This window comes from Pinus tabuliformis, chromosome Q (genome assembly GCF_031772625.1).
Source record: "Pinus tabuliformis cultivar Carrire ecotype Pingquan chromosome Q, CPIR1, whole genome shotgun sequence".
Lineage (NCBI taxonomy): Eukaryota > Viridiplantae > Streptophyta > Pinopsida > Pinales > Pinaceae > Pinus > Pinus tabuliformis.
This window is the reverse complement of record NC_142296.1, coordinates 881,708,725-881,780,813: the sequence shown is the minus strand read 5'-3', so window position 1 is coordinate 881,780,813 and position 72,089 is coordinate 881,708,725.

The window sequence follows — 72,089 nt, the reverse complement described above, 5'->3', positions numbered from 1 at the left end:
AGGCCAATCTAATTGGCCTTCAAACTCTGCATAGAGCGCTTGTATAGTGGCCTCTCCTTAATGCTTCTTTCATCCTTTTTGGGGAGTGATAATCCTTGATTTGTAAATTGTGTGGGAGAGTGTTCCACCTCCTCATACAAGCATGAATACATTCTTCCCCAAGTAATCTTTCCATTTCTTCCAAATGTGCAATGGCCTCGGCCTGCTCATTGATATACTTAGGGACACTTTGAGGATTATTTGCAAGTAGCTGGTGGACACTGATGAGAGCCAAGGGGTCTACTAGCTTAGCTTGGATCATTAAGGGTTCATTTTTATCTATTGCCATCAACTTTTTGATTTCTCTTGCCCTTTTCTCCTCATGATTCATCCATGATGCCATGGCCATTAATTGCAAGTCCCCTAGCCTAGCATTGGGGTACCATAGGTTCATATCAGTGAGGGCCAAGTTATGCAAATAAAAATCTGCTATCTTTGCCTTTTCTTTTGCTAAAATTTGGTCGCATAGGTCTGTAAACTGTTTATAATCCTGAAAAGGCATGGTACCTCTCTGTGCCAAGGTCATGATCTGAAAATGTAGCCACTAGTCTTTGAGGTATACTCCATATGATTTTGTTGGTTTCCTGCACTGTAGTGCCTCCATAGACGAGTTTTCCATGTATGCCAATTGTGTGTCCTTTTCTTGCAGTTGTTTTCTTAACATTTCATTTTCTGCTTCCAAGTGAGATCTTCTGATTTCTTCTGTATGTCTTACAGTGCTCAACTCCTGACCCATTTCTCTAAGCTTGCTCTCCATGTGGCCAATGTATTCCATCCAATGTTGCCCTTTTCTCCTTTATTTTAGTCTCTCCCTTCCCTGTTTTAGGTTCTTCCTTCCCTATTTTAAGTTCTTCCTTCTCTATTTGGTTTCCTCCTCATCTTTCCATTTTTTTCTTCCGCCTCACTTTCAGAAGGACTGAGGTCATATGTGAGGGCTTTTATATCATCGTCTCCTATCATATTTCTAAAGTTCTCCCAGGCTATGGGAATTGTGAAGGTGTGGAAGGCTTCTTCCACCAACAGTTTAATTAGTCCATGGTGGGGCAATTGATTTGGACCTCCTGCCTTCAATTTAATGTTTGGATTCTATAAGGGACTGTAGGAGAAAATAGGGAATGTTGAGTTTTTGGGGTGTGGGAATATCCATGCCATATCTTAGCTCATGCAGAAGTCTAAAATGGTAACCATAAACTATGTTATACCTCCCTTCACAGGAAATGTACTTGATAATTTGGTAACTGACCTCATCCCAAGTGTAAGGTATGCTTGTTCTTCTGATGCCATTTTTGTCCTCTACAGGATGCTCATTTGGTTGGAAGAAGGTTTTCTTGGCAACTTGACCCAATGGCTTTTCATCTTTTCTCCAGGGTAGTCCAAGTGGAAGACTGGTAACCCTATTGATAAATTCTGGGGTGATTTCCATGGTGATACCTTTGAAAGTAATAGTGGCATGGGTCTTTGAGTGGGGTACCAAGGAAAGGGCAAACTCCTGAGTCACTTCTTCATCATACCCTCTAAATTTTTTGAAAAATGGCATCCAATTGGCTCTAGTAAAAATGGATACTACCTCGGGATGTTCATGGAGCTTGATTGAATTTATGGGTTCCTTCCTCATGAATCCCATTGTCATTATGTTTATAATATTTTGGAACACCCCAGGTGGAGAAGGAGACAAATTTTTTTTCAGAAACAAGGAACAGAGAAAAAACTGTGTTTTTTTTTAAGAAACAGGCAGAATATTTTTAATGCAATTCCTCTTCTTTTCAGGCTTAATTTGTCCTTAAAATTGCATCACTACTTGCACATATGAATATACAAGGTGGGTTTGTATAGAGCCTACCTCTTCAAGTCCGAATTTGAGAGAAAACCCCGTGTTTTCTCCTATAAAACTGCTTACTTCCCCTCATGTAGAAATGGTTGAAGGTTCTCCTGTAGAACATGTTACTGCTCTTGTAGAACCTGATAATGCTCCTGTAGAACCCCGATAGGAGGAGGAGGACTAAAAACAACAGAGAACGATAGTTTCGAGGCTATGGAGGTGGTATGGAGCTTGTTGCAGCCGCGGGAACGATGATAAAATGGAAACAAAGGTGGTGAATAAGTTTGAGGAGGAGTACTTATGTTTACTCAAGATATTTCCAGCTATGATGTGAGGTGGAAAAAAGGGTACGTTGCCATTATTCGAACTGTTGGTCCCCACTGCTATGCCATCATGACTCCTCATGACTTATACCTGCAATCACTTCCCATCATTTGCATCGAAGTTCATACACCCACCACTACCTGTCTTTTTGGATTTTCTGTGAGTTGACTAGGCACACGTGTGTGGGATCTCCGGATGAGCGTAGTCGAACTGGATGGCTAGTTAACTGGCCACCTTTCTGGTTTAACCCTAACAATCTCATTCGTTCATGCAATTTTTGAATTATACAGATGCAATAGAGGAGAGGGTTAGACACTTAGCTACAGGTCGAATATTCGTGCTACAGCGCTGCGTGGTTTTGTTGCTGCTACATGCTTGTATTTCAATGTTGCATGCATGTTTCCCTTCTACTATATGCTATTTGCTTCTTCATATGTGGCTTGTTTGTTTTGTATCGGTGCTCTTTAGCTGAATCTTGCTTCGAACATCCTCTGCATTCCTGTGGCTGCACCTATTTCTCTGCTGGAGCTTGATTTTAAGGGGATCAGCTGCTACAGGAAATCATACAGGAGCTCCTATAGCTTCTTCTCCCTCTAAAATTTTTAGCTAATTCCGGTGTTGGGAGTTTTGAGGATGATACTAAAGATACTGATGGAAATGGAGAGGTATTTGGTAAGTTGCAGTTGAGTTGTGGAGGTGTTGTTCTTTTTATTTCATTTTTTTAATTAGTTTCTTTGTTTTTGCTACAAGAAAAAAATAAATCAATGGAAATGAGGTGGTGTAGGTGTGGGATGGATGGTTATGATGGTGGATAGTTGTAGGATGGCCTACATGCTCTCTATGAAAATCCCTAGCTCCTCAAATTGTTTTTAAAAGCTATTTCGGACTCTCTGTTATTTCTACAGGAGCCTCCTTTAGAATACACAGGGCCTCCTGTAGGATACACATTCTTCAGAAAAAACATAGAGAGGTCGAAAAAAAAGAGGTCAGAAATGATGGAGAAGAGGATAGAGGATGAGTAATAGGCTTTGTGGCATTTCCTCTTGCTTCTTGTGGTCCACCCATAACCTGCAATGCATTTTAAAAGTCAAATTTCTCTTCCTTTTTTCTCTGTTTTTTTTTTTTGAAAAGACAACAAGGTGCCTCCAAGAGGTTTTTACCCTACTTGCCTGCCCTAGGTGCCTCTAAGGGAGGTTTTCATCCAGGGATCTTATTCTCTCTCTCTTTTTCTTGTTTTTTTCATCACTGGGCTACCTCAAAAGAGGTTTTCAACCCAATGATGGGACTCAAGTGCCTCATAGAGGTTTTCGCTTGAGTCTTTATTATTATTTTTCTCAGTGGGCGGGTGGAGTGGAGGCTGAGACATGCTCCATTACCAGCACTATCTTATTCAGATCTTTAATGAACTCTCTCTTGGAGAGGGGCTTCTTGTAAATTTTCAACCTATGTCCATTGACAAGCATGGGGATGGCTTCCTCGACAATGGTTTTGATCATAATTGAACCATTGTCATTGCATTTGTCTACAGTGTAGGGTCCCAGCCATCTTGTCCTTAGCTTGCCTTTGAAATCTTTATAGCTTGAGTCATAGAGCAGTGCCAAATATTGTTCTTGGAATAGGTTCTCCTTTGTGTCATATCTTCCTTTGAAGCTGGACTACCTCTGTGTGGAGAAGGGCTTGCAATCTTTGTTCATCCAATCCATTGAGCTAAAGTAACCTTTCCCTTTGTGCATGGCTGAGGTCTAGGTCTAGTTGAGCTGCCATCCTTAGTGTATTATATTCAAATTCTATTGGCAGCAAATCCTTCTTCCCATAGACTAGTTCATAGGGTGTGAACCCAGTGGTGGTCTTCCATGTGGTGTTGTAGGCCCAGGTGGCCTCAACCAATCGATCTGCCCAATCTTTTCTGCTGCTACTCACTACCTTGGTCAAAATTCCTTCCAAAGCTCTATTAGTGACTTCCACCTGTCCATTGGCTTGTGGATGGTAAGGGGTGGAAGTCCTGTGCTTGATTTTATGATGTGTGAGCAGGTCTTCAATCAAATTGGAAGTGAACTGACTACCTTGATCTATAACCAGTTCTCTTAGATACCCAAAATTAAATAATATGTTCTCTCTTAAAAAATCCGCTACTTTTTCTTCTATTGTTGCCTTGATTGCTTTTGTCTCTGCCCATTTTGTCAGGTAATCAGTGCACACAATGATGTATTGCCTTTATTTTGAAGGAGGGTTGATAGTACCCACAAAGTCCATGCCCCACTTCTCAAATGGCTCAAAAGTCAGTTGAGGTTGCATGGGCATCTCATCCTTTGGAGTAGGTTTCCCCATCCTTTGGAATCGATCACATTGGCTGATATATCTCTTCACATCTTGATGAAGAGTGGGCCAATAGTAACTTGCTTGCAGAATTTTGAAGGCAATCCTCTTTGTTACAAAATGGCCTCCACAAGGCGCGTCATGACAGGTCAGGAGAATGTCAAAAACTTCCTCCTCCCTGACACATCTTCTCAAGATCTTATTTTGGCCAAGTTTGAAGAGATTGCCCCCAATCCAGGTGAAAGGGGCACTTTTCCTCACAATCTTACTCTTCTCTTTCGAGGACATGTGTGGTGGGAATTGTGCTGAAACCAAGTAATTTGCTATATCAACAAACCATGGAGAGAACACTGAGATAGAAAATAGGTTTTCTTCTGGCATTTGATCATCCACCATTCCTTCCTCACCTGTAGGCAGATTTAATCTAGACAAAAAGTTAGCAACAACATTTTCCTTACCAGGCTTATTAACAATGGTTAAATCAAACTGCTGCAATAAAAGCAACCATATAATAATTCGAGCATTTACATCTGGTTTTTTCATTAAATACCTAATTGCAACATGATTAGTGTGTACAAAGGTTTGATAGCCTGTGATGTAATGTCTAAATTTATTTAAGGAATGTACTATAGCTAGGAGTTCCTTCTCGGTTACATGCAGTTTAACTCTGTCTTTGACAAATTTTTACTTATAAAGTATATGGCATAAGGTAAATTTTCATCAACTTGCCCCAAGGCTGCTCCTATTTCTTTGTTTGAGGCATCTGTGTGAATTTGGAAAGGTAGGGCCTAGTTTGGGCCTCTCAAAATTGGGGCAGTCATAAGTATGCTTTTCAAGGTATCTAGGGCTTATTGATAGTTTTCAATCCATATGAACTCGACATCTTTTCCCAAAAGACCAAAAAATGGAGAGGCTAACTCACTGAAATATTTAATGAATCTTCTGTAATATCCTACTAAGCCTAGGAAACTTTGGACATATCTTACATTTTTAGGAGGTGGGACCCTTTAGATGATGGCAATTTTGTTGGGGTCCACCTGCAATCCTTGTTAAGATATTGCATGACCTAGCATGGTCCCTTCAGTCATCAAGAATTCACATTTTTCTAGATTGAGGGACAAGTTCATTTCAATACACTTATCCAAAACTTTTCCTAGGTTAGATAAAGCTTCCTGGAAGTTAGAACCATACAGAGTAAAATCATCCATATATATTTCCACTGCATCATGAACTTGTTTGGAAAATATACTCAATACTGTTCTTTGGAAAGTGGCGGGAGCATTACACAAACCAAAAGGAAGAACCTGATATGTAAAGGTACCCCAAGGACAAGTGAAAGTGGTCTTATCTTGGTCTTCTAGGCTGATTTGGATCTGATTGTATCCGCTGAACCCATCTAGGAAGGAGAAAAATGTTTTCCCCACTAGACCATCCAACACTTAATCTATGAAAGGCAAAGGAAAATGGTCATTTTTAGTGGCTTTTTTCAGTTCCCAATAATCAACATAGATTCTCCACTTACCATTTTTCTTTGGCACTAGCACCAAAGGAGATACCCATTGACTATCAGAGATGGGGTAGATGAATCCTGCATCCAGTAATGTTTGCAATTCTTCCTTGACAATGCATTTGAGGGCTGGATTCATCATCCTTTGAGGCTGTATAACAAGTTTGTAATCTTCCTTAATGTAAATTTGATGAGTAAAAACTGAAAGGTGCACTCCCTTCATCTCCTTATAGCTCCAGGCGAAGGCATCTAAATGTTTTCTCAATAAGCTACATAGTTCCTTCTCCTAGGAGGTGGATAGGGATGAGTTGATTTTGAGGGTTCTTTCTGGGCCAAACTCTATATTCTTAACATGGAGAGAGGTCGGGTCGGCCCCACAGAGATCATATAGGGTGTTGTCTTGGGTTTCTCTCACTAGATCTTCAAATGGCAACATACTGGGGGGTGGATTCTGAATCAAATTTCCAATGATATCATCCTCATTTTGTGGTTTCGCCCCCATGGCAGTTTCTACTGCACATAGTGGTGTAGAATAGACTTCATCCTCATCCTCCTCCTCCAACCAGAGTGGTAGATCATGTTCTAGTAGGGGTTGGGCAAGAGGGTATAGGATTAGTTGTTTGGACATATGCCCGTTCTTGATTGTCATGTTCCCAGCTCGACAACTGATGTAGCCATCTGCAATCGCCAACCAGGGTCTTCCTAGGATGAGAGGATATCTAGTGAGGTTCGCCTTCAGCTGGAGAACTAGGAAATCAGTAAGGTACTCCCAAGAATCGATGGATACCATCACATCCTCCACCATCCCCTCAAGGGTCACGGTGGAGCGGTCTCCTAGCTGCAGTATTGTCGTGATCTTTCTCAAGGAGCCCTGGAGGTTGAGTTTGAGCATGGTTTCCTTTGTCATCACATTAATGGCAGCTCCTAGATCAATCAAGGTATGTGGGATCATGGTTCCATTGATATGGACATCAACTACTGGGCTTCCAGGGTCTAGATATTTCAGACAGATTACCTGCCCCAACATCAGGTCAGACAATTTTCCTATGACATTGATGGTTGGGGCATATCTCTTGCACCTTCCTGGATACCTAAAGCACTTCTCTTTGATCATCTTATTGTATATAGGCACATCCTTTATGGCTTGGAGAAGTGGTATATTTACACATAGATGTTTCAATTCTCCCAGAAGTTCAGTTTCTTCTGGGGTGGGTTGTGTTGTCCTAGATAGTCTCTCAGGAAAGGGTGGAATTTCTTTTGGTTCACTTTCCTCTTTATCTTCCTCAACCTCCTGAGGGGGAGGCTGGCTGTCTGGGATAACCTTCCCAAATTTTAGGTTAATCTCCTGAATCTCCACAGCATAGGTTGGGCATGATGGTTCCCCACTATATACTTGCTGAGCCTGTCTATTGTTCGGGTTCGGGTTTAGTTGAGCAGGCATTTCGGGTTTCCTTGGTGGAGTAGGAGGCAATGGTTGCGGTTGAGTAGGTGGTGGAGGAAAAAGAGTAGGAGGAGAGTTTTACTGGGGTCTCCACCCCTGATGAGATGCATTCCACTGAGGTTGTGGCTGAGCATAGGAGTGGAATGAATGAGCGGATGGGTGGGCATGATATTGAGATGGATAGGACTAAGGAGGAGGTGTGGACCAGGAAGGATGAGTAGGGGTACCCCAAGAAGGTATGGAAGTGGCTTGATTGGGGTTGCAGTATGCCTGAGATGTCCCTTACATTCCCTGCTGGTATGGTTTAGGTCCATGCGGTCTCCTTTGGTTCATGAAATAGAGTGGTTCAGTGGCTCCTTTGGCCCCTTGGTATACAACTTTAAGTCTGGGAAAGGAAGGGCACTTATCTATAGAATGATCTTCTTCACAGACTGAACAAACCTCTATAGAGTTCAATGGACATTCATTCCTAGGATGCCTTCTAGTGCACCTAGGACAAAAAATGGCCAAAGCCCTCTTTGCTTCCTCTTGTTTCCTTTTGATATGCAAGGTATCCATTTGCATGGTAAGAGTCTGCAGCATCTCACTCATGAAGTCTTCTAGCATGTTTCCAAGTTCACCTTTAAGGGATGAACTAGATGAGGAGGTATTGGCTGTGGGTTGACTCCCCCTACCTCTCTTTCTGGTTGCCCTATAATGGTTTCTAAAAATAGCTTTTATGTCTTCTTAAGGTAGTTGGTAGATGTATCCCCTAGCTAGTAAATGGAGGGTGTCTAGAAGGTCTTCGGGAATTTCTCTAAGCAGGACCAACTTCATAGATCCAAGGTCAAGTGTGCACCTGGCCCTTTTATAACTAAGCTAGTACCTTTCTTCATAATCTTCCAAGGATTCATCACTTCCCATGGTCATTCTGAAGATATCTTCCTTGGTATTTTTGTCCTACAGTAGTCTTGATATTTGTTATTAAAGGCTTGATGCATCTGAGCCCAAGTTGTGTTGCTATTTCTAGGTAACCCCATGAACCAGCACAATGCTGTATCCTTGAGGGTAGAAGGAAACAGCTTCAACTTCTGCTTATCTTCTGCATAGTCATAGTTTCGACAGATAACAACAAACTCAAACAAGAAGGTGTCAGGATCTTCTGTAGTCAATCCATGGAAGTGAGGTAGGGTTGAAGGGCTGATTTTCTTCATTTTAGTGTCCCCATTGGTCCCTCAGATGGGAAAGTTACCCTCTACTCTTTCTCCATTTCCCCTAGCATTTCTATTTTCAGCCATTGTCTCAGGAGGGATGTTTTCTTCCTCTTCTTCTCCTATAGGTTCTTCAAATATCTCAGGTTGTTCCCCTAAAGGTTCTTCTGGATCACTGCCACTGAAGAAGAGAGAAGGGTGGCTTTGTGATGTGGTGAGGTTGTTGGGCAAGAATTTTCCTGAATTATCTTTATTCCTACGAGGCATGAAAGGAAATCTTTTTTGGTGATTTTTGTTTTTCTGCTTGTACCTGCAAAACTAAAATTGATTGAACAAACAAATTGCAACTGCTGAAATGAACTTGTTGAAAGGAATTCACAGAATTGAAATGAAAGCAAGGAAATGACTAATCTACCTTTTCTGAAATGGAAATTTCAGAATTGAAAGGACTAATCTACTTTTGCTGAAATGGAAACTGCATAATTGAAAGGACTAATCTACTTTTGATGGAATGGAAATTGCAGAATTGAAAGGACTAATCTACTTTTTCTGAAATGGAAGTTGTAGAATTGAAATGAAATCAAGGAAATGTAGAAATTGAAATAAACAACTACTCTACTTTTGCTGAAATGAATTACTTAGCGGAATGTTGCAGTAGAAAATAGAAGAAAAGAAGTAATCACAAAATACTCTGACGCTTCCCTAGAAACGACACCAAAAAGTGGTGAGCACCAGTATTTTAGCAATAATGCTACAACTCCTGAGCTTCCTACTTTACTTTTTATCAACCAGGTAGTTCGTAACAAACTTTTAAGCGACGGTGTTGTATGCACAAGTACTAGTTCTTATTGCAGGCCGTCACTTGGTCAACTGGCGCAAGATCAGTAGGAGATCAAGCCAAATTCTATGAATTCCAAAAGAATCTTTATATGTGATGAAATAAAGGAAAGCTTAACCTACACAGGCTGCTCAACTTGCAGAAAGTGAATGAAGACTGAAATGTGAAGTAACCCTAGCAAACCCTTGTTAACCAGCTAACCCTACTTTTGTAGAAATAGAGGTGAAAAACCATAAAATGAATGCCATTACCTACTTGGAGAGTAAAAAACATATATTCAAGCTATTTCTAGAAGGAAATAAGAAAAAAAACATCTTTTTGGGTTTTTATGTATTTTATGTGGAATTGTCATGCATGTAATTTATTTGTTTTTGGATGTGGCAGTGATTAGGTGGCGATGGAGTGCGACTTTGGAGTTTGGAGAGGTATAGGAAGGCGTGGATGGGTCCTAGGAGGCCTCTGGTAACCTTCTGGAGGCTTTCCCTAAAATCAGACTATAAAAAGTCACCTACAAGAATTTCTATAGGAGGTTGCAGGGGATCTACAGGAGGTCTAGAGGAGGATCTATAGGAAGATTTCGAGGGTTGTTTTAGAGGTTTTGAAGGTGGGAAAATGGTTGGTAAGGGTAGCTAAGAGCTAGAAGGATGTGTTAAGGTGTCTGAGGTTCATCAGGGAGGATTAGGAAAGAGGGAGGTGGCTGGATTTGTTCAAGGAAAGGGAGGAAAGTTTATGAGAAAAGTGCATAAAATTAGGGCAGATTTATGAGGGGCTGTGAATGACATGTGGAACATGTAGCAAAAGAGATGGTGATCGATGATTTATTAACTTATTATGAGCAAATATGTACTGCAAAAGAACTGCAAATCAAACACTGAAACTGAGCAAGAAAAGAAACTAGCTGCACCAAAAAATAGAACTGTACCTCATATTACCCTAAATTCTAATCTAGGAAAAAAAATGTTGAACAATGCTACACGGAAAGAAGGCATGAATGGAGATTTATTGTAGAAATATAAATGAGTATGGAAAATGGATCTGAACCAAAGCATTAACCTCTAAATCAAACTATAACACTAGAAATTGCATGGAGAAGGCAAAACTGTGTTTTTGGTGGCAGCAAGAGGGTCTTGACCTTAGCTCATGGTCCCAAAGGGAGGAAAGGAGGTCAAGGCTCTGTTGATGGCCATTTTTGTATCTTTCTCTTACCACTATTTAATGTATTTCAACAAACTGAAATGAAAACAACTATGTAAATCACCAAAAAGCAACCTATTCTAAAGGAAGAAATCTATCTAACAACAACTAATTCGTGAACTGCAACAAGACATATAAATACAAAACAAGAGGTGTTGGGCAGCTTGGGTTGGGCCCTAACCCAAGAGCTTTATCCCTCTAGAAGAACTCAGTGCTGGCTCAGAAAATATTTCATCTTCATTATCAAAATAATAGTCACATTACATAAAACTGTCCACAAAAGGAAGCTCTAAATGAGTTGAGAAAAAACTGCAACAAAAGTGCGAAAATTTGACTAACATCAAACAACCTACTGAGGCCCCAGGCCTCTCTATTTATACAACTGGAGCTCCCAATAGCTCTCCTAAAATTAGGGAGGCTTGGCTCGTAGGACTTGAGATAGATAGCAGTTAACCTTCACTTTCTCGGCCGCCTCTTTGATGCATTGATGTGGTTGCTTATGCTTTGAGATTTCTGAAGGAGGATTCGAAGTAGGGAGTCATCAATGAGGGGGACACCCTCCTATAAATCCTCTCCCTTGTCTTCCTTGAATATTGGCTGCCAAATGATCATTAAACCTTTGACTTTGTCTCAAGATTGACCAAAAATCTACATAAAGCACACATTAGACTTCATGGCATAATGACTAACCCAAATTACTCTATTAGCATAAATATAATAAAAAACATGCAATAAACTAATGAGAATGGTGGATTAAGCTAAGTTAGGAGGTCAAATGAGCCCATATAATTACCCATTTATGGGGCTCATCAGTGTGTTAGTGCCACAAAGGAGAAACAGTCAAATCCCCGGGCACATTACAACCATTGCCCATCCCTGCCTCAATATGGATGAATGTTTCTATGGATTTTATTACGAGTCTTCCGAATTTAGGCAACAAGTTAGTCATCATGGTGGTTGTGGATAGGCTTTCTAAGTATGCTCATTTTTGCGCCCTGCCCCACCCTTTTACACCAGCTTTGGTGGCTCAGTCTTTTATGGACCAGATCTTCAAATTGCATGGCATGCCCACTTCCATTGTGTCTTATTGTGACCCAATATTCACCAGTAACTTTTGGCAGGGACTATTCAGGCTACAAGGTACCCAATTACAACTCAGTACTTCCTATCATCCCCAAACTAATGGTCAAACTGAAGCAGTCAACAAATTTCTGGAGACCTACCTCAGGTGTTTCACTTCAGAAAGTAAACATCTATGGGTACAGTGGTTACCTCTATCCGAATGGTGGTATAATACTAACTATCATGCCACCACCAAAATGACTCCATATGAATAATTTTATGGTAAACTCCCTCCTTCACCTACTTCTTATATCCAGAGATGCTCAAAGGTACAAGTAGTGGATCAACTCCTACAGAACCATGCAACCATGCTAGCCCACCTCAAAGATAATCTCCATCAAGCTCAAAATTGCATGAAGCAATAGGTAGACCAACATCGTTTAGAGTGCAAATTTCAAGAAGGGGATCAGGTATTCTTGAGGTTGCAACCATATAGGCAAACATCACTCAAAGACAAGGGTTGTCAAAAATTATCTCGAAAATTCTATAGACTTTATCAAATACTTCAGCGCATCGGGAAGTAGCCTACAAGCTAGCCTTGCCACCCACTACAAAAATCCATCCTGTCTTCCATGTCTCATGCCTCAAGAAAGTGGTTGGGAACCATTGCATAATTCAAACCAGTTTACCGGAATTGGATGAATAAGGTTCAATCTGGCTCCAACCCAAATAGGTTCTTAACACACAAGAACGACACCTGTGTGGCCACACGATCAAGGAAGTCCTCATCAAGTGGAAAGACACCTCTCCAGAATATGCGACCTGGGAACCAAACACTGTTCTTCAGCAGTTTCTGCAGCTTCAGCCTTGAGGACAAGGTTATGTTTATGGGGGAGGGCATGTTAGGGTCCAACCCTAACCCCCTTATTTATGTAATAGGGCCGAGTCATAGTTATAATTAGTTAAAGAGTCAATAAAGCCCATATTAATAATTGTAAGTGGCTGACCCGCATTTAAAGAAGGGACCACAATTAGTTGCAAATGGGCCATGGTATTAGATAGATGGTATTAATAAGAACCATGGTACTGACCCATGGTATTGCATGTATGAATCCTATATAAAGGATAGAGACTCCCCTTGAGGAGTGTCGTGTCTTATTTTATAATCGAGCTTAGCTCTATTGGAGGTTGCCACCTCAAAGAGGCAACTGAACATTGCTTTCCTTTCTGAATAATAAAATACATGCTGTTATTTCTTATTGTTCTATGTTCTGGGTATATTTCTTCGCATATTTGGTATTCTGGTATCTTCTCGTAGGTCAAGAGCATAAAAAATGTGTTCATCAACTTGAAGAAGTGGATGATGTCATTCGAGAGAAAATTTCTCCATGTTGTAGTACCATTGGATCCTGCAGAAGGGCAACACTATACCAAACCGGTCCGTGACTATGAGGAAAGTAACGATGATTTGGATCAAATCTACAAAATTATGGAATGAGACAAATATTGGGTTAATCCAACAACCGATGGATGGATTGCATGGGACCTCAAAAGTTCCTGTACCTCAGACTCAGATGAAGAATTAGAGCATTGGCAGAATTGGCTGCATGAAGTATCTACGCTGCGATGCAATATGATGACTAAATCATTGCATTGTGTGTCATCGGAGGTACGAAATTTACCTTATTATGATGGTTTAACCAATGTAAATAAGTATTTGGATGCTTTTGAAAGAGAAGTCTTGGAGGATCATCATTTTCAGGCACTGGATTTGGCACTACGCGCTACGCCCGCTCAATGGTGGGGGACGCACAAGGACAACTTTGATGAATGGAACAATTATAGGAGGATGATAAGGATGTGATTTGGTCATCCTAAAGTGAGATTATCCAAGAAATATGATGGGAGGAATGATCTGCATGATCATTTGGAAAAATGGACTAAAGTGTATGGAACGGAGCCGTAGCCAGAATGGGTGCATTTATTCTGTCACACTCTGGATATAATCCCTATGAATTGGTACTTGTAAATAGAGCTCTGCCACGGCACCGTGGAGTGGGATATCTTAAGGGAAGGCTTTTTTATGATCTTCAGTTTTGAAGACGGATTCGAAAGCATTGATGAGGTGTTGCAAGAGGTTAAGGTAGTGATCCCATAGAATTCAAACTGAGTATTTAATCATTTATAAGCATAAATCAAGAAAACATAGTTTCCTTGATCAACATAATATAATTAAACTATTATAGAAATCTACTGAAATTTAAGTTCAAAGAGGAATTTACAATAACAGATAGTTCTGCAAATTAATCTCTTATTTAAATGCAACTTCACAGTGGATTCAAAATGAAACTGATATTCAATTAAATTTTAAATTGGATAGCTATAAAAGATTTAATTATATGAAGAAGACATAAGGAAAAACTAGATGAAAACAACTCACTAAGAGACAAACCATATGAGGCAAATTTAGAATCTTTTACTATCTCAAAAATGTTCCATCTTAGTACAAATCTGTGTGATAACTGGTTTAAGGGTTTAACATTGAATACTTCGATATAATGAAGTGTTTAAACAAAATTACAAAAATATTACAATAAATTCCTGAGTGACACAACATTCTATTATTACTTAAAACTAATATAAACATAAATAATTTGATCAAAAGGAATGAATGTAAACATGTTGCCTTATTATGAAGGAAAGCAGTTGCTGAGTGTCCACTATTTGGGTGTTGCACTGGTGAAGCTGATGTGTCCTCTAATATTGAAATTCACACAATTTTTCCCACCTTTATTCATCTAGAACAACTATCTTGGTTACCTTGCGGTAGATTTCATCTACCTCAGAATACCAAGAAAAAGTGGGTTTAACTGTGAAAATATGTTTTATCTCATGTTGAATAAAACCTATGTTGTTGATGGCTTCGTAAAACACCTTGCCTGTCATAGAACCTTTGATATTGGAGGACTTAGTTGTATCCTTGGCAATGTCCTAAAGCTTCTTCATGTAGTCTTCCTTCGTCATTAATTTATCATTGATTACAAACAATGAAGGAAAACCCTTCTGGTTCAATGCATCAATCCTTGAGAAAAACCTGTTGACTACTACCTCTAGAGTGTGACACTTCTGTGTTAGTTGTATAACTAAGTTCTTCTTGGTTAGAACTTTATTCACCTCCAGGATGGTTTCTATTCTGTCATCCGCTCCTAGATCATCCAGCTCATATCTATTTTTAGAATTGAGGAACTTTACGATGATGTTGGCTGTAGCAGGCATTTCTCCCAGTTGAGAATTTATAGTGGAAATGGTTTTCTTTGCTTTCTCCATGAGTTCCTTCTGCTAAAAGATAATCTGGATACATGGCCAGATTTCATATATCTCTTCAATAATATTATTCCAGATGATTTCTTTAACATGACCTAGTGTAGAGCCAATAAAAGACTCAGCTGCTGACTTCTTCCATGCCTCTATTTGATTTTGATCTCTCTGAAGCTCTGCTGCATGAAAAATCTTAGGTTTTTGGCGATGATCCTCTAGGACATTCACTTGGTCCTCCAACTTTTGGACCTCTTTAGTCTAGAGAGACATGTTTTGTATTGCATTGGCCAACTGATCTGTAGCATCTCTTGTACTTTTTGTAGTAGATATGGTTGTAAGAATGGCTGTGATAAGAAGTGCTTCCAAATGGAAAGCAATATTTTTAGCAACTTTCTCCTTTTCTTTAATCAATTTCTCCATCTTTGTCTCCATTTTCTTCAGTTGTGAACTCTTCTCTATGATGAGCTTCATCATATCTTCCTTTTGTGTCTCCGTCTCTTCAATATCCTTGGCAAGAGGATCTTCTGATGTTGGAAGTTTTAACTATTTCCTTAATGTTTCTATGTCTAAATTCTCTTTCTTCACAATTTCCTCTACAACATTGATGTTTGAAGGGTCATAACCCAGTTTTATTACCAAGTCCTCCAGGGTTTTATTCCTAGTATCTTTGGCAGGTGTAGAGACCTTCTCCATCTTCATCTGTGATTGGACATTTCCTAAGTTAACCTGCAGTTTTGATAAATTCATAGTAGTGTTAGTAACAGTTGAAAATATCATTTCCCGAGTTTGCTTATGCATCTCCATTTGGTCAATGCGATGTATATCATTTACATCGAACTCAAAGGATGTATTCTTGTAGTCTAATGTTGCCTTGCATTAGGGAACTTGTGCTTGGAGGAATGCCATTTTCATTATTCCTTTTTTTGAATCAAAGGCTAACAACGGCCTGCTTTGAGTACTAGAAGTCTTCTTCCAGAATTGGTTGTAGGTGTTAATATTCAATGCTTCATTCCTGAATTTTATGTCCTCGAAGATGTCCATTATACTCTTCTCTTTTTCCCCTGAAGTAGATGTGCATGTCTGCATAATTTTTTGTTTCTCTTGTGAAGTTGTGGAGGTGGTGGGAAACTGTGTGGTATGATCACCCACTAATGAGGAAACAAGTGGCTCATTAGTGGTGATAATGGTCCACTAATCTGAATCTTTGTTGAGGCTTAGTCTAGAACTAAGCTCGAACTTCTTTTCGTACATGATCTTAAATCCTTCACTAAAAATATCAGTCCCTAAATGGGACTCTTCCTCTCTGCTTCTCATGGCTATTTTCTCCTGCATGGTAGGAGTATGCACTATAGATGATGATACCTGCTATTATTCTACCTCTTGTAGGGTATTCTCAAACCATTCTAACTGATTCTTGTACTTCTCTATCTCTGGCCTGGATGTGTGAAAGTAAGGAGTAGACTTGGTTTCTACTCTTAATTTAGAAATGATCCCTAATGGATCATAAGACCAGGTAAAGCTAAGGCTGAACTGCATTTCCTTCAAGAGCTTATCTGCTTCTTCCCCTGCTGCCCTGCTGTTGCAAATGAAAGGGCCAATTTGTGTTTTGATTTTAAATTGGGATTTTCTTGGTAGCAACAAAGTGGATTTCATCCATATTGATCATCTGCCTTATGTATTCCAAAGAAAAAAATCCTCATTGGGAGGAATTTGGGCAGCTTGTAAGGTGCAAGCTCACATCCAAATATTCTCAATTCTTTGTAGTTATCATAGAGGTACTAGTCCCCTGTCTAAACTTGATTTGACAGCTACAACACCCTTTTAATTTCCTCACTGATCCTTGGTTCTATTATACTCCTTAGGAGACCTACTGCTGGATGAAAAAACATCTCTGTAAATTGTTTATAAGTGTACTCCTTCTGTTCCTTCATGACTAGAGTAGTCCAAAAGATGACTGACTTCTGGTTTCCTTTTTCATCCATCTTTTGAAAGGAAAGGTTGATGTTGTCCCCCTGAAAGTATAAGAACATGTAAACTAGCACAAAGGCATACTTCAATACCTCCTCACTTAGAAATTTGATAAGCTGCTGATGAATTGACTTTACAAGAAATTGGCTGAAGTTAAACACAATAGAGGGTTTGGAATCAATAGAGAAAATGGATAGAAATCCTATGATGGCCTCATCTACCCATTGATCAGAGTAGTAGGCAAGGAGGTAGGAAAAAACTATGTTAATCTGCTTGGCTCTATCAGGGAAAATAGAGGATGTAGGTTTTAACCCGTACAAAAATTACCTACATGTGAATTCTAAAACACAGAAAATAAAAAATGCGAGAGCATAACACATAAAACACATATATGCAGATATTTTCCCTTGGATCCCAAAACCGAGACAACCAGCTTGATTTTTCATTATGTTCCTTTCAATGTTACAATACATGTTTATACATGTCGAAGCATCCAATACCATGGACCGAAAACCATCGGTCCAAAACCATGGACCAAAAACCATCGCGTCCAAAACCATGTGCAAAAACCATGCACAAAACCATAGGTGGGTTCGCTGAACCTAATATAGGGTCCCAAAAAAATTTCCCTGGGTGGCTGCCCTAGACCCCGTAGAGAGGGGCTGCTTGTCACCCCTCAAATCCCCTGGACAAGAGGGGATTCCGCCCCCCTGCTGCACAATCTGTGCAACAAATGGGGGGCTCCGCCCCCCCTCTAACCCTATGGTTAACTATGTGAGCTAGTCATGGAAAGAATATAACACAACCCAACATTCTCCCACTTGTTTTTTTCTTTCCATAAGGGGTCATAAGAGAACTTAGTCATTTATCCAGCCTTGCAAAACCCATTGTTTCTCTACACCAAGAGAACTTCTCAGAGCTCACAGATTTTCTCAATGCATTTGCAATATTCTTCAAAGTGTCCACCTTTACCAACAACACCTTTTTTTCTTCTATCATATCCCTCACAAAGTGATACTAAACATCAATTTTCTTTGTCTTTGAATGGTAAGCAGGGTTCTTTGCCAAGAAAATTGCACTTTGGCTATCACAGTCTATCCTTATAGCTTTGTGTACTAACCCCATACTTGAACACAATCTCTACAACCAAACTACTTCCTTGCTTGCATGAGTGGTTGCCATGTATTCTTCCTGTGTAGTTGATAGTGCCACTACAGATTGTTTCTTACTCATCTAATTGACTACACCTCCAAATAGGTTAAACACATACCCACTTGTAGATCTTCTCTGATCTAGATCTGCAGCCCAATCTGCATCAACAAAGCCACGAATATCCAACACTCTATCCAATCCTAGTCTTCCTTGGTAGCACAAACCATAATCATTATTTCCACACAAATACCTGAAAACTTGCTTCACTATTGTCCAATGATCCTTCGTTGGTTTTGACATAAACCTGATCAATACTCCCACTACATGTGCAATGTCTAGTCTAGTACAGACCATCACATACATTAGGCTACTAGCTGCACTTGCATATGGAACACATGGCATGTCCTCTTCCTCTTCTTGTGTCTTGGGTGTTGTGGGTAAAAATGCCTATATAGGACGATCCTATCCACCTAAGGTGTGACAGCGCCTTAGCAACAAACGAATACAGCTATTATGATTTCTTCCTTTATGAAATGTGAAAGAGGGGAGATTGGCAGACTTACCGTTGTCTTCCGGTTGTCCCTCGAACTAGATCCTCTTCTCTTTGTGTGTCCACAGCTACTTGCCTCCTCGCTTGCTCAAGAGAACAACTACCTGTGACAAGAGAACAGCTACTTGCGACAAGAGAAGAACACAATACAAAGGTGAATATACATATTCATAAATGATTCAGGATTAGAAGTAAATCAAATATACTAATGCAATCATACAAAATACACCAGCATATAGGAAAGAATCAAGATAGCTTTATTGAAAGTAACAGGGTTCAGGAAGAAATACAACCCATGGGGCTCCAATCCAGCATCTCCTTCCCAGCATAATGGAATTCCTTCTTCAGCTCCCTTCAAAGCATTACACACCCAATGTTCCAGCCACAAACCAACAACAATTCTTTGCAAATACCAAATTCCAGCCCTCCAGATCCCATGGAGGAGAGATCCATATATAGATGTTTGGAGAGAGGATGAGTCAGCTTGAGTAGTGACTAGTGTCCTCTCCCTCTATCAGTTCTTGAGTCCACTTGGAGGTTCTTGCTTCCACTTGGAGATTTGGAACCTCTTACTCATCACCAGTCGAATTCCCTGATGCAAGTGTCATTTTGGAAGCTTCCTGGGCATTGACACCTTGAGGAATGACTCTGCCACATGTCCAAACTTGCTCAGCGCAGGTAGCCTTTGTTGGAGTTGACATTCAACGCAGGTAGACAGTGGAGCAGTTGACATTCAGCGCAGATGCTCAGTGGAGTAGTTGACATGATCCAGAATTGGCTTGTTTTTGAGTGTTTTCAGGTGGAGAACTTCTGTGAATTGCTGTGGTTGGTTTGCCTTGTTCCTCTAGGGGTAGGAACAACATGTTTAGGGACTTTGGATCCCTTAGATTATGGACATTTCATGCTCGAGGCTGTAAGGCACAAAAATGTCTATAACAGTTGCCCCCTAAAGTATGAGGCCGTTTATCGGGTGAAATGCTTTATCCAGGAGGGTCCGAAGTTCATCCATCTGCTGGGAGGAGACCTGTAATAAAATACAATACAATACATTATGATTCATACTGCTTTCATGATCTAGCTGAGGCGGGCATTCCCATGCTCAGCTTTATAAATACATTTTGGTACATAGAACAGACGATCGTCTGATGTTAGACTGATAATTCTGGCGAAACTATCATCCTTTTAAGTAGGATGATCATCTGCTTCAATGATGTCAAATGTCTTTATTTTTCCTGAATATATATCGCAGCCCGGATGGATGAAACTAGATCCAGGGTCTTCAAACTCGTTCGATCTTCACTCTAAGTACAAGTCGATCCATGTGAGAATTGCGCTGAAGTCGAACATGGAAAGACATCACTTGATTACCGGTCAATGATGTAAACCATTAACAAGCGCGAGAGGAATCACCGATAATGATAATGACCCTCAAGGTACTGCAGTACAATTCACGTGGTGTGAATAAAGGACTTGGTGTTGAACACCACGCAAAATCTTCTGGTCGAAGGTCATTGATGTATACCTATCGCCGGAAGTGAGAAACTTGCCATTGAGGCATGCAAGCTTCAAAGTACTGAAGGGGGTGTTCCTAGATCAACTTCTTGGATAATGAGCTGATGTCGACAAGAAGCGATCCGTCAAAGGAGGGCCTTAATGAATCCCACATCAGTGACACGGAATGGAGCTAATGACTTTAATGGAGGTGAAAACGATCTGTGACATATGATTCAGGGTGGTGGTCATGAATGGATGAAGGATAATGTATGGCAGTGGATGGGACCCGGTTGACTCTTTCTGAACGACTTCTCTTGAACATATGGCGACACTGATGCGATGGATTGGTAGCATTACCCCAAATATGGATGGTATGGTGAGACCATGGTGATGTGACCAGTGAATGAAACAACCCAACCCGAATGTGATACGGAGGAAAAGTGTCATGTTCAAGAGCGACCTGCTACCATCAAAGTTTTCTTGATTTTTCCCAATTTTTCCCCAGTCATTGCTGACCAGTACCTCTTTATTTTTGTCAAGCTTGAGGAGGATAACATATGCTTGTTCTATAACCTGCCCTTCGGGCAAGCCCATCGCTATGTTTTAACGAGCCTAGCGATAGTGAAACTCGTTCTCGTCTAAAGACAAGTTTGTCACTATTTAATAATTTTAACGAGTCTAACGACAAGGATAACTCGGTCCTTTTCATTTTTAGAGAGTCTGAAAAGGTACATAAAGTCAACTCCAAAATTTCTTTTTCGTCATCTAATCCCTTAAGTCCGAAAAAGTATAAAACAATACAGAAGGGATGAGTTTTCGATATCTTTAAGGAGCCGAACAAAACAAGCGCTCGATCTTTTTGTGCAATAATCCCTCAGGTCCAAAAAGATTAAAATCTAGAGGAGGGATAGCTCTTCCTATCCTTTAACGAGCTGGAAGGCCAAAACTCGGCAATCTTTTCATATTTTACGAGTCAATTGAAAAGAGCTTAAAGAAGACTCGTCTTTTGAGGAACGAGTGATAGACAGGGATAGCAACTGATTCCAGGTACAGGTTGGAATTTTCCAATCACGGCAATGTCACAAGGATGGCTAGGTGAAATCACTCTTCGCAGCTGTTCCTCAAAATGGGTAAACAATCATATGGAGGTGAACGATCGGCCAAATGAAAAGTGGAGGTAGCAGGTGCAAACATGACCAAGGCTTTAACGGCTAATAAAATTACATTCACAGTGGTTATTTACCAGGACAGGTTCATTTTTTAGATAAAAATGAGCCTAAACACTGGAGGAAACTCTGCTCACTGCTTATATTTATTTTTTAACGAGCATGAAGACCGCGTTAAAACTGCTCGGATCTTGCGTTTATTTTTTAACGAGCATGAACTTTATGCTAAAACTGCTCGAATACCCAGTCATTTGATAAGAGTGTCTCATCAAGATTCTATTTTTTTATGGAGCTTCATCTCACTAAGCTTTGCTCTTGATCCTTTCTTTATGCAAGTTTGGAAACGACTAATCCTACGAGTTTAAAGGGTTAGAGGTCCTAAAAATTTAAAAAATAAATAGCCGCCCCTTGCTTGCACTCCAAAAGGTTTGCATGCCCTCAAGTATAAAACAGAGTTTCAAGGTTACCTCTACTTACCCTCCGCCAAATCATTTGTTTTAATCGAGAGAGGCTTACCTCTTTCAGGTTACCCAAAGATTGTCTTGTTACTCTTTCAAACAAAACACTTCCTCGGCAATGTCTACCGAAATAGACAAGGGTGAATGACTCTGGCGCCAAACACGTAACTTTGACAAAAAAATCTTATTCTAGAACAACCGCTCTTCCACCCACGGACGGGGTACGGACTAGTCATATTCTCCCGCGGAAACCTACCCTATACCCAAAGTTTTCCTGCCGAAGCAGGCCAGGACGCATGCCCCCTGGGTTCCAGTCATATCCTCCCAAATTACTCGCGCTCATCAGGAGGACGGACCGTGGGTTGAGACACTTCTTGCATGAATAGACCATTTAGGGATGGCACATGACTATTTGCGATGTGTGATCCGGGAAACGAAAGTTGGTCCACGAGATTGACCATTCTTCCTTCATGCGGAAAACACATTACTCTAAAGAGTGAGGAGACTACAGCTCCCATGCAATATATATAGTCTCGTCCAAGGAGTAGGTTATAATCCAAGGGTCCTTGAACGACCATCACGTTCATTTGAACGGTCTTCCCTTTCAATGTTATAAGCACATTAGGGAGGATCCCTAAAGGTCGACTGGTTCCTTTATCAAAACCTGATAGACTTCTCATCTCAGGTAAAAGCGCTGGCGAACCAAGAGATTTCCAAGCAATAGAGGAAATGATACTCACAGATGCCCCCTCATCAATGATAGTGCCAGCCATTACCATTCTGTATATTTGACAAATAATTCTGAATGGTACACTGGCTGGCAACCGGGGTTTGCCTAGTTGGTTCCAATCAAAGGACACAACCAGGTTGCTTGGTGGTGGGACCGAATATACGGCCAGATAGCGCTCTGATGAACTTCCTTCCTGCGATAAAAGAATGGTGGCATTGCCCCCTTGATCATCAGAGTCGGTGCTGATGAAGAGAATATGGACGGTGTCGTCTTTATTCTCCTCTGTTATGGTGTCATTCAAAGATGGAGCCTCTGAAGGCAAGACCGGGTCAACTGCCGTATCAACCTTTTGACTTTCGTTAGGCATGGATCCAGACGGTTCTTCTTCAATGACAGATGCTTCGGCTGACCACCTAAGTGGCTCAGCCGGATTCTCAACTAGCGAGGGACTTGGCAGGAGTCTTTGATATCCAGGAGGGAGATGCGCTCGTAAAATCGGGCGATCTTCCAGAACTCTTTTTGCCTCGTCTAAGAAGGGACAACGGTGGATGGCGTGATCGCCTTCACATAGTTTGCAGGGAAATTTAGCTCTCTCGCTCTGTCCTGGAGCTTCACTCCCACTAGTTGACGGTGAACAGTCGACATGGCTATCAGAGGTCGATGCTCCTGAATTGTGCAAATGGGGGGACCAGTCTCTTAGTATCCGTGGGATACAGGGACAATCTCTATGGAAGTGGTATCCCCTGCATATGACGCATGGCGATTTAGGCCTTACGAGTGCGGTGTGTGGATTTTTGTTAGATGACACTTGTTTGCCCCCAGTCACCTTAGGATCCTTCTTCTTCTTTTCTTTCTTATTCTTCTCCTTCTTCTCCTTAGGAAACCGATTTTTAATTCGACCAGTTCCGTCAAGCGAAGAGGAAGGAGGGGATGAAGATGAAGTGGAAGGCTGGGAGGCAACTTTTGTCTGATCTAACTGTTGACTCGATTGTTCAGGAGTGGTGATATTCTGAACGACATTGGTTGAAAAGAGCCAAACTGGTAGGCCAATTGTCAGTCCTGGAAGCGACAATGTGGCCATGTGGGGCGCACCAACATCTCCCCAAGAGGAGAAGGGACTAGGATTCCCACCAAGGGGAACTCCTTGGTTGGTGTGCTCCATCTTTTCAACCTAAAGATCAACGCAGGATTAAAGGGTGATTGTTCCGTTTAAAATAAATTGTTAACGACGCTTTTGGACACAACTTGCTTTTTCAGTTTTAAAGAGTCGAGAAAAAGCTAAAGATGACTCTAGTCTCCGTCGATGTTTTAATGAGCCCGAAGTGACAAATGCTCGGATGGACTTTTTCTATTATAGAGTCTGAAAAAGGCCAAAAGAAACTGCTCTGGAGATCTAGGCAGAGGGTGTGCCAAACTTTTCGCAAAACCACAGAATACTTTTTACGGTACGGGTGGTCGATCTTCGTGAATGTTGTGTTCACTACATTGCGATCAGTAGGGTGGCTGACATGGCTTCCTATGGATAAAATATATATGCCTATAGGGGTCTCCCAATATATACGCGACAGTACATGGGAGCACAGTCCGTACTAGCTCTACCGTCTCTCAGGAGGAATCACCCACCTTCTTCGAAATCGACAGTCACTAGGCTTAACGACGCCGGAACACGTCTCTAGCCTAGACCTCTATGTTGTGCGTTATGTTACAAAGCGTTGTTAGGTTCATTCAGTTTATTTTAGGTTGATCTTTTTAAAGTTTGCCTTTCAAGGTTCACCACGAGATGTATGATACAACTTCCTAAATGCAGTATAAGATGATAAGCAAGCTTTATTATCTTTCAACTTTGAAAATCCTAGCTACTAAGGGAAAAGAATAACACTATCTTTTCTCAAAGAGCAATCAGCACACTCTAATGCACTTTCCCTAAATCCAACATGCAAACTATCAAATGCAAAATGCACAATGCAGGTGTTTGTTTTCCACTTTCTTAGTATAAATGCCTACAAAGAAAGCTTTTTGCACAACTTTGAATTTGCTTTTAAAATGATCAATACAAACAAGTTCACTTTCTTCGAAATCAACAAGGGTAGAAGAGATTACAATCACTTTGCGATTTTCGAAATAAAGACTTGTTTTGACGCTTTGAAAGAGACAAATTCAAACCAATAAGCAAAAGTAAAACTATAATCAATCTGAAAAACAACCAATGAATTCTCTTCTAAGATCACTCTCAATCAGATCTGAATCAAAGGCTACAGAAAGACTACTTTACTCATGCAAAGGAAGACTGTAAATGACGCCACAAACACATAAAAACATTCACAATCTTTTTGTACAAAAATGAGGCGGAATTCAAGCAAAGAAAAGGGTTTATCAGATTGGCACCTATGCTGGTTAAAGGCTGCAAAAACAGAGATCAAAACAGGGCAACAGAGGACAAAGAACCCCAGCTGCACAAGGCCACACTGGTTCAGCGCAGGTCTAACACTGTCAGTTTGACATTCAGTGCAGGTAGCCCCTACAGGACCTGCGTTGAAATGCAGACTGCCTTCACAGTGCCTGCGCTGAAAGGAGAAACTCTCGTTTCCCTTGGTTTCTGGGTAACAAAATTCTCAAAAAACAACTGTTTCAGGCCAAATCAGAAACACAAGCAAGGCATAAATAGAGGGATGCTTTGATAGGGTACTAAAGACTATCACAAGGATCATCAAATCATTTGTGGATCTAGTTTAGATCATAGACAAGTCCAACAAACTGGATCAAAGCAACAACTTTTTACTTTGCATCCGGGAAGGATGCAGTTCAATAGTTGCTGTCAAGTCTATGAAGTAAAAAAATGACGGAAACACAAATGAAATGAATAAACAAGTTCTCCCCAACGGAGTCGCCAATTTGTTGTGGGGAAAAATGCCTATATAGGACGATCCTATCCACCTAAGGTGTGACAGCGCCTTAGCAACAAACGAATACAACTATTATGATTTCTTCCTTTATGAAATGTGAAAGAGGGGAGATCGGCAGACTTACCATTGTATTCCGGTTGTCCCTAGAACTAGATCCTCTTCTCTTTGTGTGTCCACAGCTACTTGCCTCCTCACTTGCTCAAGAGAACAACTACTTGAATCCCACGAGATCACAAGAGAACAGCTACCTGTGACAAGAGAACAACTACTTGCGACAAGAGAAGAACACAATACAAAGGCGAATATACATATTCATAAATGATTCAGGATTAGAAGTAAATCAAATATACTAATGCAATCATACAAAATACACCAGCATATAGGAAAGAATCAAGATAGCTTTATTGAAAGTAACAGGGTTCAGGAAGAGATACAACCCATGGGGCTCCAATCCAGCATCTCCTTCCCAGCATAATGGAATTCCTTCTTCAGCTCCCTTCAAAGCATTACACACCCAATGTTCCAGCCACAAACCAACAACAATTCTTTGCAAATACCAAATTCCAGCCCTCCAGATCCCATGGAGGAGAGATCCATATATAGATGTTTGGAGAGAGGATGAGTCAGCTTGAGTAGTGACTAGTGTCCTCTCCCTCTATCAGTTCTTGAGTCCACTTGGAGGTTCTTGCTTCCACTTGGAGATTTGGAACCTCTTACTCATCACCAGTCGAATTCCCTGATGCAAGTGTCATTTTGGAAGCTTCCTGGGCATTGACACCTTGAGGAATGACTCTGCCACATGTCCAAACTTGCTCAGCGCAGGTAGCCTTTTTTGGAGTTGACATTCAACGCAGGTAGACAGTGGAGCAGTTGACATTCAGCGCAGATGCTTAGTGGAGTAGTTGACATGATCCAGAATTGGCTTGTTTTTTATTGTTTTCAGGTGGAGAACTTCTGTGAATTGTTGTGGTTGGTTTGCCTTGTTCCTCTAGGGGTAGGAACAACATGTTTAGGGACTTTGGATCCCTTAGATTATGGACATTTCATGCTCGAGGCTGTACGGCACAAAAATGTCTATAACATTGGGACACTGTTTAGCAAATAACTTTACACCTATAGGAATAGGAACCTTCACTGGTTTACTATCCTGCATATTAAACCTCTACAGTATTGCCTCAACATACTTCCTCCGGTTTAACCAAAGCTTCCTCTTTGCCTGATCTCTTTTAATTTCCATGCCCAAAATATAGTTTGCAGCACCAAGATCTTTCATGTCAAATTTGGAGGACAATTGGGTCTTCAAATGCTAGATAATTTCTTTGTCATTTCCAACTAGCAGCATATCATCCACATACAAGACTAGATAAATAACAGGGTCACCAATTAATTTAAAATACACATAGTGATATGCTTTGCTTCTGTTGAAGCCAAGTCCTCGTACAGGGACTTCTTTAACTTGCATACCAATTCTTTCTTACCCTTCACCGCAAAACCTTTAGGTCGCTTCATGTTGATCTCCTCTTCCAGATCCCCGTGAAGAAATGTTGTCTTCACATCCATCTATTCTACCGCAAAATCAAATGCAGCAACAACAGATAAAAATAATCTAATAGAAGCTACCTTGGCAACAAGAGAAAAAATATCACCAAAATCAATTCCTAGCACCTGGGAATAACCTTTTGCTACCAACCGAGCTTTGTATTTCTCCACCTTTCCTTCCACATTTGTCTTCTTCTTGAACACCCATTTGTTGCCAATGGGTTTCCTTCTAATCGACAACTCCACCAGATCCCATGCTTCATTTTTGTGCAAAGATGCCATTTCATCAACCATGGCCTCTTTCTAGAGTTTGCCATCCTCTGAATCTATTACTTCCTTCATAGTTCCGGGATCATCATCAGTAATAGATAAATAAAAATTTGGACAGAAAGAAGATGGACTATACCTTTCTGGCTGCCTTCTTTCTCGAATTGATCTTCTCACACCCGGAGTTTGTGGCTCTTTGTCTTCTGATTCCTCTTCTACAGTAGAGTCTGATTCTTCCTCCTTAAGCTCAAACTCTATCTTCTCAGGTTCCTTTGATGGGACTTCATGTTTAATAACATCTTTTACCTCTCTGAAAACCACATCTCGGTTGTACACAACCTTCCTTGTTACTGGGTTCCCAATATTATTACCCTTTAAACCATCCTTATACCCAGTAAAGATTCACTTTTCAGATTTACTATCCAACTTGGTTGTTTTCTCCTTTGGAACATGTACATATGCATCACATCTAAATACCCTCAGATGTGAAAGAGAGGGTTTCTTACCAGTCCATACCTCTTGTGGAGTATTATCCTCCAACGCTGATGAAGGTGATCTGTTGAATAGGTAACATGTTGTCTCCACTGCCTCTACCCAGAATTCTTGTCCTATCCCGACACCACTGAGCATGCTTCTTGCCCTTTCCATCAACATCTTTTTCATTCTTTCTGCAACTCCATTTTTATCAGGTGTGTATGGAGTAGTCTTCTTCCATGCTATACCACACTTCTTACAGAATTCTTCAAATTCCTTGCTGCAAAACTCTCCACCGTTATCTGACCTCAACACCTTTATATTCTTCTCTGTCTGGTTTTCCACCAGAACCTTAAATTCTTTAAACCTATCAAAGACTTCAAATTTATTCTTAAGGAAATATATCCATGTATTCCTTGAGAAGTCATCTATAAATGATACATAGTACACAAACTTACCTAGTGACGGAACCTTCACAGGTCTAAACACATCACTGTGCACAAGTTCTAATATTTGTTTCACCCTATTACCACTAGAGGGGAAACTCACCCGATTCTGCTTCCCACATACACAATTTTCACAAAAATCAAAATCTAGAGAGTTATTACCCATACCCTCTACCATACCTTTACCATGAAATATTCAAAGCCCTTCTCTCCAATATGTCCAAGCCTTTGATGCCATAGCATGGTCTTTTCTCCAGAGACAACTAGATTTTCTGCTCCACTTTCAGGAACCACATAACTGTTGCACCCATCAACAACAATGCTACCTAGAAACTTGTACAGAGTTCCAATTCAAACTCCCCGCATCAATACTAGTGCTCCTCAAACCATCTTGTAGGTATCCCTCTCGAACACTATTTTTACACATGCATCATCCAACTTGCTTACAAAAATCAGATTTCTAGCCAATGCAGGAATATGCAGAACACCCAGAAGTGTTCTAACCCTTCCACCTTGCAACTTCAACTTTACTTTTCCGCGAACAAAGATTCTAGCCTTCCTATCAACCCCTAAGAAGACATCACCACCATCATATTTGTCATACTTTCATAACCACTCTCTATGGGGAGTGAAGTGAAAGGATGCACCTGAGTCAATCAACCATGCCTCATGATCTACATGTGTACTTGAAGAAGCCAAGTACACATCACCACCTTCATCTAAGGTGGTTTTTGCCTCTGCAGAAGGAGCATCATCAGATCCCTTTCCTTTGTTAGGAGCTTCAGATTTACAGTCCCTTTTGTAGTGCCCTTCCTTTCTGCATTTCCAACAAACCACCTTTATAGGTTTTCCTGGAGATTTAGATCTCCCTCTAAATTTATATCTCCCAATCGATGAATTATTTTTGTTTCTGTTATGCGACTATCCTCATATAGACAAGGAATCACCATTATCACTCTCCATATTTTTCCGTCTCATCTCCTTCGTTAGTGAAGATGAGACTATTTCATCAAACTGCAAGGCAGTTGCATTGCTACCCATTGCAATAACCAAACTATCCCACGAATTTGGTAGAGAACACAACAAATTAATTCACTTATATTCATCTAAAATTTTAATATCAACAAATAATAATTGACTTACCACAATATTAAATGCGTTCACATGCTCTGTCACTGAGTCTCAATATTTCATCCTTAGGTTATACAGCTTTTTCCGTAGGAACAATTTATTCACCAGAGACTTAGATTGGTACAAAGTCCCTAACTTGTCCCACAAATCCTTTTTCGTAGCTTCTCTTGATACATTTAACAATACTGAATCTGAGACACACAATCGTATGGTGCTCTTTGCCTTCCGATCCAACTTCTTCCGTTCTTCATTGGACACTCCCATTGGTTTGGTACTTGGATCTACCACAATCCATTGATATTTATATACCAACAGATCCTCCATCTTGAGTTTCCATAGCTCAAAAATCTGACCATTAAATTTCTCGATCTCTATCTTTCCACTACTCGCCATCTTCTATCACCATTAGAATCGATCCCATCGATCTCCCATTGAACATGGTCTACCATAGGCTCGAGTGAAACCCCTCAGCAACAAAGGTGTCCCCTTGAAGCCAAAACAACTATGATACCAAATGTAGGTTTTAACCCTGTACAGAAATTACCTGCATGCGAATTCTAAAACACGGAAAATAAACAATGCAAGAGCATAACACATAAAACATATACACAGATTTTCCCCTAGATCCCAAAACTGGGAATACCAGCTTGATTTTTCATTATGTTCCTTTCAACGTTACAATACATATTTATACATGCCAAAGCATCCAATACCATGGACTGAAAACCATCACATCCAAAACCATGTGTGAAAACCATGCACAAAACCATAGGTAAGTTCACCCAACCTAATATAACACAACCCAACAGAATATAGCTAGTCGTGGAAAGAATATAACACAACCCAACAGAGGAGGGATAGGGAGAATTTTTCTTTGGCAGTGAAGCATCTTCTGTTAAGAAAATTTCTAAGGTTTTGGCCCTCTTAGTAAAGTCCAATTTTTGGTATAGTTCAATCAGTGCTTAATGGGAAAATGGGGTAGCATTCTCTACTGTGGGGGCTTGCATCATTTGGTCTATGGCCTGAAGAGTAATGGTAAAAAAAATTTCTCCAGTGGGGGTAATAATGTCCCTTTGGCTTGGAAAATATGATGCACGACACTTTCTAATAAAATCTGGGGAGTTGAGGGTGCGAGGAAAAATGTAGTGGGGTAAATTACACTCACACTGCTGGACATCATCTGACTTATCTATATACTTATCCTTGAGCTAGAAATACATCTCAAAAGGTCAAATTCACATAGAGTCTCATGGATTTTATAGTCACTATCAGTAAAAGGGACGTGATGAAGATCTATGGGAGGATAGATCAGAGGATTGATGGATTCCTTTGGTCCTTTATCCTTTGGAGGCATCTTGGCTAAGGCTAAGAACATAACTGAAAACTGGATTGGATGCTTGAATATACAGAGGGAATCAGGTTTTGGGGGCAACAACAGAGGTAACAAGCTGGAAATGACCAAGAAGAGAGTGTTGCTAGTGGTTGAAAATGTCGGGATTGAATTCAACAAACCTCTAACAAATAAATTAATAGTGATAAAGCATGAATTTAGTAACATGTTCATAAGTGGAAAGGAGGTTTATATAAAAGATTTGGTTTTTCTGTTCAAGGAGAACGGGTCCGTTGAATTAATGACTAAACAAATTGAATGCTTAATAGCTTAATGTGGAGGGAATTAATATGATTTGATGGAGTTTACGGGTAGGTGAATGGTGGGAGTGCAACGGGTAGGAGAGCAATATCGGGAGCAAGGGAAATAGCTTTTCAGGGGGGGGGAGGAGAGCAGTTAGTGGTTTCACCCGAGGGGGGTCTAAAACACTATGAAGTTGACATGTAGGGGCCGACATGGTTTCGTATACCACCCATTTCGGACTGCCCCCCCGCCCCCCAAACAGTAAAGTTCGGATGGTGAGGGGGGGCGAAATCATATGCAAGATGTCAGATCTTGGGAGATGGGCAGAGATGGAGTGAGAGGCGGCAAAGGGTTCACTCATGACATGACGGGATATTTGGTGGGGTTGGGTATTAATTTAATGAATGATATGGAATATGCACAATGTATGTGGGGTGTCAAAACTTAGGGATAAGGATTAAAATTGAAATTTTTTGATATATAAAAACTTAGAGTAAACCTTTACTCCTCTATCAAAACCTTTATTGATATAACTTGAAGCCTTTATTTTCTTTTTTCTTCCCTAACATTTTATTTTCCTTTTTCCTTATTTATTTAGGGTAGCTAACACCTAACATTTTATTGATATGGATGCCTATAAAACATTAAATTGGCCTAGCATTTTAAATTTTCTTTCTTTTCCATTCATATCCTAACTTAACATTTTAAAATTATTTTGACTAATATACTAACTTATCAAAACTAGATAATGTTACAACACAACACATTATTCATCAATCACATAAAGGTAGCTAGAGCATTAGTTAAACCAAATGGAACTATAATAAACTCATAATACCCATACATGATCTAGAAAGTTGTCTTGTAAATGTCCTCCTCTTTGATGCATACTTGAGGGTATCCTGATCTCAAATCAATCTTTGAGAACACTGATGCCCCCTTCATATGATCAAATAATTCATCAATCCTCGACAATGGATACCTGTTCTTGATGTTCACTTTGTTCAACTACCTGTAATCAATGCATAATATGGGAGTACCATCCTTCTTCTTCACAAAAAATATCGGTGCACCCCAAGGTGATACACTTGGCCTAATGTGTCCCTTGTCAAGCATCTCTTTCAGCTACAACTTTAACTCTACCAACTCAGGTGTGCTCATCCTGTAAGGTGTTTTTGATGCAGGAGCTACCCCTAACACTAGCTCAATAAAAAAGTATACTTCCCTGTGAGGTGGAAACTCTGAAATATTTGTAGGAAACACATCTTGAAACTGTTGTAAAACTAGGTCCCTTCTCAAAACATCTGCATCCTCAAATTCCTTACCCTTTTCACTAGAGATATGTATGAAAAATAACACACACCCTTTCCTGAAACTATGCTTGGCCTGCATAGTTGTCACCATCCTAATTGATGTGGCTTTATTCTTTCTATGTAAGACTCTTGGTTCCCCATTGTCATGCAAGCACTCAATGGATTTTTCATAACAATCCACCTTGGTCCTATGAAGGTACAACCAATCCATTCCCAGCAACATACTGTATGATCCAACCAGTAGTACATTCAAATGTGTTGCAGTAGGTATACCATTTAAATAAAATGCACAAGCTCTTACCCAATGATGAACTCGCTTCTTTGTACCTATATCCAACTGAACTAACTAAGACTATGCATGAACTTCTTTATTTAAACCACACTTATCCACCAAATCAGGACTAAAATAACTATAATTAGATCCAGTATCAATCAAAATAGAAACAACTTGATCACAAATATTACTATCCATATCAACGATATGTGCATGATGGTCTGCCTGTCTATTATCCAGTGCTACATAGATATGAGGAACGCTCTGAACAACATCCCCAATAGTCTGCACCTCCTGTGCACTATATGTATAAGGCCTACCACCCTGATTATGTGGATAATCTCTCTTAATGTGTTCCTTACCACATGTCCAACACTCCAACCATCTAGTACCATCACCTCTATGCTACTGCTATGACCCATGTCCCTCTCTAGTTGCTCGAACTTCTTTTTTGGTGCCACGTTTTCTCTCTCTTTTGGATTCTGAGGCCTTGCTCTTTTCGGCTGCCATTTACCCTTACCTTTATCCTTATCCTTCCCTTTTCATCCTTGCTGAGATTCATTCTTACGATTTGATTGTTCATATCAATGCTTCAATTTCCCAATAACTTCCTCAAGTAATTGAGGCTCATCATACTCAATCTGATCTCTAAATTCTAATGGAAAACCACTGACAAATTGATAAACTTTAGCCTTCTCATCTTTAAGATATGGTACATACCTCAATAGCTCCAAGAACTTGGTCATATACTCCTCATTTTTCATCGATCCCATCTTTAGCTTATAGAATTCTTTGGCCTTACTGTCATAGTACATTTCTGACAAGTAATTCTTCCTTAAAATCCTCTTGAACTCATGCCAACTCACATCCTCCATCCTGATGTCTCTAACCTGCTTCACATCTTCCCACCAGATATCTCCTTTACCTTTTAGGCTAAATATATCAATTCTAGCCTTCATGTTTTCTTTTTACTCATGCAACTCAAAGAACTTGTTCATCCCAAGTATCTAAGCCTCTGTATCTTTTGGTTTCCTCAAGTCTCCATCAAAAGTAAGTGGCTTTTATTTCTTAAAGTCATCTGGAAAGTGTCCCTTCTCACTCCCACTGTAAGGATGATAATGATGCGATCATGATGCCTGTCGAAACTAGAACTAGAATAATACCTGTATCCAACACCTCTCCTATCCGGAGTGTCCAACAATTTTCCATTTCTAACCGTTTCATCTCTATCTAACCTGTACTCACCATGATACCTACTGCCATATGCTCCATTAGTTTTGTCTTCCTGTCCATGGCTGATCTGAGGTGGACCTTGTCGCTGCAATTCTGACAAACTCTGAAGGAGTTTTGCATTAACCACTATTTGTTTCTCTTGCACCTGCATGATTTTGTCATTATCCGCCTTACAAATCCTTATTTCTTCCTTCAAGCTTCTCAATGTGTCTGTCAAGTCAGAAGAGTTCCCAAAACCACACTCCTCATCTGATTCATAGGGAGATTCTTTGTAGTCTACCATATTTCTAGTCATTTCTGATCTCTTTGTTACCAAGCATATTATGTCAGCTAAACCAAATCACAATAAACTAACGTACCTTAGAAAAATATAGGGAGGATATCTCATATGAAATATCAACCAATTCAGCATAATACATGCATAAACATAATCATGACAACATATATACATATAATACATAAGTACATAACCAAATAACCATCATTCTAGTGAGAGTCCAGTCATCAATGCATGACCATATCAACTACACATACCTTGACCTCATGCATGATAAAAACAACCATACCAGTGGACATTGACAATATGCAAGCATAAACATGTAACAAATCATTCACTCATGATGACAAACTTCACAACAACAACATCCTCTTTCACATGGAAACATCACTACAACCATGACCAACACCATGCATATGCAACAAGCACATAGACCACATGGATAATTAACACATGTGAAACCAACATGAATGCATGACCAACACACACTGCCCATCCTGTACAATGGGTGAACCATGCTATGATACTACTTTGTGGTATCAAATATGACCCAAAGAGAGCGCAACCCACTTTGATACTTGTTATAGACATTTTTGGGTACTACAACCCCAATCAAACATGTCCATAAACCAAGGGCTCCTAAGTCCCTAAAGGTGTTATTTCATACCCTAAAGGAACAAGGTCAGCTGATTACATCATCTCCCAGAAGTTCTCCATAGGAAACTGCTCAGAACTGGTCAAAATTGGACCATCTCACCTGCTCCATGGTCAAAGTGCGATGCATCCCACCTAATGCACATGGGAGGTGCGATGCATACTGAAAAGCCCTTTTGTACGGTGCGATGGGTGAGAGTGGACAAATGGTAGAGACAGTTTGTGAGGTGTATGATCATGGAATCTTCCAAAAACTTCTCCTGTGACACTTGCCTCTCTGAATTCGCCCAGGGATGAGTAAGAGATCATCAATCTCCAAGTGGAATCAAGAACTATCAGAGAGAGGACACTAATCAAAATCCCAAAAGCTGACTCACCCCCCTCCAATCATCTATATATGGATCCCTCATCCTAGAGATCCAGAGGCTGGAATTTTGTATCTTGTAAGGAAGTTTTGTTAGTTTCTTGTTGGAATATCATAGTGTTGGGTGATCTAAACTTTTCATGAGGTGAAAGAAGGGCTTTCATGCTGGAGGATGACGCTGGGTCAGAATAATTGGTTGTAATCCTATTTGCTATTTTTGATATTAATAAAGCTATTCAAGTTTTCCTCCACATTCTTGTATGTTTGATGATATATGCATTTGTGTGGTCAATATACATCTGGTCCTATATTGTTTATGATTGTAGATCTCTATTCTTCGATAGTATTATGCTGCTTTGATTCCACAGGTTCTCTTTGAAGTTGGGTAAGACGAAGGAGAAGCAGCAAGGATTTTTCAGAAGGGAGAGGAATCGAGAAAGGAACCAAGAGCAAGAATGAGGTTGGTGTCCTTCATTCCACTCTTATCTACTTCTCATAAAGGAAAAAAAAAGTAGTTTTAATTTGTTTGTTTCTAAGATAGCTACCAGTCTTAGTGGGATTAGCAGCTCTGAGTGGACACTAGATTTCCCGATAAAAAAATGGCGACTCCACTGGGGAGCGAATAGATTGTTTGTTTGTCTATATTTGTTTGTTTTATAAACTTACAGACGGAGCCTGAAGTCAAGCCAGCTAGCCTTCGAACTGCATTTTCTATGCAAGTGCAAAGTATATCAATGCTGCTTCAGTCTATCTCTGGGTTTTGTTTATAAACTGAACAATCGATTTGTAAACTTTCTAATTGCCCTAGTGGTGGCTCTAGTAACCTCATTAGCTTAGCCCCTGTGATTTCTATTTACTGTACATGACTTGCCCAGCCTATATCCCTGAACTGAGCTGCAAACTGTGACCCGGAACCCAGTTGAAGTCTCGTCCCTGGACCATCGAACCTTTTACTCTTGGGAATCTAGATGCATCACACTTCCCATGTGCAGTAGGTGCGCTGCATCACACTTTCCCTGCGTTACAGGTGCACTGATCAGACAAGACCTCTTCTTCTCTCAAATTTTGGTTTTTGTGTTCACTCTCTTCAGCCCTATTCAGGAGTTTTGCTGTCTATGATCATTATACCACTGTGGAAACCCCCTTCCTTTCCATCATTCCGCCTCCATTTTTCAAAGAACTATGAATGTTTTTATGTATTTTCCGCCATTTTCAGTTCTCTTTTACAAAGTATTACCATAGTCGAACTGTCGTCTTTTGATTTGAAAGTGTCGTTTTCAATCAAAGAAAAGAATTCTATTGTTCTTGATGGTCGATTATAAAGTTACTCTTGTATTTGATTTGAATTAGTAGTTTTTCAAGTGTCGAAATTAGTTTTCAATTCAAAATAGTAAAGTGTCGTCATTATCTTCCTTTCGTTTTTGAAGAGAAATTTGTTAGTACTGTCGCTTTGAAAGATAATTTAGATTTGTACTTAGCATTCTTCTTGTCATTCACACATTAAGAAAGCTGAAAACAAATACATGCATGTGCATTTACATTTAGACTGCTTGTTGGTTTGATTTAGGACAGTGCATATAGTGCGTGCTCTCTGCTCTATGTTGAAAGAATATCATCTACCTTTCTTTAGTAGCTAGGATTTTCATTGCAAAAAGAAGATTAAACGATTGTTTATCATCTTAGATTGAATTTTAGGAATTTTACATCTACATCACACGGTGAACCTAAAAGGAAAATTTCTTAAGAAAGATCAACAGTAAAATAAATTTAATGAACCTAAAAATGCTTTGGAACCTAACACACAACATCTAGAAGTCTAGGCTAGAGACATATTCCGGTGTCGTCAAGCCTGGCAACTGTCGCTTTCACTGTTGGTTGGGTGATTCCTCCTCTTTGAGATGACAAGTGCCAGTATGGACTTGTTCTCCCACGTACTGTCGAGTATATATTGGGAGACCACAATAGGCTATATCCTTTATCCATAGGAAGCCATGTCTGCCACCCTATCGATCGCAATGCACTAAACACAACATTCGGGAAGATTGAATGCCGTACCGTAAAAAAGTATTCTGCAATTTTGCGATTGGTTTGGTAATCCCTCTGTCTAGATTTCCAGAGTAGTCTCTTTCGTTCCTTTTCATACTCCTTAAAGGAAAAGGTCCATCTGAGCACTTGTCACTTCAGGCTCATTAAAAATTGAAGGCGACTAGAGTCATCTTTTGTTTTTTCTCGACTCTTAAAAATTGAAAAAACAAGTTGTGTCAAAGCGTCTAAAATTCATTTAATTTGAAAACATTTTCCCCTTTATTTTTAGTTGATTGAGTAATCCGCAATCGTGGAAGAAATTCAATTGAAACCCCGTCGTTCATGGAGACTTACGAGTCAACTGTCTTTGTCCCCAGAATCAAAACTATTCCGGACAAAGAAAACTCGTTTAACCGGCTCAAAGTCCCCTGGTCGGGTTGGAACAAGTGTTCCGACACCCTCAGAGATTCCGGTTACTCTAAACATTTCTGGTACCTTTGCCTTTACAGAAGAAGTTCTGCAGCCGCGAGAGGATAGTAGAACTGATCCTAGTGTGAGGGTAAACACTTCTATACCTGAACCGCCTCCATCCATAGCTTATTCGGAAGGTGTTGTTCCCCAAACATTAGTCGCTGCAGAATCTATACCTTCTTTGGCACCGAAAATATTTTACGACCTAATGGTCTACCTCTTCCACCCGGTTTGATTGCTATAGAAGAGATTGTGGAGGATCCACCATCTAGTACTCCATCGCAATTTGGAGTAGGGGTCACTCTATATCCTTCTTCATCAGAAATTAGTCTACCGTTATCGGAAGTTCCTGTAGAATCGCTAGGAAACCTTTTGGATAGACTAGATATGTCTGAACAACCGTTGACATCTAGGACTGTGTCATCTGACACAGCAATGGAAGAACTTCCTACTGCTACTCCGACAATGTTCACTGGCGTACCATCTGTCACAACTAGCTCTCAATCATTGGATGGGATCCATCCAGGGGCTGTTTTGACGGTACGGTCTGTTCCTGTTTGTTCATCCAGAATAATATCTAGAATCTCTTATGTTGAGTCTCGGCAAATTGATCCTTCACAATGTCAATTTGGGTAGTCTGGTCCTCAAAGGCAAATAATTCCCTTAAGCACTGGATTACCGTCGTATGGAGGGCAATATGCCCTTCGATTGTCACCTCCGAGAGATCAAACATACGAGAGTTTGCAACAGAATTCAGGTTATGCTGGAATTACATCTAGTGGTTGGATACCAATACTGCCTCAAAAACCAAGAGTTGTATACTCAATGTAACAAAGTATGCCTATGTCAAATATCCCCACTACACCAGCTATTGTGATGGTGTCGCAAGTACAAGCATTACCTGTTGTATGCCAACCTCAAGTCTCTCAGGTCGCAATCCAACAGCCCCTTGTCCCTGCGACACCACCACAATCATCGGTTAGTGGCTCCTTAACTAGAGTGACCCAGGCTCAAAAAGGTACCATTACCCCTCATCTCAGTCAAACAGCTAGTATTGGGCAACAACACATGGTTTCACAACCATGGCTGGTGCAATATCAACAACCACAACTCCAACAAGTTTACCAAGGATCTGAGCACCAAGTCTTTGCAAGTAATGGGCAACCATATATTCAAAATGGACAACATCAACCATTTCATAATGGTTATGCCAATCAACCTTATCAAAGTTATCAACATCAAATGCACTATGCTGGTATGCAAAGACCCACTACTCAGGCAATCACATCTTATCCTGGGTATGCTTCACCGAACTTGAATCAATAGTTGCCCTTCGTGGCAACATTAGAGTTACCAGATCTAAACCAGCTAACAAACGATCCAATCGCTTACGCCCCTAGGTGGCCAGCGATTCCTCATAAACTTCCGTCAGATATTCTTAAATTTAATGGAAATCCGGGTGAAGACCCATCGAATCATGTGATGACCTTTCACCTGTGGTGTTCATCTAACACTCTAAATGATGATTCGATCAGGCTTCACCTTTTTCAGCGAATGTTAACTGGTCCGGCAGAAAAATGGTATATCGAATTACCTAGAGATTCGTTTGATAACTTCAGCACCCTCGCCACAACCTTTTTAACCCATTTTTAGTTACCCATAAGGAACGAAACGAGAACAGAGCTTCTTACCAATTTCAAGCAAACAATGGCCACTCACATATCCGATCATATTCATGAGTGGTGACGTCATCGTAGAATGGTAAAAACATATGTTCTTGATTAGCTATTGGCTAAATGGTTTATTAAGTCGTTGTTACCTTCTATTATGGAAGATGTGATAAAGGGAGGAGTCGTCACTGAAGAGCAAGTAATTTCTCGTGCACAATATGTAGACTTAATCTATACTCAGTCTAGCATGCTCTACGATAAAATCCCTGATGCTCCTAGAAAAGAATTTTCCACTCCTCCCTCTCCTAAATCAAACAAAGACTCTCATGCAAGGGACGGGGTGATAGGAATGACCAACACGAAAATTGTAGAGGCTAAGTCGAAGAAAGCCCATACGGTTTCAGGTCAAAATGCAAATGAAGAACTTCTCGCCTCAGAAGTAAATTCCGTACCGACTGACAAAGACAAAGAAACCAAGCAACTAGGAGGCAAGAAGAAAAATAAAGGGAAGAAGAAGAAACAGGAAGAGTCGTCCCTTGAAAAATCTTCTGCAAACCCTTCTGGAGATAGGAAACCAAATCATCCATGCCTAATATGTGATGAGGATCATTGGACAAGATAGTTTCCGTATAAAGCTAAGCTTAGAAAATTCTTCAAGAATTCAAAAACCTCGGCAGTATTGACTGATTCATTTCCAAATCCAGGAACAAATCTAGTTGCTAGTGACAATGCTTCCTCATCCCAAGTTCCAATGTTGTCGGTTTCAAAGCAGCAAAACGATGCTCTGATATCAACAAAATAAAGATTACGGGAATCCACAGCTATCGAACAACAAGGCCAATAATCAACCCAGTAGTTCGACAACAACTTCGACCGAATTTTTTCCACCCATCATTCCTGAACTAACGATAAAGCCGCCAAAGGGAGTAGTACACAAATCGACATTTAATCCTTGTGCCAGAGCAGCACAACATTATAATATAGTGGAGGATTTGGCCCAATTGCCATCCGCTATGTCGACACTTGAGGTACTGCAAAATTTCCCCTCTCAAAAGCAGGCTTTATTATCAGCGATAGGTGGGATTGACCCAACGGATTCCAATCTTGTGTCCTTTAATCACAAAGGATATGACCCTCAGTTACCAGCTCAACTAGCTTTCCTTATTCAAGTGAAAGCCCTCAAAAAAAATGTTCATCGAACAATTATTGATGAGGGGGCATCTACATGTATTATGTCGATGAGTCGCTGGAAAAATTTAGGATCTCCACCCTTGTCGTGATCTTTGACAACATTAAAAGAATTTGATGGATGAACATACACCCCATATGGGATTTTAAGTAACTTGCAAGTCGAACTGGGGGTAAAAACAGTAGAAATAGATGTTGAAGTAATCGATGGAAACCTCGATTACAACATCCTACTGGGAAGGCCCTAGATATATGCTATGGCAGCCGTTGTGCTGACCTACTTCAGGAAGATTGCATTTCCCTTTCAAGGAGGAATTACAATCGTCGACCAACAGACATTTCTCCCCAACAGTTCACAAGTTACGGGAAGCATTCTGATGATCCACGGAAGCCCTCACTTGCTTCAAAATATCGGAGTAGGCCTACTAAAAGACCCTATATTAATGGGGAATTTTTCCCTACCGCCTCCAATCAATCTGGCGGAAGTGGCAACAATGGGAACCTACAATATGATATATTATATTCAAAAGATCTTTGAAAATGATATTAAAATGGATCATCTGCAGGTATTGCCTCTAAGCCCAATAGAAATCTTGTAGCAATCAATGTTTTCGGCAGGGGAGGCAAACCCAAATCAATGCTCATCAAGTGTTTGGATAGATAGGTCTAAGGAATATGGTACCCCTTCAGATCCTTGGTCACAAGTACATTATACAGACGAAGGAATTGTTCAGTCAATGATGATTGACGGGGCACCATGGGAAGATTACCACCATCATTCCCATCTTCTGGATTACAAAGAAGATACTCCTAGTGACCTTCATCATCCCTTAGTTTTTGATTTCCTATCAAATACTGTAAACACGGTAAATATCTTGACCAAAACAAATGTTGTAAAGAATTTCATGTCGGCAAATCTTGTTCTCCTTCAAAACTGGAAATATATAATGCTCTTTTTCATGAATTTAGAGATGTCTTTGCTTGGTTGTATGATGAAATGCTAGGCATTGACTCGAGCATAGTTTAACACGAAATCAAGATGTATCTAGATGTCAAACCGGTACGACAATGGCTATGGCAGGTGCACACCAAGAAAGCCACTGCCATCAAGGCAGAAGTTGAAAAACTTCTCCATGTTGGTTTTATTTACCTGGTTCCTCTAACCGATTGGGTATCGAATATTGTTCCTGTAATGAAAAAACAAGGAACGATTAGAGTGTGCGTCGATTATAGGGATGTAAATCAAGCTTGTCCGAAAGACAACTACCCTACACCCTTCATTGACCAGATAATTGATGAATGCACCGGATGTGAAATCTTCTCATTTATGGATGGATTTTCTGGGTATAATCAAATAAATATCCACCCACAGGACCAGTCAAAGACTGCATTTATTTGTCCGTGGGGCACATTTGCATATCGCAAGCTACCCTTTGGTTTAAAGAATGCAGGGGCAACATTTCATAGGGCAATGAATTATGCCTTCCATGACATCAAAAACATCGTTCAACCATATCTCGATTATCTTCCGGCTCATTCGCGAAAGCAGACCGATCATCCGCAGCATTTGAGAGCGATATTTCTATGTTGCCGACATTGCAAGATACAACTCAATCCTCACAAATGTGTATTCTGTGTCAGTTATGGTCGTTTACTTGGCTTTGTGGTCTCAAAGGATGGGATTCGTCTCGACCCATGTAAGGTTCAGGAAATCATTAATTTGCCTCCACTTTCAAATTTGCTTCAGATTCAGAAACTCCAAGGGAAAGAAAACTTTGTGAGGAGGTTCATTCCAAATTACGCCGAACTTGCTAAAGGTTATACTCGTCTATTGAAAAAAGAAGTACCCTTCATCTGGGATCAATATAAAGCTTCCTTTGATGCTTTAAAAGAATCCCTAATAAAAGCATCATTAATGTACGCTCTTGATTATCAAAAAGACTTTAACTTGTATCTAGTTGCAGCGGATACAACCATCGCAATGGTTTTAGTTCAAGAAGACAATGGAATTGAACATCCTATATATTATTTAAGTAGAAACTTAAATGATACAAAAGGAAAGTACTCCTATGTTGAAAATCTAGCTCTCGCAGCTGTTCAAGCAATACAGAGATTTCGACACTATATCCTCTTTTGAAAAACTACCATTCTGTCAAATTGCAACCCCATGACTTATATATTGTCGCGACAGTTGCTGGGGGGAAAATATTCAAAATGGATAGAAATTCTACAAGAGTTCGATTTGGAATTTATAAAATCCAAATCGAAGAAATCCTTGGTTTTCGCGGAGTTACTATGCGATTTCCCATCGTCTTCCAACGATGTAACATCAGAAGAAGCAATCGTGGACAAATCTTTGTTTCTGATATCTTCAAGCAATCTGTGGTATGGAGAAATAATAATCTATCTCCAAACCCAAACATATAGGTCGAATACCTCCCACTTAGAACAACGATGTATTCGATACCAAGCAAAAGTCTACATGATCATTGGTGATACACTTTATCGTCGTGGTGTTGATACAATTCTTAGGAGGTGCCTCACCCATGAGGAGGCTGAAAAAGTCCTGAATGATTGCCATTCAGGCAAGTGTGGGGGGCATCAATCTGGTTACACTACAGAGAAAAATATTTTACGAGCAGGATACTTCTAGCCAAAAATTTTAAAGATTGCATAACCGCAGTCAGAAGTTACCATGCATGTTAAATCTTTGATCGAAAAACCAGAATACCACCCACATCTCTGCAACTAGTAGTTTTTGTTGGGCTATTTGCCAAATGGGGAATATATTTCATGACATTTAACCCCACCTTGGCCAGGGGGCATGGGTATATCATAGTCGCAGTAGACTATTTTACCAAACGGGCCGAGGCGATGCCTACATTAAACAACAATGGAGAAACGACTTCCCTCTTTTTTTTGAATCATGTAGTCTCAAGATTCGGCGTTCCACAGGCCATAGTCACAGATCATGGATCACATTTTCGCAATCACATGATGGTTGAGTTGGTTGCCAAGTTAGGGCTATCCCATGATAGCTCTACTCCGTATTATTCGTAGGCTAACGGACAAGTTGAGGCAATCAACAAGGTCTTGAAGTGGATGCTGCAAAGGATGATTGGAGTCCACAAAAGGAGTTGGCACCTGATCTTGTACTCAGCCTTATGGGCATAATAGACATCAGTGAGGAATGCAACTAGGTTTACACCCTTTCAATTGGTGTATGGCCTGGAAGCAATCTTATCGGTTTAGTGTGAAATCTCCTCCCTCAAACTCGCAATCGACCTTCTCCCCGGAACTTCAGAAGATGAGGCTTGTTTCTTGGAACTAATCCAATTGGATGAAACCCATCGTGATGCTGCTTTGGCTAACGAAGCCCATAAGAAACGATTCAAGGCGCAGTTCGACAAGAATGTCAAACCCTGTGTCTTCTCAGAAGGTGACCTGGTCTTACTTTACGACCAAGAATCTGAAAAATTGGGAGCAGGTAAGTTCAAATCCTTATGGATGGGCCCCTATATTTTTAAACGTGTATTAGCAAAAGGAGCCTACGAGTTAGTAGATTATGATGGGATTCCACTAGCGCAACCTCGCAACGGGTTGTACCTTAAGCTTTACTATGCTTGACTTAAGATAGTAACCCCTATGCTTTTGTTACATTTTTTTTTTTCGCTAAGGGTAATTATTTTGGTTAAGTGATCCGCTTTTGCATTTGTTGTAGATGTCGGACCTATTTGTTGGATATGCTGACGGAGTGAGTCGTAGTTCGCGGAACCTATCTTCTGTGGCTTGGGCCATCTTCGATCCAAGCGGCGAGTTAGTAAGTTTCAGAGGGGTATGTATTGGTCGGTCATCAAACAATATTGCTGAATACAGTGCATTGATAGAGCTCCTCTCTGATGCCATTACGTGTGGCATACACCGACTAGTCGTCAGGCTAGACTCACAACTCGTCGTCCTACAGCTCACTGGTATCTACTCCGTACGGAATCTAGCTATCTATCGCATGTTCCTAAGGGTCAATATTTTGGAAAGGTAGTTTGATTCTATTCAATATCAGCATATTTCCAGAAACTTAAACACATTAACGGACTCATTAGAAAATTATGTGTTAGATAGAAATTTGCAACATTTATATCAAGAGCACGTAACTCAACCAAAATAAAGCTTCGAAAATCAAAAATATATATCTGTTTATGGTTCATACATAATGTTCTATAACTAGGAAAAAATCGGTCAAATGACCCAAAACTCAAAAATGCTAGGGGGCACCCTAGTCTAATGATGCTGGTGATAACAAGTCACCGCCTGTGCAATCATACGTAAAAGCCTAGTGCATCGACTCGACACACCAGTAGTATGTCGCTGCAACCTCAGGGGTAGCTCATTGGTCCTCACATCCGGAATACCAAGAGTGAGGCCCTCGACCTGATCCTGCAATGTTGAAAGATTCTTGGCCACATCAAGGTCGCGAAGGATAGCCCTCCCCACAGCCTCTCCTGCTAGAGCGGCAGCTGGTACTCTCAGATGTACTATTGGCCGAATTGGTCCAATATCTAATAAGCACATGAGTTTTGATTAGTCTTGACAGAAGAAAGCACAAGAACATTATAAAAAGAAACGATGAACAGAGATATGGTCAAAGAATTTACCGATAACACCCCACTGCTCACTAGCCGGCAACACCAAATCCGGGTCACCCCAGAAATCCATACCAACATATGGATACTCGAAAAAAACCATCTCTTGACAGTTGAATCACTCGAAAAAGGTATCAGAAAAGGAAACCTGGGACTGACCGGCATGTCGGGCCATAAGGTCGACCCATCTCTGTATCCTTGGCTCAGTCGGTGGAGGTAAGCCAAGTGAGATGTACTGCGGCTGCATCAGTGGGATCTTTTCCAAGGTGAAAGTGGTCAAAATAGAACCATAGCCAAAGTTCTCCAATTTTCCATTTTTTACCTTGGTTAGTTTTTCTTTCATCACAGCGAGTACTGCGTCACACCAGTTGAACACCTTTGGTTCAAGGCATTCCAAGGCGTACTGCATATAGGACCTGTTAGCCACGTGAGGAGCTGCACTACCAGCTAGTCTAGAAAAGGTGAACATAATGGTCCTCAAGGACTGGTCATTGACATCTCGAATATTGATCTTTCCGTCCCTACTCGGCTGAGATCCCTTTCTGCAATATCGGCAAATATAATCTCTCACGGATTCACCCCCACGGGCGGAACTTAAAAGTGAAAGAGGGGCACCACGTCTCGATAAACCGATCAAAAAATAGATGTCCACGATAGTCAAGGGGATAGATTTGCCTCTGATATAAAACACCTGGTTGGTAGGATCCCATGCATCGAGAAGATATTACAACAAGTTGATTTGTTGCCTCATGATAGAGATGCGGAAAAACTTGAACAGGCCACAGTTCCGCAGTGCAGTTACCGTAACCGGATCATGTAAACCAAGCATGTCCTCTTCTTCATGCTCACGTTCTCGCCATGTAACAACCATTTTGCTCTGATAAATCTCTGCAAAACAAGAAAGATAAGAGTCGGGATCCTGATTTGGCAAAAAACAGGCAAAAATCCCATGAGAACACAGTGCAAAAATTTCCCTTTTCGCGCCCATCGCACCCCTAGCAGTGTATTGGGTGGGATGCATACTGACTGGCCAATGGCCAAGCCAGTATGCATCAAACCTTTCGATATAGGAAGGGTACGATGGAGCCAGGGTGAATTTTTCAAACCCCAAAGACTCAAAAAAACAGGGAAACATGCACAGAATTCAAAAAGGAAGGAATGCGATTGAAGAGCTCAAGTTTAGCTCCTACCTAGTCCAGACGGCGCCAAGAATCGTCCACAGAATATCCCGAAATCAACTGGTGAAAATAAAGGGTGAAAAGCACATCCAGAGCTCCAACAAACCAAAGTTCAAATGAAATGCTAAAATGAAGGGTAAAAAACCACTTTTAAATTATTTTTCACGTAATTCGAGTAAAATATTAGTTTTTAAACTCATTTTTGAAACATATATTTTTCATTTCTAATCAGTTTGATGAAGAAATTAAATAGGCAGTACAACCTTTGAAGGAACAAAGTGATTAACGGTGAAATTAAATCAATGACCATTATCATGAGCAGTTTTATGCGGAGTTCAAGCTCGTTAAAAATTAAACATAACCAATGAGCAAACGTTCCCCCAGAGTTTAAGCTCATTAAAAATGAACCAATTTTCAGTAAATAACCATTGTGAATGCATTATCATCAGATTTTGAGCCTTGGTCGTGTTCTCATCATCACCTCCACTCTGTTTTAGCCAATCATTCACCTCCATTTGATTGTTTGCCCTTTTTTGGGAACAGCTGCGAAGAGTGATCCTGTTAGCCATCCTTGTGACACTGCCATGACTGGAAAATTCCAAACCTTACCTGGAACCAGCTGCTACCTGAAATTATCACTCGTTCCTCCAAAATGAGTCTCCTATAAGCTCTTTTCACCTGACTCGTAAAATATGAAAATATTGCAGAGCGATTGGCCTCTCCAGCTCATTAAAGCGACCGGAGGTGCTATCCCTCCTCTAGATTTTAATCTTTTTGGACCTGAGGGATTATTACACAAAAGGATCAAGTGCTTGTCTTGTTCGGCTCGTTAAAATTACCGAAAATTCATCCCTTTCGTATTATTTTATACTTTTTTAGACTTAAGGGATTACATGACGAAAAAGGATTATTGGAGTCTTCTTTATGTCCCTTTCATACTCTCTAAAATTGAAAAGGACCGAGTTATCTTTGTCGTTAAACTTGTTAAAACCGAATAGCGACAAACTTGTCCATACAGACAAGAATGAGTTTCACTGTCGTTAGGCTCGTTAAAATATAGCGACGGGTTTCCCCGAAGGGAAAATTATAGAACAAGAATATGTTATCCTCCTCAAGCTTGACAAAAATAAAGAGGTACTGGTCAGCAATGACTAGGGAAAAATTGGGAAGAAAACTTGAAGAAACTTTATTGGTAGCGAGTCGCTCTTGAACATGACACTTTCACTTTGCATCTGAGTCGGGTTGGGTTGTTCCGTTCACCGGTCATATCACCATTGGTCCACCACACCATACATATTTTGGGTTAACGCTACCAATCCATGTCAGTGTTTTCGGTATGTTCAAGAGAAGTCGCTCAGAGAATTCACCTGTGTCTCATCCGCTGCAAGACATTCACACTCCATTCTTGCATGACCGCCACCCCGAACCCTGCATCATCAGATCGTTTTCACCTCCAAAATCATTTACTCCATTTTGCGTCGTAGATGTGGGATTCATTAAGGCCCTCCTACGGTAAGTCGCTTCTTGTCGACATCAGCTCATTATCCAAGAAGTCTACTTAGGAACAAACCTCAGTACTTTGAAGCTTGCATGCCTCAATGGCAAGTTTCTCACTTCCAACGACAGGTTTACATCAATGGCCTTTGACCGAAAGACTTTGCATGGTGTTCGACACCAAGTCACTTATTCACACCACGCAAATTATACTATAGTACCTTGAGGGTCATCATCATTATCGGTGATCCCTCTCGCGCCTGTTAACAACTTACATCATTGGCTGGTAATCAGGTGATGTCTTTCCATGTTCGACTCCAGAACATCTTTCAAATGGATCAACTTGTACTCCGAGTGAAGAGTGAATGAGTTTGAAGACCCCGGATCTAGTTTCATCCATCCGGGCTGCGATATATTCAGGAAAATAAAGACATCAAGTGTACATTGTTGCTGCACAGATGATCATCCGAATCAAAGGATGATGACATTATCAGAATCATCAGTCTCCCTCACAGACGGTTGTCTGTCTTATGTACATGAAAATGAATTTATAAAGCTGAGCATGGGAATGCCCACCTCAGCTAGATCATGAAAAATATTATGAAGATAATGTATTGTATTGTATCTTATTATAGGTCACCTTCCAGCTCGAAAAAAACTTCGGATCCTCATGATAAAGCATTTCACCCGACATCAAAAGATTAATGACCTCATGCTTTAGGGGGCAAATGTTATAGACATTTTTGGGCACTACAACCCCAATTAAACATGTCCATAAACCAAGGGCTCCTAAGTCCCTAAAATTGTTGTTTTATACCCTAAAGGAACAAGGTCAGCTGATTACATCATCTCCTAGAAGTTCTCCATAGGAAACTGCTCAGAACTGGTCAAAACTGGACCATCTCACCTGCTCCATGGTCAAAGTGCGATGCATCCCACCTAATGCACATGGGAGGTGCGATGCATACTGAAAATCCCTTCTATAGGGTGCGATGGGCGAGAGTGGACAAATGGCAGAGACAGTTTGCAAGGTGGATGATCATGGAATCTTCCAGAAACTTCTCCTGTGACACTTGCCTCTCTGAATTTGCCCAAGGATGAGTAAGAGATCATCAATCTCCAAGTGGAATCAAGAACTATCAGAGAGAGGACACTAATCAAAATCCCAGAAGCTGACTCACCCCCCTGCAATAATCTATATATGGATCCCTCATCCCAGAGATCCAGAGGCTGGAATTTTGTATCTTGTAAGGAAGTGTTGTTTGTTTCTTGTTGGAATATCATAGTGTTGGGTGATATAAGCTTTTCATGAGGTGAAAGAAGGGCTTTCATGCTGGAGGATGGCATTGGGTCAGAATAATTGGTTGTAATCCTCTTTGCCATTCTTGATATTAATAAAGCTATTCAAGTTTTCCTCCACATTCTTGTATGTTTGATGATATATGCATTTGTGTGGTCAATATACATCTGGTCCTATATTGTTTATGAGTGTAGATCTCTGTTCTTCGATAGTATTATGCTACTTTGATTCCATAGGTGCTCTTTGAAGCTGGGTAAGACAAAGGAGAAGCGGCAATGATTTTTCAGAAGGGAGAGGAATCGAGCAAGGAACCAAGCGTAAGACTGAGGTTGGTGTCCTTCATTCCACTCTTATCTACTTCTCATAAAGGAAAACAAAAGTAGTTTTAATTTGTTTGTTTCTAATATAGATACTAGTCTTAGTGGGACTAGCAGCTTCGAGTGGACACTAGATTTCCCGATAACAATACCACTCTGTAACACCCTCATCCCACATCTACCGAAGTAACTGACTATCCAGGGTAAACATGTGGCAAGATGCCACTATAATGGTATTCAAAATCCTAGGTGACCTTAAGGAAATGGAATCAACAAAAACACCTCACATGGACCTTCTACATTAGCAATAGAGCTCCCAAGAGCCAAACCAACAACTTAGGCAACCAACCCCTGAGATTAGCTGAAGTTTTAGACCATTAAACCCTCGAACACTCCATTGATATGGACAAGCATGCATCTAGTGGACTCCAAACGCTCCCAAAACATGGGTATGCATGCATCTAGGGACTTTTCTACCCAGTGACGTGCCCGCGTCTCTAGGATTTGAGCCACTTTTTCATGCCCAGAGCCCAGGTCAGTGCTCAGAACTCAATGACACTTTCAAAAATGAATTTACACAACATAACAATGATTCATTTGAAAAAACAAGGTCTAGATTGGACCCCTACTAGCCATGATGGGTATTTCGTTATGTAATTTATAGGTTTAAACAACAAATCTAAGCATAGGGGTCTCATACTTATTTGAGGATCACTAAGAAGCATTGTTCCATTAATCATTAACTACAATATCATCTATTAGGTCATAGATTCATTTTTCATTCATTTGAAAATCAAAGCATGAGGAGATCCATACATCATCACTATCATAATACATGCTTATAACCAACATAATAACAACGAAAATATCAAAGATACATCAACCATAGAATCCAGATATACACCAGTATAATACTCATGAATCAACAAGGAGAAATAACCTTATATTAATGATGCAAAAGCCAACCCGGGATGAGACTACCATGTTCCACCCAACCATAGAATAGATAAGCCAATTCTCTCTTCATCCATTCACCCCCATGCCATACTCTAAGCATGAATGTGGGACATAAACCAAAAGAAACAATCAAGGCATCATGAGGCTACACCACCTCACCCTCATCAATAGAAACCAGGATTTACCGCAATCCACATCGGATCACTAGGCCAACACAATAAAAATGTAATTATAACAATATTTACCATGATCTCCACTAGATCACTAGGCCAAAACAAGAATGGATTCCACTGGATTTATCCACCACACTGTGAGGAATTTTCCTATCTACTAGTTTCTCAGGCTTTACCACAATCCACATTCCAATCCAGGGATCACTAGGCCCTAAAACGAGACTCCATCCTCTAGGATTTACCATATATCCCACCATTCATCGGTAAGGATTCCTAGGCCTAATCATGGGTAACCACCTCTAGGCTTTACTATATATCCCACCATTAACTGAAAGGATTCCTAGTCCCACCAAGGCAACACAAAATATGACTTTACCACAACCCACAGCTCGGTTCAGGGGCTACTAGGCCATGTGTTATATTATTTGGATATCCACCTCAACTTCAAATCCATTCGGTAATCCAACTCCACCAAAACATGAGAACCCCATCACACCATGGCTATTTGAAAATGGAAAGGACAGGCTAAAAAAGATTGTGACACTTGGAAAAACCCATGCCATAACAATAAAGAACCACATGCAATACCATCCATTCCAAATCTAGCAAGGAAAGCACACATGCAAATTGATACCTACAAAGAATCATGTTGTAGCTACTTGATCCTATTGCTCCTTTCTTGCTACTTCCTTCCTCTTGACTTCTTTTCCTTTCTTGATACAATGCCAAAGTTCTCCAAGAAAACTCTTAAGTGTCCAAGAGTGAGAGAGAGAATAATGAGAGAGCTCCAAAACTAAACTAACAAAAGGAACCAACTGATCCTCATGATCCTTTTTATGAATTAGACCTCTCTTTTCTTCATTTTCCATTATTTTCCTTCATTTTCCTCATCACATGCAACCTGTGACCTTTCACCTTCATTTTCTCCTAATTTCCATTATTTTCATAAATAAAGGTGCCAAAAATGCCAATTTTCCTTTTCAAAGCCTTTATCAATGCCTTTTCCAATTTCCTTAGCCATAATAAACCAAATTAACACCCACACTAGGATGTCTTTACCAACATTTAGCTTGGAATAAGTGTCCCATGGAATTTAACTTTACCAACTTTTATCACATGGAATTTTCAGCAGGGTTGTTACAGAATTAGTCAACTTCAACTCTTTCCTAAGTTAAGATTACCTATTAATCCCCCCTTAAAGCTTGACTTGGGGTTTCTCTTGATTAAATCTGGCCAAACCAGCCAAGTGAGTTAGCCCCACTCACTATCACTCCCTTACCCCCGTCAAAGTTTATACCCAAAGTAACTTTTAACTTGACATTCCCCTCATCACCTAGGTCTAACACTAGACTTTACCGAAAATTTCCTAAGGGTATGAATGACTTACCAAGTCTTACAATAGTATGCCCATTTACATTATATAATTTTGACTGCATTATAATAATAATATTTTTTTTGTTATTGTTTCTATGGCCATCCTCTTGCCTACACACATAATCACTTTCTATCAATGCTCTGTTATTGCACGCTCAGGTCACAAACAATGTTCTAAGTTGTTTCCATGGCTTCAGTTGGTAGCAATTTGTTGTGGAGATCACACACCATCCACCACTACCTTAGTATTGACCAAGCCATGTGATTTTGTATAACCCTGTGATGAATTTGTATATATCATTTACCATGTCTCATAAACCCATGATCCACTACCTATCTATATCTTTAGCGTCAATGTATTAACAAATTTCAAAATCCACTCTGTAGTTTTAAAATCCACGTGCATTGTTGCATCTACTTGCTGCAATATCCATTTATTACTAAAAGTCCCTAGACAAAGAAGCAATTGAGCTTTACTAAAACTAGGTAGTAATGATAACTTTCAATCTGGGCAAAAGCTCTCCACTTATTTGTGCAACCATGAGTTGGTCCGGGCCACCCACAAGATTCCCACCTATAAATTTCGTTGGCTTCAATGTTATATGTTTGAATAATTTGAAGAGTGCATTTTCTACTTCATACTTGTGGGCACAAAATTCCCCTTGAGCATCCTCCTCCTCCTAATATTCCTTGTTAAGCTCACACAAGACTGGTTTGATCCCGAGGTTGCATAGGAGTCATTTAACTACATGACACATGTGGTAGGAACTCATGATAAAAACTAGCATCATATTCTCTAATACAAGCCTCTACACTACCTCATCATTGGAACACATGCAACCATGATCTCTAGAACCAAATTCTATCCATATTGGGTGATAAAATCCCTTGTAATTTCATATTCCAAGATAGTCGCCTATGGTGCCTGCCTAGTATCAATAAGGCATCGCTCAATGTGTTGCCACTTGTATCCCTTTATAAGCACCTCTTCTTTGGTGAATCCACGATATCTGCTAGCAATCGACCTAAATTCTATACTTTCATTCACATCATGACTCCTTACTTCATCGTCAAACCAGGGTCTCAATGTTCTCCCCCATCTGGTCTCTTGGCACAAAAATCACAAGCCCCTCAATCTAATTCTCTAGCTCCAGATCGACCATGTTACTTTCCTGATCTGTTGTAAGATTTGTGACAGACTCTATGATGATATCTCCATCCACCAAGAACATTAAAAAAACAACAAAACTTAAGAATGGAAATATAATACTATGTTTACCCTCAGAAAACCATAATTCCATAGAAAAACCTATCTAATTGAATTCCATTATATCCTTGGCCAAATTCCTGGCCAAGCCGACTAAGTGAGCCTTCACCAATCACATCTCCTGCCCCATTACAATAGAGTTCCTTCCATCCTTTTAAAGGCCCCATTATATGAAATCCATGGGAAAAGAACCATGAGAATGCTAAAACATGTGCCCAAAACCACCACTATTTGACTCAGTCAACTTTGACTCTTTCTTTGAGTCAATTTTACCTTACATTCCTTGACAACGGTTTTTAGGAGGAAATTCTTATGCGGATGTGCTAAAAATATACTCTTTACAACCAGTGATGAAACTACGTAACAACAAAAATGAAAAAGAGCTCCATAACCCTACAATTTTCAACAATTATCTTCAAATTTGCATAAAATATTAGAGAAAAACCTGCAAAACGCTTATGGAACTTGAAAACATATGCTAGAAACTTCAAAAGAGAAACCAATAGAAAGACAAATTTAATTTTCTATTTATCAATGCTATCCTATGTGGAGCGAAACATAAATGACTTAGGTCCTTAATTTCATCCTCTGTGGGAGGGTTCTTTTGTGTCCCGACACTTCAAATAACTACTTTCTCTCTCCTCTAGTTGCAAGTGGGAAAAAGAAGACAAAAGGGTAGAACTCAATGTGGAGAAATAAAGAGTTATGGGATTATAGTAACAATGATGATAATGATCATGTGTGTGAGGTGAAAGAAAAACCTCTCTATTTATAATAAAATGTTAGGATAGATCTACATCCGATGAAATTATAAAATATTTGGTTGATAAGATCAAGATCCAACCCTTATGAGTATTTTATTAATTTTTGGAGAGGAAAATCTTATAGAAATGGTCAATAATCTGTATTCACTTAAATAACTCGAAAATAATGATTAATTGAGTTAATTAAAAAAATGGGTGAAATAATTAATAATTGAAGATGGTTTATTAATTATTTCTAGGAGATAATGTTATAATAAGTTAGAAATAATTACTAAATAATGATTTAATAATTATTTCGTAGGAGATAAGTGTAATGATTAAGGAATAATAAATAAATAATGATTTATTTAATTATTCCTCTGAATGGGTGAAAATAAATTTAATTATTTTAACAACGTGGGTAATATGAACTAAAAAAAGGATTTCAAAATTATTTTCAAGTGGTTAAATTAATTAAATGTAAATAATTTAGGAAAATGGTTCTCTAAATTATTCCCTAAACCATACGCGAAGACTGTCAAGCAGAGGCCATATCGCCTTAATCCCAAATATAAGGACAAGGTCTGCCTGGAATTGGAAAAGATGCTTGAGGCAGGTACTATCGAACTAGTGGAGGAATCTAATTGGGTGAGCCCAATGGTAGTTTAGGAAAAGAAGAAGAAGGGAGAGATAAGGATTTGCGTAGATCTAAGAAACCTTAATGATGTCTGCATCCATGATCCTTTCCCAATGTCATTTATTGATGAGATACTCGACAATGTTGGAGGGTAGGAGGCCTAGTCATTCACAGATGAGTTCTATGGGTACCATTAGAATAAGATCGCACCGAAAGACAGGAGAAAAACAACATTCGCGATTGAATGGGGGTGTTTTTAGTACACGGTGATGCCATTTGGACTCAAGAATGCATCGAAGATATTCTCTCGCATAGTCATTGTGACGTTCAAAGAGTTTATTAACAAATTATTGGAGATATATTTTGATGATTGGATGATGTTTGGGTTAGTAAAGGTCCATGTAGTCAGTGCATGCTTAATGTTGGATACGTGTTGAACCTGAAGAACTGCTTATTTTGCATCCCCTTTGGCATTTTGTTGGATCATGTGGTATGGAAGCAAGGACTAACGGTGGATCCTGTTGTTGTTGGGAAAAGTATCTATTCAGAACGCCCCTACCCCACTCTAAGGTGTGATAGTGCCTTAGCAACAAACAAGGAAAACTACCTGTGTATTCTTCTTTATGAAATGTAAACAAAGAGGAAGGATAAACTAACCTGTGTCTTGCCCTAGTTTGTTGATCCAATCGCTCTCCTCTTCAACAGCTTCCAGCTCCCTGCTCCCCTACTGGCCCAGCTTCACCAAATTCCTGCAAGATCACAAAAGAGAGAAACTACACGAAGATATAGATTTACATTCATAAAAAGCTCAGGATCAGATTAAGCTAAACATGCAAATATAACAAAACATCATTGATACACAAGCATGTAGAAGAAACTCAAATAGTTTTATTAATGCAATAAGAAGATCCAGGAAGAGATACAACCAAGTGAGTCCCGATCTAACATCTACCTCCCAGCAAAGGAATCCCTTCCTCACCTCCAACAAAGCATAAATCACCCAATGCACTAATCTCAATCTCAAACCAACAGCAATTCTCTGCAAAGTACAAAATTCCAGCCTCCTGGATCTCTGGGATGAGGGATCCATATATAGATGTATGCAAAGAGGATGAGTCAGCTTATTTTTTGACTTGTGGCTTCTCTCTGTCAGTTCTTGCTTCCACTTGGAGACTGAGAGCCTCTTACTCATCACTGGTCGAATTCAGTGAGGCAAGTGTCATTGGAGAAGATTCTGGAAGCTTCCATTGTCTTTCCACCTCGTTGAATGACTTTGCCATTTGTCATTTCCCGCTCAACGCACCCTGGTAGTGCATTCACCTACGTTGCAATGCACCTAGCCAGTGTATTTGGGTGCTTTGCAACGCAGGCAGCTAGTGGAGCATTTGAATTGATCATGATTTGACTAGTTTTGAGCAGTTTCTGGTGGAGAACTTCTGGGAGAAGCTGTAATTTGTTGACCTTGTTTCTTTAGGAGCTGGAACAACATCTTTAGGGACTTAGGATCCTTTGGTTTATGGACATTGCATGCTTATAGCTGTAAGGCACAAAAATGTCTATAACAGTTGCCCCCTAAAGTATGAGGCCGTTTATCGGGTGAAATGCTTTATTAGGAGGATCCAAAGTTCTTTCAATGCTGGGAGGAGACCTGTAATAAGATACAATACAATACATCATCTTCATACTATTTTCATGATCTAGCTGAGGCGGGCATTCCCATGCTTAGCTTTATAAATGCATTTTTATGTACATAGGACAGACAATCGTCTGATGGTAGACTGATGATTCTGATGAAGTCATCATCCTTTTGGTAGGATGATTATCTGTGCTGCAATGTTGTACATGTCAATGTCTTTATTTTTCCTGAATATATATCGCAGCCCGGATGGATGAAACTAGATCCGAGGTCTTCAATCTCGTCCGATCTTCACTCGAAGTACAAGTCGATCCATGTGAGAAATGTTTTGAAGTCGAACATGGAAAGACATCGCTTGATTACCAGTCAATGATGCAAACTGTTAACAAGCGTGAGAGGAATCACCGATAATGATAATGACCCTCAAGGTACTGCAGTACAATTCACGTGGTGTGAATAAAGGACTTGGCGTCGAACACCACGCAAAATCTTTCGATCGAAGGTCATTGATGTATACCTGTTGCCGGAAGTGAGAAACTTGCCATTGAGGCATGCAAGCCTCAAAGTACTGAAGGGGTGTTCCTAGATCAACTTCTTGGATAATGAGCTGATGTCGACAAGAAGCGATCCGTCAAAGGAGGGCCTTGATGTATCCCACATCAGTGACATGGAATGGAGCAAATGATTTTGATGGAGGTGAAAACGATCTGATGATATATGGTTCAAGGTGGCGGTCATGAAAGAATGAAGTATAATGTATGGTAGTGGATGGGACACGGGTGACTTCTCTGGATGACTTCTCTTGAACATGTCGGCGACACTTATATGATGGATTGGTAGCATTTACCCCAAAAGTGGATGGTATGGCGAGACCATGGTGATGTGACCGGTGAATGAAACAACCCAACCCGACTCAGGAACGGAGTGGAAGTGTCATGTTCAAGAGCGACTTGCTACCAATAAAGATTCTTTGAGTTTCTTCCCAATTTTTCCCCAGTCATTGCTGACCAGTACCTCTTTATTTTTGTCAAGCTTGAGGAGGATAACATATGCTTGTTCTATAATTTGCCCTTCGGGCAAACCCATCGCTATGTTTTAACGAGCCTAGCGATAGTGAAACTCGTTCTCGTCTAAAGACAAGTTTGTCGCTATTAATGTTTTTAACGAGTTTAACGACAAGGATAACTCGGTCCTTTTCATTTTTAGAGAGTCTGAAAAGGTACGTAAAGATAACTCCGAAATTCCTTTTTCGTCATCTAATCCCTTAAGTCTAAAAAAGTATAAAATAATACAGAAGGGATGAATTTTCGATAGTTTTAACGAGCCGAACAAAACAAGCGCTCAATCTTTTTGTGCAATAATCCCTCAGGTCCAAAAAGATTAAAATCTAGAGGAGGGATAGCTCTTCTGGTCGCTTTAACGAGCTGGAAGGCCAAAACTCGGCAATCTTTTCACATTTTACGAGTTATATGAAAAGAACTTAAAGAAGACTCGTCTTTTGAGGAATGAGTGATAAAATGGGTAGCAGCTGATTCCAGGTAAGTGTTGGAATTTTCCAATCATGGCAATGTCACAAGGATGGCTAGTGAAATCACTCTTCGCAGCTGTTCCTCAAAATGGGTAAACAATCAAATGGAGGTGAATGATCAGCCAATGGAAAAGTGGAGGTGACAGTGCAAACACGACCAAGGCTTTAATGGCTGAAATCTTCATTCACGGTGGTTATTTACCGGAGGATAGTTCATTTTTTAACGAGCTTAAATGCGGATTGAAACACTTGCTTGGTCTTATGTTTATTTTTTAACGAGCATGAACTATGTGCTAAAACTACTCGATTAATCCAGTCATATGATAAGAATGTCTCATATAAAAATGGAAACTTTTAGATTTTTGCCCCACATCCTCTCTTTATGCAAGTTAATTGACGACTAATCCTACGAGTTTAAAGGGTTAGCCTACGGGTTTAAAGGGAGGACCTAAAAATTTAAAAAAAATAAATAGTCGCCCTTCGCTTGCATTCCAAAAGGTTTGCATGCCCCTAGGTATAAAACAGAGTTTCGAAGTTACCTCTACTTTGGTCCGTTAAAACATTTGTTTTCCCAGGAGAGGTCCACCTCTTACAGGTTACCCAAAGATTGTTCTACTCATGGTGCAAACAAAACAATTCTTCGGCGATGTCTACCGAAATAGACAAAGGTGAGTGGCGAGATCAACCAACTCTCATAACTTTGACAAGAGAATTTTATTCTAGAACAACCCCTCTTCCAATCACGGACAGGGTACGGACTAGTCACATTCTCCCGCGGAAACCTACTCTATACCCGAAGTTTTCCTGCCGAAGCAGACCAGGATGCATGCCCCCTAGGTTTCAGTCATATCCTCCCGGATTACTCGCGCTCATCGGGAGGATGGACTGGGACTTGAGACATTTCTTGCGTGAAGATACCATTTAGGGATGGTATATGACTATTTTCGATGTGTGATCCGGGAAATGAAAGCTGGTCCACGAGCTTGACCTCTCTTTCTTCGTGCGGAAAACACATTACTCTAAAGAGTGAGGAGACGATGGCTCCCATGCAATAAATATAGTCTCATCCAAGGAGTAGGTTATAATCCAAGGGTCCTTGAATGACCATTATGTTCATTTGAACTGTCTTCCCTTTCAATGTTATGGGCACATTGGGGAGAATCCCTAAAGGTCGACTGGTTCCTTTATCAAAGCCTGTCAGATTTCTCATTTCAAGAAAAAGCGATGGCGAACCAAGCGCTTTCCAAGCAATAGAGGAAAGGATACTCAGAGAAGCCCCCTCATCAATGATGGTACTAGCCATGACCATTCTGTATATTTGAACGATAATTCGGAATGGTATGCTTGCTGGTAAACGGGGTCTGCCTAGCTGGTTCCAGTCGAAGGATACAACTAGGTTGCTTGGAGGTGGGACCGAGTAGACGGCCGGGTATGGCTCTGACGAACTTCCTTCCTGCGATAAAGGAATGGGTGGATTGCCCCCGTGTTCGTTGGAGTCTGTGTTGATGAAGAGAATTTGGACGGTGTCATCCTTATCCTCTTCAGTGACTGTATCATTCGAAGATAAAACCTTTGAGGGCAAGACCGATCAACTGTCGCCTCGACCTTTTGACTTTCGTCGGGTATGGATTCAGTTGGTTTATCTTCAATGATAGACGCTTCAGCCGACTGTTGCTGAGGTACTATCACCCTCAGAGTGGGATAGGGTCATTCCGTATTGGATACTTTTCCGAGGAAAAGTGTCATGTTCAAGAGCGACTTGCTACCATTAAAGCTTTGAGGTTCTCCCAATTTTTCCCCAGTCATTTCTGACCAGTACCTCTTTATTTTTGTCAAGCTTGAGGAGGATAACATATGCTTGTTCTATAACCTGCCCTTCGGGCAAGCCCATCGCTATGTTTTAACGAGCCTAGCGATAGGGAAACTCGTTCTCGTCTAAAGACAAGTTTGTCGCTATTTAATCATTTTAACGAGTCTAACGATAAGGAAAACTCAGTCCTTTTCATTTTTAGAGAGTCTGAAAAGGTACAGAAAGTTAACTCCAAAATTCCTTTTTCGTCATCTAATCCCTTAAGTCCGAAAAAGTATAAAACAATACAGAAGGGATGAGTTTTCGATAATTTTAACGAGCTGAATAAAACAAGCGCTCGACCTTTTTGTGCAATAATCCCTCAGGTCCAAAAAGATTAAAATCTAGAGGAGGGATAGCTCTTCCGGTCACTTTAACGAGCTGGAAGGCCAAAACTCGGCAAACTTTTCATATTTTACGAGTCAGTTGAAAAGAGCTCAAAGAAGACTCGTCTTTTGAGGAACGAGTGATGAACAAGGATAGCAGCAGATTCCAGGTACAGGTTGGAATTTTCCAATCACGGCAGTGTCACAAGGATGGCTAGGTGAAATCACTCTTCGCAGCTGTTCCTCAAAATGGGTAAACAATCATATGGGGGTGAACGATCGGCCAAATGGAATGGAGGTGGCAGGTGCAAACACGACCAAGGCTTTTTATGGCTAATAAATTTACGATCACAATGGTTATTTACCGGAATAGGTTCATTTTTTAATGAGCTTAAACTCTGGAGGAAACTCTTGCTCAATCTTATGTTTATTTTTTAACGAGCATGAACTATGTATTAAAACTGCTCGGATCTCGCTTTTCTATTTTTTAACGAGCATAAATTCCGCGGTAAAACTGCTCGATATACCAGTCATAAGATAAGAATGTCTCTTGTGAGATAGCTATTTTTTATGGAGCTTTATCTCACGAAGCTATGCTCCTTCTCATCCTTTCTTTATGCAAGTTCGGAAACGGCTAATCCTACGAGTTTAAAGGGTTAGACCTACAGGTTTAAAGGGAGGACCTAAAAATTTAAAAAATAAATAGTCGTCCCTTGCTTGCATTCCAAAAGGTTTTCATGCCCCCAGGTATAAGACAGAGTTTCAAGGTTACCCCTACTTCTTTCCACCAAAACTTTCGTTTCACCGAGAGAGGCATACCTCTTTCTGGTTACCCAAAGATTGTTTTGTTAACACCATCAAACGAAAACATTTCCTCGGCACTGTCTACCGAAGTAGACAATGGTGAATGACCTTTGTCAAACAAGTAACCTTAACAAAAGAATCATGTTCTAGAACAACCCCTCTTCCATCCACGGACGGGGTACGGACTAGTCATATTCTTTCGCGGAAATTCTACCTTATACCCAAGGTTTCTTCTGCCTGAAGCAGACCATGATGCATGCCCCCTGGGTTTTAGTCCCATCTTTCTGAATCACTCGCACTCATCGGGAAGGAGGACTGGGGGTGGAGACATTTCTTGAGTGAATAGACCATTGAGGGTTGGTATGTGACTATTTGCGATGTGTGATCCCGGAAATGAAAGTTGGTCTACGAGCTTGACCATTCTTCCTTCGTGTGGAAAACACATTACTCTAAAGAGTGAGGAGACTATAGCTCCCATGCAATATATATAGTCTCGTCCAAGGAGTAGGTTATAATCCAAGGGTCCTTGAACGACCATCACGCTCATTTGAATGGTCTTCCCTTTCAATGTAATAGGTACATTGGGGAGGATCCCTAATGGTCGACTGGTTCTTTTATCAAAACCCGAGAGATTTCTTATCTCAGGCAAAAGCGCCGGGGAACCCAGTGCTTTCCAAGAAATAGAGGAAAGGATACTCACAGATGCCCCTTCATCAACGATAGTGCCGTCCATTACCATTCTATAAATTTGGACTAAGATTCTGAATGGTACACTGGCTGGCAACCGGGGTCTGCCTAGTTGGTTCCAATCAAAGGACACAACCAGGTTGCTTGGTGGTGGGACCGAATACACGGCCGGATATGACCCTGACGATGTTCCTTCCTGCGATAAAGGAATGGGCGCATTGCCCTGATGCTCATCAGAATCGGTGTTGATGAAAAGAATCTGGATGGTGTCATCCTTATTCTCTTCAGTGAGGGTGTCATTTGAAGATGAATCTTCAGTGACGGTGTCATTTGAGGATGAAACCTCTGAAGGAATAATCGGGTCAACTGCCGTATCGACCTTTAGACTTTCGTCTGGTCTAGATTCAGTAGGTTCATTTTCAATGACTGACGCTTCAGCTGACCACTTGAGCGGGCCAGCTGTATTTTCAACCAACGAAGGACTTGGCACGAGTTTTTTGTATCCAGGAGGAAGTCTCAACGGTGAAACCGGGCGATCTTCAAAAACTCTCTTCGCTTCATCTAAGAAGGGACAACGGTGGATGGCGTGATCGCCTTCACACAGTCTGCAGGGGGATCTTGCTCCCCCCCTTTGTCTTGAACCTTCACTTTCGCTGGTTGACGGTAAGCATTCAACATGGCTATCAGAGGTTGATGCTCCCGAATTGTGCAAACGAGGGGACTAGTCCCTTAGTATCCGGGGAATACAGGGACAATCTCTATGGAAGTGGTCTCCTTTACATATGACGCATGGCGATTTAGGCCCGGTCTGTGCTGTGTGTGGATTTTTGTCAGATGTCTTTTGCTTGCCCCCAGTCGCCTTAGGCTCCTTCTTCTTCTTTTCTCTCTTCTTCTTCTCCTTCTTCTCCATGGGAGCTTGGCTTTTGCCGGCTCTACCTTGCGAAGATGAAGGATTGGAGGAAGAGTTATAGGAAGTAGAAGGCTGGTGGGCAGCTCTAGACTCATCTAACTGTTGACTCGACTGTTCAGGAACCATGGTGTTCTGAACTACATTGGTTGAGAATAGCCAAATAGGCAGGCCAATTGTCAGTCCTGGAAGCGACAATGTGGCCATGTGGGGCGCACCAACTTCTCCCCAAGAGGAGAAAGGACTAGGATTTCCATCATGTGGAATTCCTTGGTTGGGGCGTTCCATGTTCTCAACCTACAGATCAACGCAGGAATAGGAGGTGATTATGTTCCGTTTAAAATAAATTTTATAACGACGCTTTAGACACAACTTGCTTTTTCACTTTTTAAGAGTCAAGAAAAAGCTAAAGATGACTCTAGTCTCCTTCGATGTTTTAACGAGCCCGAAGTGACAAATGCTCGGATGGACTTTTTCAGTTATAGAGTTTGAAAAAGGCCAAAAGAAACTGCTCTGGAGTTCTAGGCAGAGGGTGTGCCAAACTTTTCGCAAAACCACAGAATACGTTTTTACGGTACGAGTGGTCGATCTTCGTGAATGTTGTGTTCACTGCATTGCGATCAGTAGGGCGGCCGACACAGTTTCCTATGGATAAAGGCTTTGTTCCTATAGGGGTCTCCCAATATATACGCGACGGTACGTGGGAGCACAAGTCCGTATTGATACTTATCGCTTCACCGTGGAGGAATCACCCAACCACTCAACGCTAAGATATCACGTTTAACGACGCCGGAACACGTCTCTAGCTTAGACCTCTATGTGTTTGCGTTATGTTTCAATGCGTTGTTATGTAAATTCAATTTATTTTAAGGTTGATCTTGTTTAGCAGTTTGCCTTTATGGATCACCACGAGATGTATAGTAACACTCCTAAATGCAGTCTAAGATGATAAGCAAGCTTTTCAATCTTTCAACTTTGAAAATCTTAACTACTGAGGGAAAAGAAAGACATCATCTTTTCACACAGATCATAGAGCACACACTAATGCACTTTTTCCTAAATCAACATGCAAACTGTCATAATGTACATGCACAATGCAGGTATTTCTTTTCTCTTTCTTAATGTTGGTGCAATACAAAAAGAAAGTTGTTGTATAACTTTGAATTCAATTTCAAGTGAAAGCAAACAAGCTTGTCCAAAACCAAAAGACACCTTAAGATTTACTTGTTTCGACACTAGAAATATAAAAATTCAAACCATATGACGAAAGCAAAAGCTCAATCAGCTATGAACAGCAAACAAACTAACTCTTAAGATCAAAACGACACTTATCACAGGTCTAGATCTAAGAGGCCACAGCAAGATTAGTTCACTTTCGTTACGGGAAACTGTAAATGATATAAGAAATACAAAAAGAACAAACACAGTTTCTTTATACAACCGAGGCGGAATAGTGGCAAGGAAAGTTGGTTTCAGATAGGTACATTGACTGGTAACAGGCTGCAAAAACAAGGGTGAAAACAGGGCAATAAACAGGAGGGAACCCCAGTAGCACTAGGCAAAACTGGTTCAGCGCAGGTAGTACACTGGCAGTTTGACCTTCAGTGCAGGTAGCCCCTTCGGGAACTGCGCTGAAATGCAGATTGCCTTCACAGTGCCTGCACTGAAGATTCAAACTTTCGTTTTTCTCAGTTTCTGGGTCACAGATTGCTCAAAAATTCACAGTTTTTGGCCAAATCAGAAGCTATCAGTCAAGTACACACTAAGGGATGAAAAGGAGGATGAAAAGCTATCACTAAGAGCTATTTAGAGTCCTTGTGGATCAGCTCTTCAAATCATAAACATTCCCAGAAACTGAGCTAGAGTAGCTGCCCTCTACTTTGCATTTGAAAGCTCCAAATGCAGTTCGATTCGGTACTCCCTGTGTTTATGAAATGAATAGCAAAAACACAAACAACCAACAAGATACGATCCCCAGCGGAGTCGCCAGTTTGTTGTTGGGAAAAGTATCCAATACGGAATGACCCTATCCCACTCTAAGGGTGATAGTACCTCAGCAACAATCAAAGAAAAGCTATTCAAGATTACTTCTTTATGAAATGTAAGAGAGAGGAGGAAGAGATCCACTAACCGATGTCTTCCGCTAATGATTGATCCAATCTTCTCTCTTTGCTACTTGTTCCCAGCTCCTTGCTCTTTCATTGGCCCAGCTACACCAAGATCCTGCAAAATGGCAAGAGAGGGAAACTACAAGAAGCATACATTCATAATTGATTCAAGGATTAGAATAAATCAAATATACAAGTATAACAATACACCATTGAGACACATGCATATAGAAGAACCTCAAATGCTTTATTAATGGAAGAAGTAAAGTTCAGGAAGTGATACAACCATAAAAGGCCCAATCCAGCATCACCTCCCAGCAGAAAGAAATCTCCTCTTCACCTCCTTCAAGCAAATCACCCAATAGTTCTATGCTCAAACCAACAGCACTTCCTTACATTCACAAGATTCCAGCCTCCTTAGACCTCATGAGAGAGCTCTATATATAGGAGTTTTGGAGAAAGGATGAGTCAGCTTGAGGCTGGCATGAAGCTGACTAGTGTCCTCTCCCACTTCAGTTATTCTTCAGTTCTTGAGTCCACTTGGAGGTTCTTGCTTCCACTTGGAGATCTAGACCCTCTTACTCATCACTAGGCGAATTCCCTGATCCAAGTGTCATTTTGGAAGCTTCCTGGGCATTGACACCTTGAGGAATGACTGTGCCACTTGGCCAAACTCGCCCAGCGCAGGTAGCCTTCTTTGCAGTTGACATTCAACGCAGGTACAGAGTGGAGCAGTTGACATTCAGCGCAGATGCTCAGTGGAGCAGTTGACATGATCCAGAATTAGCTTGTTTTTGAGTGTTTTTAGGTGGAGAACTGATATTCAGTGTTGTGGTTTGCTGACCTTGTTCCTCTAGGGGTAGGAACAACATGTTTAGGGACTTTGGATCCCTTAGATTATTGACATTTCATGCTTCATGCTGTAAGGCACAAAAATGTCTATAACACCGACCACTTGAGCGGGCCAGCTGGATTCTCAACTAGTGACGGACTTGGCAAGAGTTTTTTGTATCCAGGAGGAAGTCGCAACGGTGAAACCAGACGATCATCCAAAACTCTTTTAGCCTCGTGTAAGAAGGGACAATGGTGGAGGGCATGGTCGCCTTCGCACAGTCTACAGGGACATCTAGCTTTCCCTTTTTTTCCTGGGGCTTCACTTTCACTAGTTGACGGTGTGCTTTCAACATGGCTATCAGAGGTTGACGCCATCGGATTGTGCAAACGGGGAGACCAGTCCCTTAGTATCCGAGGGATGCAAGGACAATCTCTATGAAAGTGGTCTCCCAAAAAAATGACACATGGCGATTTAGGCTTGGTCAGTGCAGTGTGTGGATTTTCGTTAGACGACACTCGTTTGCCCCCATTCGCTTTTGGCTCCTTCTTCTTCTTCTCTTTATTCTTCTTTTCCTTCTTCTCCTTAGTAACTTGACTTTTGGCTTTGCCAGCCCCATCAAGCGAAGAGGAAGGAGGAGAGGAAGAATTAGAGGAAGTAGAAGGTTGGTGGGTAACTCTGGACTGGTCTAACTGCTGATTTGATTGTTCAGGAATAATGGTGTTCTGAACGACATTGGTTGAGAAGAGCCAAACTGGCAAGCCAATTGTCAGTCCTGGAAGCGACAATGTGGCCATATGGGGTGCACCAACATCTCCCCGAGAGGAGAAGGGACTATGATTTCCACCAAGGGGAATTCCTTGGCTGGTAGGCTCCATTTTCTCAACCTAAAGATCAACGCAGGAAAAAGGTTTAGAATATTCCGTTTAAATAAATTTTAACACGCTTTGACACAACTTTGTTTTTTCAGTTCTAAAGAGTCGAGAAAAAACAAAAGATGACTCTAGTCTCCTTCGATTTTTAATGAACCTAAAGTGACAAGTGCTTAGATGGACCTTTTCCATTAAGGAGTCTGAAAAGGAACGAAAGGGACTACTCTGGAGATCTAGGTAGAGGGTGTGCCAAACCAATCGCAAAACCGCAGAATACTTTTTAAGGTACGGGCGGTCAATCTTCCCGAATGTTGTGTTCAGTGCATTGCGATAAGTAGGGCGACCGACACAGCTTCCTATGGATAAAGGTTTTATGCCTATAGGGGTCTCCCAATATATACTCGACAGTACGTGGGAGCAAAATCCGTACTGGCACTTATCGTCTCACAGTGGAGGAATCACCTAACCAACAGTTACCAGGCTTGACGACGTCGGAACACGTCTCTAGCCTAGACCTCTATGTTGTGCATTAAGTTACAAAGCGTTGTTAAGTTCATTCAATTTATTTTAGGTTGATCTTTCTTAGAAGTTTTCCTTTTTGGATCACCACGAGATGTAGATGTAATTCCTAAATTCAGTCTAAAGATGATAAGCAAGCTTTTATCTCTTTTCAACAATGAAAATCCTAGCTACAAGGGGAAAAGAAAGACACAATCTTTTCTCAACGAGCAAAGAGCACACTGTAAATGCACTTTTCCTAAATCAAACCATACAAACTGTCAAAATGCAAATGCACATATGCATGTATTTGTTTTTCACTTTCTTAATATTGATGCCTAAAAAGAAAGTTGTTGTACAAATTTGAATTCGATTTCAAGTGAAAAACACAAACAAGCTTCTTTTGAAATCAAAAAGGTAGAGACGATTACGACACTTTATGATTTTGAATTAAACACTCGTTTCGACACTAGAAAGAGAAAAATTCAAACCAAATCAAAAGTAAAAAGTATAATCAACTGTCAACAGCAAAGGAACTTTCTCCTAAGAACAAAATCGACACTAACGACAGACTTAAATCTAAGGACGACAGTATGACTATTTTACTTTTCAATGGAAAACTGTAAATGATGTAACAAATACACAAAGAACACCTACAGTCTTTTTGTACAAATGAGGTGGAATTAAGGCAAAGAAAAGGGGTTTTCAGATAGGTACACACACTGATAACAGGCTGCAAAAATCAGAGATAAAACTGAACAAAATGAAGCAAAGAACCTCAGCTCCACAGGGCAAAGGGCTGATCAGCGCACCTGTTGCACAAAGAAACTGAATTACAGCACAGGTAGCCCTCTTGGGACCTACGTTGAAATGCATAATCTCTTCATAGAGCTTGCGCTGAAGCAGAAACGAGAATTTTCTCTGGGTTGTGGGTCACGGTTTGCAGTTTAATCTATGGTTTTTGGCCGGATAAAAGCTATCAGTAAGGTACAATTAGAGGGATGATTTAAAGGAGGACTAAGAGCTATCACAAAGGGCAATTAGAGCATTTGTGGATCAATTGTTCAGATCATAAACAGGCCCAGTGAATGGACTAGAGTAGCAGATCTCTACTTTGCATTTGTAAATGGCAAATGCAGTTCGATTCGCCACTCCTGAGTTTATGAGATGAACAACAATAGACACACAAATAAACTAACTAGACACGATCCCCAATGGAGTTTCCATTTTGTTGTTGGGAAAAGTATCTATTCAGAATGACCCTATCCCACTCTAAGGTGTGACAGTGCCTTAGCAACAAACAAGGAAAACTACTTGTGTATTCTTCTTTATGAAATGTAAACGAAGAGGAAGGATAAACTAACCTATGTCTTGCGCTAGTTTGTTGATCCAATCGCTCTCCTCTTCAACAGCTTCCAGCTCCCTGCTGCCCTACTAGCCCAGCTTCACCAAATTCCTGCAAGATCACAGAAGAGAGAAACTACACGAAGATATAGATTTACATTCATAAAAAGCTCAGGATGAGATTAAGCTAAACATGCAAATATAACAAAACATCACTGATACACAAGCATGTAGAAGAAACTAAAATAGTTTTATTAATGAAATAAGAAGATCCAGGAAGAGATACAACCAAGTGAGTCCCGATCCAGCATCTACCTCCCAGCAAAGGAATCCCTTCCTCACCTCCAACAAAGCATAAATCACCCAATGCACTAATCTCAATCTCAAACCAACAACAATTCTCTGCAAAGTACAAAATTCCAGCCTCCTGGATCTCTGGGATGAGGGATCCATATATAGATGTATGCAAAGAGGATGATTCAGCTTATTTTTTGACTTGTGGCTTCTCTCTGTCAGTTCTTGCTTCCACTTGGAGACTGAGAGCCTCTTACTCATCACTGGTCGAATTCAGTGAGGCAAGTGTCATTAGAGAAGATTCTGGAAGCTTCCATTGTCTTTCCACCTCGTTGAATGACTTTTCCATTTGTCATTTCCCACTCAACGCACCCTGGTAGTGCATTCACCTGCGTTGCAACGCACCTAGCCAGTGTATTTGGGTGCTTTGCAACGCAGGCAGCTAGTGGAGCATCTGAATTGATCCTGATTTGACTAGTTTTGAGCAGTTTTTGGTGGAGAACTTCTGGGAGAAGCTGTAATTTGTTGACCTTGTTTCTTTAGGAGCTGGAACAACATCTTTTGGGACTTAGGATCCCGTGGTTTATGGACATTTCATGCTTATAGCTGTAAGGCACAAAAATTTCTATAACACCTGCCAAGATCATGGTAATAGTCAATTTGGAGGCCCCAAAGAGTGTCAAATAGTTGCGCACAATGTTGGGCCATATTGGGTATTATCGAAAGTTCATTAAGGCTTATACTCAGATTACTACGCCCATGGAGAAGTTATTAAAAAAGGACACTACATTCTGTTGGGATGAAGAATGTCAGTGTAGTCTGGATGTATTGATAGAAAAGATGGTCACCGTACCGATCTTGGTCTTCCTGAATTAGAAGAAGGAATTCCATGTGCATGTTGATACCTCATGTATTGCATTGGGAGTAGTGCTGACACAGGCTAGTGAAGGAGAGATGGATCACCCTATAGTTTTTGTGAGAAGGAAATTATCAAAGGCTGAGAAGAACCACTCAACGATAGAGCACGAGGGATTGGCTATGGTGTATGCGGTCCAAAAATTTAGGCATTGTCTATTGGGCGAAAATTTCAAGATGTACACATACCACTCTGTCTTGAAGTACCTAGTCAATAAGCCTATGTTGGGGGGGGGGAAGATATGCAGATGGATGCTGCTATTTCAAGAATATGAATTTGAGGTAATTGTGAAGCCACGAAGGTTGAATGCAGGACCTAACCATTTGTCGCGAATTGAAATGGGAGAGGAGCCTACTAATTTGGAGGAAGGGTTGCCCAATGCGTATCTCTTCATGGTGTGTGTAGAGGACAACCACTTTGCATATATTATCCACTTTTTGACCACAGGGACAGCTCCAGAAGGCTACAACAGTCAGCAAAAGAAAGAGTTGGTAGTACGTGAAGTTGGTTTCTTAGTAATATAAGGACATTTATATAAGATGGGTTCAGATGAGATAATTCAAAAATATGTGCCTAATTTCGAAAGAAACAACATCCTTGCAGAGTCTCAAGGAGGGGCTCCAAGAGGGCATTATGCAGGAAAAGCAACAATGCAGAAGATTTTGCGCTCTGGTTTCTGGTGGCCAACATTACGTAAGGATACCAAAGCATATTATAGGGTGTGTGATGCATGTAAAAGAATGGGTATGCCATCACGACAGGATGAGTTGCCTCTAAACCCTTAGGTGTCATTGCAGCCATTTGAGAAATGGGCAATCGACTTTGTAGGACCGATTCAGCCCCTAGGCAAGAAAATAGGTGTGTGATATATCATCATTGCGATAGAGTATTTGACTAGATAGGTGGAGGCAATACCTATGAATGATTGTATAGGGGCTAAAATAGATAAATTATTAATACGAAGAGCTTCGGCGTAAATCACATAAAGAGAGACATTTGTCGACGCGTTTCGAACCAACCAGTGTGGTTCATCGTCAGGACAAGTTGAAGAAACAGATCTAGCTTAGCAAGTTAAATAGACAGAGCAGAGCCTCCAACGGCTAAAAAGACCAACAGCTACTTTGGACTGGGTACCGGGATCAAAACCCCTTTTTTAAGGAAAAAGGTACTCAAAAGATGGGTGTTCTCAATACCCTTGCTACCCAGGCTCTAAGGATCTCGGATAAGAAGAGTCTTGAGAAAGAAAAATCCCATCTCCTTGATGTCTTTGTTGAGAATGGTTATAGTAGATTCATGGGTCAGAGGGCTTTCCTTAAAGCTTCCAAGAATTCGTTGTCTCAACGGGAACCAAAGGAGCGAGTTCCTGGTGTCCATCTTCCTTATGTTCAGGGGACTACTGATAAGATTGGTAGGATTCTCAGGACGCATAGTGTCCCTGTGACCTTTAGGCCCCTGAACACTATTCGCATGTCCCTCCGATCAGCTAAGGATCCTATTGACCCTAAAGATATGAAAGGTGTGTACTTGATCCCCTGTTCCTGTGGGACCCCCTACATTGGGGAAACGGGTCGCTCCATTAATCAGAGGATTAGTGAGCATGCAGTAGACCTTAAGCATAGGCGAACTAAGTCTTCCGCTTTAGCTGAGCATGTTGAGAAAACCAATCATCATGTTTGTATTGAGGAAGCTAGTGTTATTGCTAAGGTTTCGCGCTTCCATCATCGGAAATTTAGGGAGGCGCTGGAGATTGAAAAGAGGCTGAATAATCTCAATAGAGATGATGACTGGAAAATCAGTCGGTGTTGGGTCCCAACACTCTTGTCCTAGTTGCTTTTCTTCTTCTTTTTTATTTTTATTTGATTTATTTATTTATTTATTTATTTATTTTTTTATTTTTATTTATTTATGTATTTATTTAATATAATATATTTTATTTTATTTTTATTATTATTATTATTATATTATTATTATTATTATTATTATTATTATTTTTTTATTTTTTAATAAAAATTTTAATTATTTATTTTAACTAACTATTATCATGAATTATTTTAATTACTAATTTAACATAACTTTGCAATTATTTAACTAACTATAATCATAAAATTAGTTATTTATAATAATTTTACTAAACTAATAATTATTTATTAATAATTTTATTCATAAAATTATTTTTATTTATTTTATTCTAGGGATTGGTCCCCCGAGGGTAATTTCTCCCTTAAATATAAATTTTAATTATTTATCTTAACTAACTATTATCATGAATTAATTTTTTTTACCCCTAGATTACCTTTTTCCTTAAAAAAGGGGTTTTGATCCCGGTACCCAGTCCAAAGTAGCTATTGGTCTTTTTAGCCATTGGAGGCTCTGCTCTGTCTATTTAACTTGCTAAGCTGGATCTGTTTCTTCAACTTGTCTTGACGATGAACCACACTGGTTGGTTCGAAACACGTCGACAAATGTCTCTCTTTATGTGATTTACGCCGAAGCTCTTCGTATGAATATTATGGATCACAGAAGCCTCACTTCAACAATAGATAAATTATTGTTTTATTACACGTTAACTAGGTTAGATTTCCCAAAAGTGTTGATGAGTGATCACGATACGCACTTCTTCAATGAAACGATCAACGCGCTGACCGAATAATTTCAGGTCTATCATCAAAAGAGTACACCATATCATCATTAGGCTAATGGGAAAGTGGACACCTTCAATAATATATTGGATAATGCGCTAAAAAATATTTTCAACATGTAACGGAATGATTGGGATGTGCGCGTACCAATAGTATTATGGGCGTACAAGACTACTTGCAAAAAATTAACAGGTCAGACACCTTTACAGTTGGTATATGGCGTAGAAGCTGTGATTCTTATGGAATATATCATGCCTAGTCTACGCATAGCAACTTTTAGATGGATGGTGGACCATGGAGCCTTGGAAGAATGACTCACATAGTTTATGGAGCTCAAAGAG